Source organism: Zingiber officinale, chromosome 11A (genome assembly GCF_018446385.1).
Source record: "Zingiber officinale cultivar Zhangliang chromosome 11A, Zo_v1.1, whole genome shotgun sequence".
NCBI classification, from domain to species: domain Eukaryota; kingdom Viridiplantae; phylum Streptophyta; class Magnoliopsida; order Zingiberales; family Zingiberaceae; genus Zingiber; species Zingiber officinale.
Genome location: NC_056006.1, coordinates 39,218,682 through 39,290,770, shown reverse-complemented (window position 1 = coordinate 39,290,770; position 72,089 = coordinate 39,218,682). Strand labels below are relative to the sequence as shown.

Here is a 72,089-nt window from a genome sequence, read left to right as displayed (position 1 = left end):
TAATGAAGTGTTTTTAAAAATTTGAATCTTCATATAGTACTAAAATCTCCATCAAAAGAACCATTATCATAGTGAGGGCAATTTCGAAATCAGCCCTTTTGTCACGACCTTAATTAGAACACATAGTACAAATTCTCAATGACATCATTGTCTTATTAATAGTTGTGCATAATGCCTTGTTTTTTTCTTTATATACGCTTATATAATAGTGGCTATCAATGATAAGTATAGAGTCATTCACCATTGCACCTGTTTATTTCTCTTAAATAATTTACTAAAACCTATCATTTCTCGTCGCACAAGAGTAACTACATTCGGTCAGGTCAAATGGATCAATGAAATTTACCTTTATTCACAATCAATATGGAATTGATAGCCGAAGAAAGGTGATTTACCTCTCTTCAACAATTGGCAGAGGCCAGGAATAGATGCTACTTGCTATACAGAGTGTGGGCTCGATAGTAGATGCTATAAATCTCATCACAAGCTGAAGCAAGCGCAACTGAAATGTGCATTGGCCTAACTGATGAGTTATTCAAACCTAAACAACGAGTACCATGGGCCATGAAGTTGATTTGGAGCTCTTACAACTTGCCATGAAAATATATTTGTTGGTGCAATCGACTTCTGGTCAAGATTGACCAAGTTTAAATTGACTCAAGTTAAATTTTGACATTTAATTAATATGTTTGACTAGAGTGAAGAGTCGTATAGATCAAGATTGATCGGATATTTAACGGTAAAGTTGGTAAGAGAAAAATTCAAGTGGACCACGGTTGACCGAATATTTGATGGTCGAAAGTCAAATAGAAAATTGACAAAAGAAAAATCCAAATGAATCACGGTTGACCGAAAACTTAACGATTGAAAGTCTAACATGAAATTAGCATGAGACATGAAGTCCCGGCAAATTTAGGTAGATTGACCAAATGTCGAAAAAAGAAAATCTTAATAGGTTAAGGTCGACAAAATACTAGGCACAGCGAGAATCTAACTTTGGTAAGGTTGAAATAGGAATGTCAATTAATTGATAGGGTGTATCAATCGACTGATGGACGCTAAATCCCGAAAATAGGGTTTGATATAATAATTAGGATTTGCTACTGTTTTAATCAATTGATAAACAGTACTGATCCTGTCCGAAGGCTGAATCAACGGACGCTGGGCACGTGACGCTCTCCAAACAGCTGACGTAGATCTCCTGACTGTCCGCACGGACCTCCGGTGAACCTACACAGAAGTCGGGCCGGGAAGGGGTTCCCGGCGATGACCCTCCGACGCTCAAGTCAGGCAAAGTTCAACCAAAAAGTGGCTCTAAGAATCGTAGAATGCGTACCTCCGGCGAAGGATGAGGGCCTTTATATAGGGCAATGGAGAAGCGAGTGCACACATACCGAGATGTACACGTGTCCTCAGCCCATATACCCCAGTAAGGGCCTGTCAGTGAGCTTACCTGACCCCATACCACTACAGTCCAAGCATGTTTTCGATGGGACAGCGGAATCCCTTGACGTAAGATTTGGAGTGTGGCCTAAACGTAGAACATGTCCGCTGTCAGAAAAAAAATGTCCCTTGTCCTCTTGCCTTTACTCCCTGCCGGGCGTCCGGCCGACCAACCTCCGCCGACATCTGGCCGGCCATATATGATGGTTACTTGGGATATTCTCAATCATGTGCTTTATGGGGACTGTTAGCAGTAAGCTACCTCATGTATTCGGCCAAGCGTACCATCCACTCGGCTCTGTAATATTGTCCGATGAGCGCTGGAACCCTGACTTTCGTCAGGGTGCCTTTAACCACTAGATACTGGTCGGCCGGCCGGCCGACCCATCTCTCATTCCGGCCAGTCACCTGCCCTTTTGACTTCCACGTGACGTTGACTCCCCATAACGGGGGTCCCCTGTTCTTACCGCCGGATCAAGTACAATCAATTGTTACTGCAACAAACCAAAAGTTAATTAGAAATTCAACTGTGTGATTCGACTGATTAAAGCAACAGTCATCTAATCAGTTGATAGTGGGCAATCAACTTATACTAAGATGGATGGAGTCATTGAGCTAACAAGTCAGTGCAACGTTCGAATTTACAGTGGAGCAATCAAGTAATGGATAAAATGATTCGATTGATAGGCGAAAATCAACTCAACAACAATCCTATAAAAGAGGAGGGGTTAAAAACAAAATGTTGATGCATTTCTTGCCATCAAGAGGTAGTCTAAATGAACAATAAAGCAACAATAAAACATCCAAAATAAAATTTTTACTTGTAAAGTTATTTTACTTTTATTTGAATTTTTATTTTTTTTGTATTGTTTATAGTTTTGACAAGAAATATGTTGTAAAATATTTCGATCTCCGGAAGATATCTGAGAAGAGGGACGAGAATAAGAAATGTTTGGGATAGAGACGCACATAATACACTGTTAATAGTGTCAATATGTGGTCAATTTAGATGTACATGTTTCCTTGGGAATGAATTTACATTTATAGATTAAGAAAACTACCACCATGTTATGTTAAGAATGAGGGTGAAAGTTTTTTACATAGAACTTGTTGTGTAAAGTATCTTTCTTATTTTTAATATTTTCTTTATAACTATTCATTAAGCGGTTGCCAACAAATAACACTACAAAAAATAAGACATTCTGGGACAAAATTTGGGACGAATTTTTAAAAAAAAATTCGTTGCAAAAATTTTTGGGACAAAATCAGGGACAAAAATTTTTTCGTCCCAAAATGGTTGATGCCAACTTTTGGAACGAATTATGATTTGTTGCAAATTTGAGAACGAATTTGGGGACAAATTTGGCGATGAATAAAATTTTCGTCCCCAAATTCGTTGCAAAAAAGTATACAAATTAGCAACGAAAATTGTTTTTGTTACAAACTTAGAAACGAATTTGGGGACGAATTCACATAATTTTTCCACCAAATTTGTCTCTATTTTTGCAACAAATTTGGGGACGAATTCGGTGACAAATTATTTTTTGTTGCCAAGTTTGTCCCTAATATTGCAACAAATTTGGGGACAAATTCGGTGACAATTTTTTTTGTTGTCATTTTTGTTCCTAAGTTTGCAACGAATAATAAATTTGTTGCAAAACTAGCAACGAATTTGGCAACAAAAACTTGACAACGATTTAAATTATCGTTGCCAAATTTGTTGATAAATTTCATAAGCATTTGATAAATTTTCGTCCCAGAATTCGTCCCAGATTCTGGGACGAATTTTGTGGATTCATCCCAGAATTCGTCTCAGAATCTGGGACGAATCCACAGATTCATCCCAGATTCTGGGACGAATCGACAAATTCGTCCCAGATTCTGGGACGAATTCTGGGACGGAAATAATTTTGTCCCAAATTACGATAGAATTGGGACAAATCATTTTCGTCGCCAAATTCGTCCCTATATTAAATATTTTTTCCAAATTCAATTTATTTCTGCAATACAATCCATAAATACATAAACACCAAATTCAAATAACAAATAATATACATTCAACACATCCTAATTTAACATACAATATTAATAATTGAACTCAACTCATAATTCAATAAATATAAAGATTTCAACAAAGTTTACAAGATCCATCTTGTTCAAGCTACTAGAAAATATGATACAAAGTTCAACAACCCAATGTTTTATAAGTCCATCATCCATCCAAGAAGGTAAATATACTAAGAATACATATAGTCATCTTCGTGTGCCACAAAATCTTTGATCCCCATCAAATCTCCTTTGCCTACATAACAACAAACAAATAAACCAGATCATGTGTAACAAGAAAGATTGTAAATATTATACGATATGGCCATGTAACAAGAATGATTAGAAATAAGACATAACTGTGAAATTCCTTAAACATTCTAATAAAAGCCCTATTTACCAACGATATAAATCATCCATGTCATAGCAACGGTAAATAAAATTATAAGAATTATTTTGAAGCTAAGTACAAGTATCGTAACTATGATACAACCTAATATAATTGGCACATCATATAGAGAGAGAGAGAGAGAGATCTTGTGAAGTATGGTATTAGGGTTCAAATTTCCTCACTTAGTTAACTTTATTTTTCATTTTAATTTGTTGAATTTATAATTTTGTCTTTGGTTTAGTTGTGTTTTGGTATTTAATGTAAACTAAAGGATGTTTAAAATAATTGTTCCTTTCATTGTGTTAACTAGTTGACAATTTCATATGATTAGCTTTAGCACATTTTTAACAACTCTTTGCAAAATATTAAGGTAGGAGGATGCATCGTTATCTAGTAAAGAATTTTAGAATAGTGTGATGTAATTCTAGATGAAATATAGAGCTTTTATGTATCTATATAGTTTTGAGACTATACATAGATCAAATTCAGAACTTTTATACATCGTTATCATTGAAGACAAAACAACAAAGAGCAGCTTATCAAAAAGAAGGAACACAATTAAACAACTATAACATAATTATTTAAAGCTAACTTTATATATAGACCAGTAAATGCATATTAATGAACTTAGGAATACCAAAAAGAGGTGACCAAATACAGCTGTCTTCAACTACACTGAGATCACACCAAATTGAGACCTGCACAAACAACATTATCAATTCAGGACAAAAATAAAATCAGAGTATTAGAGACTCCATTCATATTTGCCTAGTTATGCTTTAATTTTGTTACTGGTACACAACTAAAAATCATATAGATTAGTCTACGTCAAAGATAAGTCATCTCATACATTGACAGTGGAACAGTGCAAGAAGACAACAGACTTAACCAACAAATAGCAGAGTTGAAAAGTTAAAAAACCATTGATTAATGTGTAAAGCAGTAAACATGAGAAAAAAAATTCATCATACATTATTAAAATCATCAAAAATCATCATCACCATCATCGTTATCATCTTAGGCATCATCATCGTCGTCATTGGGAGGATTCTGACTTTGAGCGGAGCTCAACTGAAGGTGTTGCATGATTAATTCTTGTTGTCGGCGTATATCTCTAATATCTTTCTCCAAATTAGCCTGTTCTAGGTCTCTTTGCACCCTTTCTTGGTCTTTTTACGATATTATTTCCTTCAGATGGCTAACCTCATCAGTCAAGGTATTTATTTGGGTCGTAAGTGCTGATGTGGAGGAAGAAGTTCCAACTAATCTTTGGGTTCTACTCAAGGAACCCATCCCCAATATCCTTCCCCCTTTTGGTCCTCCACTGGCCTCTAACCATAAACTCAAATTATTGCCAACAGACTCCTCAGACCCCTGACTATCAATATCAGCTTGTGAGCATGTTTGGGCTAGCTCGAGTTGATCATATTTTTCCTGTTTTGTAAAACGCATACGATATTGATTAGATATAATAGAAACACATATAATATTAAGACAATAATGGTACGTAACTAATTAAATTTAAACCATATATTAAGGTAAAATAAATATTAATTCCAACCTTGACTGCTTTTGCTCTCGCCCCACTCCATGTGTTATCTTTGTTTTTAAAAGTGCGGGTGAAAGTATCAATGAAAGAAGGCTCCTTCCCTCTCTCCTTGGTCTAAAAAAACATTATTTCAAATAATGAAATAATTTGATATATATTAAAAATTTGTGAAAGAGTGAAACAATTACCATTCTCCGTCTATGCTCATCTATATTAATGGAGCCTCCCGCATATATAGCACTTGAGTCACCAGAATTGTGAGATTGATTCATTCTATTCAGGTCACTCCTTTGTTTACTTTCCTCCGTTGCCCAAAATAAAGTGATCCTCTCCCAATTTTCTTCAGTGACGAAGTTTGGCTTTTTCCCCCGACTCTTTGTGTGCCTTAATACATGTCTAATGTGATCGTATCTCCATTTCGTCATTCGGGTCCCAATTATTTAAGCGCTAAAATAGAAATTTGTTTTATTATATAATAACTGTAAAATTGAAGTAAACTCAAGAAAATATACTTTGAACTCGCTCCACCAAAGTTGTTTTGTGGCCGGTGGAGTGCTTGAATATGTCATAGAATCCCCTCCCCAATGGTTGTTCACGATTCTATTTATTTCTCGAACAACTTGTACCGGATTTTCAAATCTGCATTAAATTACAAAATAACAATGTTAAATAATTAAGATAAGTCTAACAAATAAAATATTTTATAGTACTTACGAATCACCGATGGGGACTAAAGGAGCTCTATCATTCCTAAACTCAGCAAATGAGTTTCTTGCTGAGTCAGGAGGATCTGAGTGGACAGGTAACTGCTCTGGGTAAGGTACTTGCGGCGGCGAATATGAAACCGGTGCAGAAGGTACATGAGATGAGCCCGGCTGATGAAGGGGTGGCATAGGTACACTGGCAGGGGAATATGATGCCGGTGGAGAAGACATATGGGATGGGCCTGCCTGAGTAGGGGGTGACATAGGTTCACTGGCAGGTGATGGATGTGTCTGGTCCTGTGGTCGCCGTCTACGTCCACCGCGTCAAAATATATGCTGGAAATTTCAATAATTTAATAAAGTTAATTACAGATCTGATACATAACAAAGGATAATTAAAAACTTACCATTTTTATATAAAGATTCTGGAAAAGGGGGGAGGGAAAATTTATGAAATGTGACCTCTGATGACCTGTAGGAACAAATACAATGTGTTAACAGATAAAGTAAATCAAATTATAAAAGAAACAGTATATACAATAAAATATGGGAAATTTCTTTAAATAAGCTAACAAAACTTACCCATCATCAAAAATCAAAGTCATCATTGCCATTATCATCCTCCTCTTCCTCTTCCTCTTCCTCTTCCTCCTCCTCTCCTTCCTCCTCCTCCTCATCATCAATTTCACTTCTATCCACGTTGATTACTACACCGTTGGGATCTCATAAAGTTGGAATAATATATTCCTCAGTTTGAAAGGTGTTTGAAACTTCCTCTTGTTGATATGCAATATTTTCCCAACGTGCCTCAATTTTTTTTCGTGCTTTAGTTTTACAAACAACCCACCAATCAATCTTATCGCGTTTCAAACTCAGATATGAAGAATATAATACTTGAATTGCTTGTTGTGCCAACATAAATGATTCATATCTCTTATAAAATCTCTTATGATTTATTTCAACTAAATTATAATATGGATGCACTTTCATCCCTCTAACAGGGTCAAACCAACGACACATAAATAATATAACTTGCATTTGTGGTCCTAGGTATTCTACTTCTATAATTTCATCCAACAAACCATAAAAATCATTGCTTGCACCTCCTTCATTGGATGACGATACGCACACCCCACTATTCATGGTATTCTTGCCCATTCCATAGTCTTGAGTATGAAAATTATATCCATTTATGAAATATGCTGGCCAAGTGCGTATGCATGAATTTGGACCCCATGACAGATTGATTAGCCATTCTTGCTCAAGGTGAGCTTGATTAGCTTGAACCTAAGGTCAAAACACAAATTGTTAAAAGTATGCATATGTATCAACAAAATATAGATTTTTTTACTTACATATGATTTTAACCATGCAGCAAATTCTTCTTCACAAAATCGATCGAACTCTTGTGTCAATAATTAAGAATATATGTTGGTAAATATCCTACTCAAAAAAACATATTGTTACACAAACAATTGAAAAAATTAAAAAAATAAAAATAAAAATAAAAATATATACTTACTCGTAATATGACGATACTTCTGGACAATTTAGTAAAATATATGTTTGGGCTCCTGCCATTCTTTACCAGTTAAGTATCTTTGTTTACATGGTCCACTTGGTCGACCAAGGTAGTTAAAAATTGAAAATGAGGTAACATTTGGATCAATAGGACCCTCATCATTTCTGCCCGCTCTTCGCCTTTTGCATTGAACATGAGGTTCAAAATAATATGATGCAAAAGTGGTGACTTCCTCCACAATGTATGCATTAACAATAGAGGCTTCAACTCGTGCTTTATTTTTCACTTTTTTCTTCAAATGATATAAGAATCTGTTGAAGATATATAAAATTATATTAAATATATATATATAAATGATCCAGGAGTAGAAGTAATTTTTTTTTCATTCAAACAGTCGAATTATACAAATAAGACACTCTACCTTTCAAATGGATACATCCACCGAAAATGGACGGGTCCTCCAACTTTGGCCTCCAAAAGATGCTCCATGGAGTCAAAAAAATAGGGTGGAAATATCCTTTCCAAATTGCACAAAATGATTGGAATATCTTTCTCTAACTTCTCTATGTGTGAATGTCTCAAAACTGTTGAGCAAATATCATGTAGGAAAATACTTAACTCCATAATCGCTCCCCATACAAATTGTGGTAAGAGTTCCTTAAAAGCAATAGGAATCAGTCTTTCCATTATGATATGACAATCATGACTTTTCATACCAATTAACTTTCATTCTTTCATATCGACACATCTTCCAAGATTAGAGACATACCCATCTGAAAATTTCAAAGATTTCAACCATTCACATAGGACACGTCGTTGATCCTTATTTAATGTATAATTTGCCTTTGGCTTTGGTCCCCTACTATTTTCATCGACATCAAGAGTGGGTCTTTTACATATGAGTCGCATATCTTTTCTTGCATTGAGATTATCTTTTGTTTTTCCGGTGATATCCATCACAGTATTTTTCATATTATCAAAAACATTTTCTCAATATGCATTATATCAAGATTATGATGTATCAAATGACTAAACCAATACGGTAAATCCCAAAATATACTTCGTTTAGTCCATTTATGTGTACTCCCATATTCATATGTTGTACCATATGGTTGTTCAATAACAGAGAAAAAGTGATGCACTCTGTACCAAATATCTTGACCTGTCAATCTCAATGGCGGAAGTGTTCTTTCGATCCTATTTTTAGTGAATTCATTTTTATTCTTTTTGAACTTATGATTTGTTGGTAAGAATTGCCTATGACAATCAAAATAACTTAGTTTCTTTCCGTGTTTCAATCTGAATGACTTTGATCTCTCCATACATATTGGGCATCCCAAGATCCCAGCAGTACTCCAACCTGATAGCATACCATAAGCTGGAAAGTCATTTATGGTCCAAAGAAGAGCAGCCTTCAGTATAAACATCTGGTTAGAATGAACATCGTATGTAGGAACACCTTCATCCCATAGTTGTTTAAGTTCTGCTATCAGAGGTTGCATATAAATATCTATTAACTTCTTTGGATTTTGCGGACCTGGTACAACCAATGTTAAAAACATATAAGGTGTTTTCATGCACATCCCAGGTGGAAGATTATACGGCGTTAAGATAACTGACCACCAAGAATAATTTCTTCCTGATTTACCAAATGGAGCAAATCCATCAGCACAGAGACATAATCTAATGTTTCTAGTCTCCTTTGCAAAATCTGGATATGTTCTATCAAAATTTTTCCACGCATCTGCATCTGATGGATGACACATTAAACCCTCTTCTGTTTGATAAGTTGCATGCCAAGTCATGTGTTCCGCAGTTGCCGTTGATGCATACAATCTTTGTAACCTAGGAGTTAAAGGTAAATAAAACAACTAGTTGTGTGCTTTACATCGTTGTTGACTCCTTCTGGTTGTCTTATACCTATCTTGATTACAGAATTTACAAACTTCTACATCTGCATCATCTCCCCAATATAACATACAACCATCTTTGCAAACATCAATTCTTTCAACCGGAAGACCTAAATCTTTCACCAATTTTTCATACTGTAAAAATCAAGAGGCAAATTATGATCACGTGGCAATGTATCGTCAAACGCTTGAACAATATCATTAAAACAATCTTGCGACATATTATAATCTGCCTTTATATTTAATAATCTGGATGTGAGAGATAATTTAGTCTGACTGTCACAACCGGAATATAATGGTTCATTTGCAGCACTCAATACTTCTTGAAATTTGTAATATATTTCATCCAGACCTGGTACATCAGGCTCCTCCAACGACAATGTATTAGTGGCAAACATTTGTTCACTTGTTGGAGGAAAACTAGAACTTGCACCAAGCGTCTCGGGAATATAATTCTGACAACTTGCATCAATTACCATCCTCTGATATGGATTGAATTGTTCATAATAACTCTGATCCCCACTAGCAGAGGCTTGGAAATTCTGTCCATAATCCTCATCAGATATGAACGGTTCGCCATGACTTGTCCAATTATAATAATTCGGAGTAAAACCAAATCTACAAAGATGTTATTCAACTTTATCGGTGGGTAAAAATTTCCCATTGTGACATTTTCTACACGCGCACCTTATCTTCTTGCCATCCATATACATAACTTGACTAGATGCAAAATTCAAAAATTGCCTCAGTCCAGTGATAAAATCAGGAGTTAACCCCTGACAATTAGGCAAATTCTTGTTATACATCCAACTTCACTCATTCTACATTCTACCTGAATTCAACTATTCAGTTAAACATTATTAAAAGTTACTATAGATAAATCTTATCATTGAAGACAAAACAAAACCAACAGCTAATCAAAAAGAAGGAACGCAATTAATCAACTATAATATAATTATTTAAAGCTAACTTTATATACAAATTAGTAAATGCATAATAATGAACTTAAAAATACCAAAAAGAGGTCAACAAATACAGCTGTCTTCAACTACACTGAGATCACGCCAAAATGAGACATGCACAAACAACATTATCAATTTAGACAGTAATTTTCAAATATTAAATAAAAATTCAGAAGGTCCATGCCGGCAGCCAGACGCCGGCCAGCCAGCGCCTAGAAGCGGCCAGCCACACGTCGGCCAGGTAGCGGCCTGCCGGCGGCCAGACAGGGCCTGCCGGAGGCGGCCAGGCAGGGCCTGCCGGAGGCGGCCAGGCAGGGCCTGCCGGAGGCGGCCAGGCAGGGCCTGCAGGCAGCCCCGCGACGCCGAGAGAGAGAGATCCGAGAGCAGAGGGCTTACCAAACGAAAACCTTCCACCGCCGGAGATCAAGCGATCGTCGCAGATCACGCCGTCGTCGGTCGGAGATGTGGCCGAAACCCTGGAAATCGCAGCTGGGAAGGGGGAACGGGGGAGAGAGAGAGAGGAAAGAAATGAGGGAAGGGAAAAAGAATCGGGCTGAGATCTAGATCTAGGGTTATTAGTATCAAATATTTTTTGTTCCCAATTTCGTCCCTAAATTTGGGACGAATCCATGGATTCGTCCCAAATTTTGGGACAAATCTTGGATTCGTCCCAAAATCTGGGACGAATTCAGAAATTCATCCCAGAATTTAAGTTTTTTTAAATAAAAAAGGAACAAAATCAGAAGGAATAAATACGGACTTAGAGACACCGGAATTTGATGAAACAAGTTTCTATATGTTCGTATCGTTGTCTTGATCGTAAATACATCCATAAAAATATTTTCTACCAAATATATTTATGTTTGGAATTTTTTAACCCCAAATTAACCTAATTTGGAGTTAAAAATTTGAATCACTAAAAATAATAATTTAAAATTATGGATGATGACATATTTACGATCAGGTCAACGATACGAACACACAGAAACTTGTTTCATCAAATTTCGATGTCTCTATGACAAGATATAAGCCTTCGATGTTTGATTTTACTTTTTAAAAAATATTTTCAGTTTTGGGACGAATCTAGAGTTTTGTCCCAAATTTTGGGACGAATCCAGAGATTCGTCCCAAATTTTGGGACGAATCCAGGGATTCGTCCCAAACTTTGGGATGAATCCAAAGATTCGTCCCAAAAAGTTAATTATTTAAAAAAAGTAAGACAAAATGGGACGCCTTAAATACGGACCTAAAAACATCGGAATTTGATGAAACAAGTTTCTATACGTTCGTATCATTGTCCTGATCGTAAATACATCCATAAAAATATTTTCAACCAAATATATTTATTTTTGAAATTTTTTAACCCAAATTTGACCTAATTCAGGTAAAAAAAACACGAAACTCAATATATTATTTTAAAATTAAGGATGGAGATATATTTATGATTAAGGGAAAATTAGAAACTTATAGACTCTTGTTTCATGCAATTCTGACATCTGTAGATCTATATTTTAAGATTTAAACACATATTCAAACATGCCTTAAACGCTAACATACTTAACTAATACTAAACTATCTATGTTTCACTAAATATGGACCTAACTATCTCGAAATTTCATGAAAAAAGTTTCTACGGGTTCCTAATTTTCTTATAATCTTAAAAATATCTTCATCCATAATTTTAACATATTATATTGAGTGCGGTAAATTTTTTATTATGAATTAGGTCATATTCATGTTAAAAAATCACCACACTCAATATATTAGGTTAAAATTTAGATTTAGGATATTTTTAAGATCATCAGAAAATTAGGAACCCATAGAAACTTGTTTCATGAAATTTCGAGATCGTTAGGTCCATATTTAGGCCTTCCAAATAAATTTTCATTTATTTTTAAATTTTCTTAAATTTGGTGTAACACCCCTAGAAAGCCTAGATAAAGTAAGGGCAATGAGAGTACGAATGTAATGAAAAGAATGTGTAGATAGTCTACGTTGAATATTACGATGGGAAGGATTTAGATGATTATGAAAGAAAATAAAGTTGAGAATATAAATCATCTATGCATGATTTATAATGTATGGAATTAATGTAGACAAAAGGAAGAAATATGAATACATGTATGAAATATTTATGCATAATGCATAATAGGATAATATATGAATTATTATGTACAAAAGAAAATAAAACGTCAGAAGAGAGATTGAACCTTGGATCTCTTGTAAGGAACATGTATAGGATACCAAAGGGGATAGGAGAATTATTGATAAGGAGAGAGAGGACTAAGTAGTTAAGAATAAGAAAGGATTCTTTTTACTAAAAAGGAAAAGGGAGTAAAAAGAAGTAAAAATATACATAACCAAGTTTTGATCCTTGGTTCTCTTGTGGATACATGCATGTGTTAACCAAGTGGGATAGGAGAGGATATTGTAAGAGGAGAGATAGGAATTTTAATTAAGGAAAGAAAAGAGAGAAATTAAGGGAGAACTCAAGAAGCATCTTCTCTAGAATATTCTTAACATTAAGAAGAGAAGTAAATAAGGAGGATGAATCAAGACAAGTTTCCTCCCCTCATTTTAGTATAAATAGGCATGGAGGGGTGACTTCAACTTCATCCTCACTCACTTTCCTCCTCTCCTCCCTTGGGTGCCGAAAACCCTCTCCCTTCCTCCTTTCTTCTTCTTGTTGCCGAGCAACACAAGAGAAAGAAACCTCTTCTTCCTCCTCACTCCCTCCCTCTTTTCTTTCTTGTTGTTGCCGAGCAACACAAGAGGAAGAGGTCTCTTCTCCCTCCTCCTCTCCACCAAAAGACCTAGCCACTCTTCTCCTCCATTGGTGTCGAGCAAGCAAGCAAGGAAGAAAGGTCCCCAAGCAAGTTCTCAAATCTAGGAAACTTAAGCGAAGAAGGTAAGCTTCCCCTCACTTGTGGTACAAGGCTTTTTATATATTTAAGGGATCTTCTTCATGTTTTTACACCTATATGATGCTTGATCAAAGGAGTACTTAACCCTAGAATTTCGGCCAAAAATATTTTTAAGAGGCTAGGGAAATTATTGTTTTACCCAACTAGTACGAGGTTCTCCCTATGAAATGTTAAGGATCATGTATTTGTTTTCTTGTTTAGAAGATAATTGAAAATAAAAGAAAAAAAAAAGGGAAAGGAACCTAGGAAGTGTTATACATAATGAGAAAGAATGAAATTTATGCTATGTATATGCCATGATATGTGATAGCATAGGAAATGCTATACATAATGAGAAAAGAATGAAATTTATGTTATGTATATGTCATGATATGTGATAGCATAGGAAATGCTATACATAATGAGAAAAGAATGAAATTTATGTTATGTATATGCCATGATATGTGTTAGCATAAGAAATGCTATACATAATGAGAAAAGAATGAAATTTATGTTATGTAAATGCCATGATATGTGATAGCATAGGAAATGCTCTACATAATGAAGAAATGAAAATAAAATGCATGAAAGATTGTTAGGGATATGATATGATAGTTATGCATGATAAATTATTTTTGTATGGTTTGTACCAAGGGTGGGCTCCGTAAACGCCCCGGGGTCGATGGAATAAGACTCGGGCCTCGTCAGAAATGGGCTTCTGAATGCCCTAGGTCGATGGAGTAAGACTCGGACCTAGTATGTATGTATGGTAGGGTTCAAGACTTGCTACCTTGGACCTACTTAAGAAGCGCGCGCATTATGTATGTGGTACAAACCGGGATCCCCTCTAATGATGATATGAATTTCAAGTACTTATAAGTATAAGTTTTCAAATTCATGATGCATTGCCTACATATGTGCTTGAATTATCTGATGATTAGATATTATGTCATGTGATATTATGATATGACTATGAATATGATACCCTTGTATGTCGTATGCTTATGATACCTCGCATGATATTGATATGCAATGATATGAATTCGGTTTTAGTGAGTAGGAAAGGAACATACTGAGCCATGAGTGCTCATAGCTTACTTTCCTTGTACCGCAGATAAAGAAGCTGGATGAGCTAGAGGAGCAACAGGAGGAGCAGATAGTGATGTGTGTGGTGGTGGCTCGGCAAAGAACGATCCGGACAAATTAATATGATTAGTTATAGAATCAACATATGCACATTTGAACAAATCAGAATATGTGATATTATGCTTAATAAATTAAATTCTTTAAAGTTTTTATTCTTCCGCTGTTATAACTAAAGCATGTACGTAAGTAGTATAAGAACGTAGCGCCACCTTTGGTTGGGTAAGATGGGTGGGCGTTACAGGTGGTATCAGAGCCAAGTTTTGCCAGCTCACTACACACACATCAAGCTCCTTCCTGTCGCTCCAAGTAAGTACAGTTGCATAATTTATTTGTATGCAAAAATAGTATGATACTCTAGGATGCATGAATGGTAGCCTAGGAAGGATACCTTAAGCTATACCCTAGAGAATGGTGCATGATGATAAGTAGGATGCATGAATGGTAGCCTAGATACAAGAACCTTAGGCTATAAAATAAGAGGAATAATGAATCTTTAAAATCTTGTAGAAATGAACTATATCCCATTCGAATACGATCCCGAGGATGTAGAATATTTTGGCGAATACCTCGAGTTCACGGATGAACCCGATATGCTGAAATTGTTATTCTAAGTTCGGGGACGAACTTTCAATAAGTAGGGGAGTTTGTAACACCCCTAGAAAGCCTAGATAAAGTAAGGGCAATGAGAGTACGAATGTAATGAAAAGAATGTGTAGATAGTCTACGTTGAATGTTACGATGGGAAGGATTTAGATGATTATGAAAGAAAATAAAGTTGAGAATATAAATCATCTATGCATGATTTATAATGTATGGAATTAATGTAGACAAAAGGAAGAAATATGAATACATGTATGAAATATTTATGCATAATGCATAATAGGGTAATATATGAATTATTATGTATAAAAGAAAATAAAACGTTAGAAGAGAAATTGAACCTTGGATCTCTTGTAAGGAACATGTATAGGATACCAAAGGGGATAGGAGAATTATTGATAAGGAGAGAGAGGACTAAGTAGTTAAGAATAAGAAAGGATTCTTTTTACTAAAAAGGAAAAGGGAGTAAAAAGAAGTAAAAATATACATAACCAAGTTTTTATCCTTGGTTCTCTTGTGGATACATGCATGTGTTAACCAAGTGGGATAGGAGAGGATATTGTAAGAGGAGAGATAGGAATTTTAATTAATGGAAAGAAAAGAGAGAAATTAAGGGAGAACTCAAGAAGCATCTTCTCTAGAATATTCTTAACATTAAGAAGAGAAGTAAATAAGGAGGATGAATCAAGACAAGTTTCCTCCCCTCATTTTAGTATAAATAGGCATGGAGGGGTGACTTCAACTTCATCCTCACTCACTTTCCTCCTCTCCTCCCTTGGGTGCCGAAAACCCTCTCCCTTCCTCCTTTCTTCTTCTTGTTGCCGAGCAACACAAGAGGAAGAAACCTCTTCTTCCTCCTCACTCCCTCCCTCTTTTCTTTCTTGTTGTTGCCGAGCAACACAAGAGGAAGAGGTCTCTTCTCCCTCCTCCTCTCCACCAAAAGACCTAGCCACTCTTCTCCTCCATTGGTGCCGAGCAAGCAAGCAAGGAAGAAAGGTCCCCAAGCAAGTTCTCAAATCTAGGAAACTTAAGCGAAGAAGGTAAGCTTCCCCTCACCTGTGGTACAAGGCTTTTTATATATTTTTCAGATTTTATGAGGATTTTAAAACCTAGAAACAAGTTTGAGAAAATTCGGTTAAGAAGAGCTTTCGAAATCTAGTGAGGTGTAACTAAGTCTACACTACATGATAGATTTTCTATGCCATAGAAAAGGGATCTTCTTCATGTTTTTACACCTATATGATGCTTGATCAAAGGAGTACTTAACCCTAGAATTTCGGCCAAAAATATTTTTAAGAGGCTAGGGAAATTATTGTTTTACCCAACTAGTACGAGGTTCTCCCTATGAAATGTTAAGGATCATGTATTTGTTTTCTTGTTTAGAAGATAATTGAAAATAAAAGAAAAAAAAAGGAAAGGAACCTAGGAAGTGTTATACATAATGAGAAAGAATGAAATTTATGCTATGTATATGCCATGATATGTGATAGCATAGGAAATGCTATACATAATGAGAAAAGAATGAAATTTATGTTATGTATATGTCATGATATGTGATAGCATAGGAAATGCTATACATAATGAGAAAAGAATGAAATTTATGTTATGTATATGCCATGATATGTGTTAGCATAAGAAATGCTATACATAATGAGAAAAGAATGAAATTTATGTTATGTAAATGCCATGATATGTGATAGCATAGGAAATGCTATACATAATGAAAAGAAATGAAAAATAAAATGCATGAAAGATTGTTAGGGATATGATATGATAGTTATGCATGATAAATTATTTTTGTATGGTTTGTACCAAGGGTGGGCTCCGTAAACGCCCCGGGGTCGATGGAATAAGACTCGGGCCTCGTCAGAAATGGGCTTCTGAATGCCCTAGGTCGATGGAGTAAGACTCGAACCTAGTATGTATGTATGGTAGGGTTCAAGACTTGCTACCTTGGACCTACTTAAGAAGCGCGCGCATTATGTATGTGGTACAAACCGGGATCCCCTCTAATGATGATATGAATTTCAAGTACTTAAAAGTATAAGTTTTCAAATTCATGATGCATTGCCTACATATGTGCTTGAATTATCTGATGATTAGATATTATGTCATGTGATATTATGATATGACTATGAATATGATACCCTTGTATGTCGTATGCTTATGATACCTCGCATGATATTGATATGCAATGATATGAATTCGGTTTTAGTGAGTAGGAAAGGAACTTACTGAGCCATGAGTGCTCATAGCTTACTTTCCTTGTACCGCAGATAAAGAAGCTGGATGAGCTAGAGGAGCAACAGGAGGAGCAGATAGTGATGTGTGTGGTGGTGGCTCGGCAAAGAACGATCCGGACAAATTAATATGATTAGTTATAGAATCAACATATGCACATTTGAACAAATCAGAATATGTGATATTATGCTTAATAAATTAAATTCTTTAAAGTTTTTATTCTTCCGCTGTTATAACTAAAGCATGTACGTAAGTAGTATAAGAACGTAGCGCCACCTTTGGTTGGGTAAGAAGGGTGGGCGTTACATTTGGGACGAATCCAGGATTCGTCCCAGAATTAAGAAAAATCAAAATTAAAAGAAAAATCATTCGGAAGGCCTAAATATAGACTTAACGATCTCGGAATTTCATGAAACAAGTTTCTTTGGGTTCCTAATTTTCTCATGATCTTAAAAATATCCTCATCCATAATTTTAATCTCATATATTTAGTGTGGTGATTTTTTAACCCGAATTTGACCTAATTCAGGTAAAAAAAACACGAAACTCAATATATTATTTTAAAATTAAGGATGAGGATATATTTATAATTAAGAGAAAATTAGAAACTTATAAACTCTTGTTTCATGAAATTCTGACATCTGTAGATCTATATTTTAAGTTTTAAACACATATTCAAACATGCCTTAAACGCTAACATAATTAATTAATACTAAAATATCTATGTTTCACTAAATATGGACCTATCGATCTCGAAATTTCATGAAATAAGTTTCTACGGATTCTTAATTTTCTTATAATCTTAAAAATATCTCCATCCATAATTTTAACATTATATTGAGTGCGGTAAATTTTTTATTACGAATTAGGTCATATTCATGTTAAAAAATCACCACACTCAATATATTAGGTTAAAGTTTAGATTTAGGATATTTTTAAGATCATCAGAAAATTAGGAACCCATAGAAACTTATTTCATGAAATTCTGAGATCTTTAGGTCCATATTTAGGCCTTCCAAATAAAATTACTTTTATTTTTTAATTTTCTTAAATTTGGGACGAATCCTAGATTCGTCCCAAAATCTGGGACGAATTCAGGATTCGTCCCAGATTTTGGGACAATCCAGATTTGAAATCGATTCGGAACCTAGATTTGGACCTAAGATCCCAGATTTAAGAAAAATCAAAATTAAAAGAAAAATCATTCGGAAGGCCTAAATATGGACCTAACGATCTCGGAATTTCATGAAACAAGTTTCTTTGGGTTCCTAATTTTCTTATGATATTAAAAATATCCTCATCCATAATTTTAATTTCATATATTTAATGTGGTGATTTTTTAACCCGAATTTGACCTAATTCAGGTTAAAAAAAACACAAAACTCAATATATTATTTTAAAATTAAGGATGAGGATATATTTATGATTAAGGGAAAATTAGAAACTTGTAGACTCTTGTTTCATGAAATTCTGACATCTGTAGATCTATATTTTAAGTTTTAAACACATTCAAACATGCCTTAAATGCTAACATACTTAATTAATACTAAACTATATATGTTTCACTAAATATCGACCTAACGATCTCGGAATTTCATGAAATAAGTTTCTACGAGTTCCTAATTTTCTTATAATCTTAAAAATATCTTTATCCATAATTTTAACATATTATATTGAGTGTGGTAAATTTTTTATTACGAATTAGGTCATATTCATGTTAAAAAATCACCACACTCAATATATTAGGTTAAAATTTAGTTTAGGGTATTTTTAAGATCATGAGAAAATTAGGAACCCATAGAAACTTGTTTCATGAAATTCTGAGATCCTTAGGTCCATATTTAGACCTTCCAAATAAATTTTCTTTTATTTTTTAATTTTCTTAAATTTAGGACGAGTCCTGGATTCGTCCGACATTTTGGGACGAATCCAGGATTCGTCCCAGATTTAAGAAAAATCAAAATTAAAAGAAAAATCATTCGGAAGACCTAAATATGGACCTAACGATCTCGGAGTTTCAAGAAACAAGTTTCTTTGGGTTCCTAATTTTCTCATGATCTTAAAAATATCCTCATCCATAGTTTTCATCTCATATATTTAGTGTGGTGATTTTTTAACCCGAATTTGACCTGATTCAGGTAAAAAAAACACGAAACTCAATATATTATTTTAAAATTAAGGATGAGGATATATTTATGATTAAGGGAAAATTAGAAACTTATAGACTTTTGTTTCATGAAATTCTGACATCTGTAGATCTATATTTTAAGTTTTAAACACATATTCAAACATGCCTTAAACGCTAACATACTTAATTGATACTAAACTATCTATGTTTCACTAAATATGGACCTAACTATCTCGGAATTTTATGAAATAAGTTTCTACGGGTTCCTAATTTTCTTATAATCTTAAAAATATCTTCATCCATAATTTTAACATATTATATTGTGTGCGGTAAATTTTTTATTACGAATTATGTCATATTCATGTTAAAAAATCACCACACTCAATATAATAGGTTAAAAATTTAGATTTAGAATATTTTTAAGATCATGAGAAAATTAGGAACTCATAGAAACTTGTTTCATGAAATTCCGAGATTGTTAGGTCCATATTTAGGCCTTCCAAATAAATTTTCTTTTATTTTTTAATTTTCTTAAATATGGGACGAATCCTAGATTCGTCCCAAAATCTGGGATGAATCCAGAAATTCATCCCAAAGTTTGGGACGAATTACTGGTTTCGTCCCAGATTTTGGGACGAATCCAGGATTCATCCCAGATTTAAGAAAAATCAAAATTAAAAGAAAAATCATTCGGAAGGCCGAAATATGGACCTAACGATCTCGGAATTTCATGAAACAAGTTTCTTTGGGTTCCTAATTTTCTCATGATCTTAAAAATATCCTTATCCATAATTTTAATCTCATATATTTAGTGTGGTGATTTTTTAATCAAAATTTGACCTAATTCAGGTAAAAAAAAACACGAAACTCAATATATTATTTTAAAATTAAGGATGAGGATTATTTATGATTAAGGGAAAATTAGAAACTTGTAGACTCTTTTTTCATGAAATTCTGACATCTGTAGATCTATATTTTAAGTTTTAAACTCATTTTCAAACATGCCTTAAACACTAACATACTTAATTAATACTAAACTATCTATGTTTCACTAAAGATGGACCTAACGATCTCCGAATTTCATGAAATAAGTTTCTACGAGTTCCTAATTTTCTTATTATCTTAAAAATATCTTTATCCACAATTTTAACATATTATATTGTGTGCGGTAAATTTTTTATTACGAATTAGGTCATATTCAAGTTAAAAAATAACCACACTCAATATATTAGGTTAAAATTTAGATTTAGGATATTTTTAAGATAATGAGAAAATTAGGAACCCATAGAAATTTGTTTCATGAAATTCCGAGATCGTTAGGTCCATATTTAGGCCTTCCAAATAAATTTTCTTTTATTTTTTAATTTTCTTAAATTTGGGACGAATCTTGGATTTGTCCCAGATTTTGGGACGAATCCAGGATTCGTCCCAGATTTAAGAAAAATCAAAATTAAAAGAAAAATCATTCGGAAGGCCTAAATATGGACCTAACGATTTCGGAATTTCATGAAACAAGTTTCTTTGGGTTCCTAATTTTCTCATGATCTTAAAAATATCCTCATCCATAATTTTAATCTCATATATTTAGTGTGGTGATTTTTAAACCTGAATTTGACATAATTCAGGTAAAAAAACACGAAACTCAATATATTATTTTAAAATTAAGGATGAGGATATATTTATGACTAAGGGAAAATTAGAAACTTATAGACTCTTGTTTCATGAAATTCTGACATCTGTAGATCTATATTTTAAGTTTTAAACACATATTCAAATATGCCTTAAATGCTAACATACTTAACTAATACTAAACTATCTATGTTTCACTAAATATGGACCTAACTATCTCGGAATTTCATGAAATAAGTTTCTACGGGTTCCTAATGTTCTTATACTCTTAAAACTATCTTGATCCATAATTTTAACTACTATACTTGAGTGCGCTTACTTAACTTTGAGAAATCCCTACCGAAAAATTTCGGCAGAGTCTCCCCTGTACCGGTGACCCCAAACTGGGATACAAACACTATATACACAGCCACAGGCGGCTGGAACATATTTTTCACAACAACGCAGAAATAATAACACGACACTAAAAAGAAACTATTCTAGCAATAGGAAACTATATAGCTCCAACAATAGGAAATAACTCAACTAACAATGCGGAATAGACTCAATTAATCAACATAGACAAAGGAAACAACTAATACAATCTCTATCAACTTAATAACTGAAAGAAAACTCAAAAGGAGTCTTGACAGTTTCCTTAGCAAACTCATGATCTCTCAATAGTCCTGGCATCACACACACTGTCACAGCATCTCCTTGTCGCCTTCCTTCTTATACTTTTCCTTTTCCTTTATCTGCAGTAGGAGGAAAATAGTATCTATAAGCTAAAAGCTTAGTGAGCGCTATCCTACTCACAAAAACTCGATATGCATGTATATAAATAAAAACATGCTAAAACTGAATGCTAACATGTAAAGCTACTCATGCTCATAAATAGCAAAGAAATCAACTAACTGAAAAACTAAACATGTATAGCTACTCCTGCTCATAGATAGCAAAGGAATCATGCTAACTGAAATACTAAACATGTACAACTAATCATGCTCATAAATAGCAATAAAGGAATCATACTAACTGAATTACTAAACACGTATAGCTAATCATGGAACTATCATGTGTATCAACAGGAAACTGAACTAATACATAAGTTGAACTAATTAATGCTAAACTGAGTCTAACTTGTATTCACATAACTAATTTGTGAAGTTTTGAAAACTATTTACATAATAGATCAAAATAATAATCATGCTGCTGATGGGCCCGGCAACTGTACTTGCTGTGCGCGCATCCCTAACTAAACCCGGGATTGCAAGTTCCGAGTCTAGTAGGGTTTACTAGGTTATCTAAACCTAGGGACGACTGTGGGAGCCCAACCCAATGGATATCTAATCCAGTACAGTGCCATTGCTGAAAATAAAATATTGATTTCATAGCTAATTTTCTTATCTTGCTTTTACTAGGTTATCTGAACCTAGAACTAGCTGAACCTAGAGGCGACTGTGGGAGCCCACCCATTGGACCGTAGTCCCATATAAGCTGAAGCAAGACTAAATAAGTTATTTTAAATGCTTCTACTGCATTAACTGAGCTATTAAAATGCCTACTGTAGCATTATATTGAGCTAAGCATTTTATCAAGCACTTGGTGTGCACTAGAACACACCCTGCGTACTGAAAATCTGTATACAAAGCTTAACATAAATCTGCATGCAAAGCTTAACAAAAATCTGCATATTAAGCCTATCACAAATCTGCGCTAAAATGCTTAATAAATCTATGACAAACTAAACTGAATGCTTTAAATCTAAAACTGCAATACAATTGGAAAACTGCAATGCCAAACAAAACTAAAACTGGAATACTAAACATAACTAAAACCAAAACAGTAAACTCCAAGGCTGTTCATGTCCCCTTTTGTGGCACAAACTAATTTGAAACTTGTTGGCATTTAAGCCTTTGTGAAGCTTGCTGGAATCTTAAACAAACCTATGTAAAACTAGTTCAAACTTGTACTTTTATAGAGCAACAAAAACAAAACTGCAGGTCTAATTACTCTACTAACTAATTACTCTATTAAAGGTTCTAACCGAATGCTAACCGTGAGGAAGAAAACAACTACAAGCTCAAAATTTATCCCAAGCTATCTCATGTTCATCGCCTACTGCATATACCAATAAGACTAACACACTTCTGTTCAGTATTGTGGCAAGGAACCAAAAACCTAGCTATTCTGTATACCCAGTGCCACGGCAGGGAAAACTCAGACCATATGCCAACACTATGCAATTCGTTTCCCTTCTTTGAAAGTCACAGCATATCTTATTAGGTCAAGGAGGTGTAAAACAATATCAAGAAACATTTTGAAACTCTTTTCCATATCTGTATCGAGACCCAAAGGAAAACTCACGGCAATAGCATAAAACCAAAATCCCTAGCTAAATTCTGAAACTTGTAGGGCTCATGTGTAAACCGAACATACCAATTAGGGTAACAAACAGGAAACCCAAATCAAACGCTGAATTGCTAACATCAAAGCTTGAAGAAAACTAAATCCGAAACCTCAATTCACAGCGACAAGGCAGAAAATCCCGGAAGCAAACAAAGAAGAATCAAAGCTCGCGGAACTACTCCTACTGCAGGTGAGAAGCAACTCACCTCGCTGTTCTTGGACTTACAACCGGAGAGGAGAAATCTAGGGTTTCGGGTGAAGCTTGAAGATCTCGACGGCTCCCTTGAGTTCCCGAGCTCTCTTCGTCGCGGTGACCACGCACAGGTGAAGGCCGACCGGAAGAAATCTTCGTCGGTCACCAGAGAGAAACCCTAGGTCAAGCGTCGTTTTCGCCCGAGAGCAGAAATCGCCGCGCGCCGTCGCGAGGGAAGGGTGAGGAGAAGTTTTGTTTCGGGAATAAGAAATTAACCCTTTATAACCTAGGTTTTAAACCGAACTATACCTTAAATCAATTTGTTCTCATATCTGGTTAACAAATCGAGCACAGCTCGGTTGGTCGGGCCGAGTTCTGCTTGGGCCAAGGAGCTGGGTTCGAACCCCAGCTTCTACAAACTTATTTTTCTTTTATTTTATTTTATTTTTTTTAAAACTTCTTCCTCTGGGTAAAAATACCAAACGAACTCCAAAAATTGCATAAAAATACTCTAAAAATTTCTAAAAATCTCTAGAATTTTTCTAAAGCATTTCTAGATTTTTATAAGGACTTTTAGAACTCGAAATAGGGAAAATTGGGTCGTTACACCTAATTTTCTTATAATCTTAAAAATATCTTCATCCATAATTTTAACATACTATATTGTGTGCGGTAAATTTTTTATTACGAATTAGGTCATATTCATGTTAAAAAATCACCACACTCAATATATTAAGTTAAAATTTAGATTTAGGATATTTTTAAGATCATGAGAAAATTAGGAATCCATAGAAACTTGTTTCATGAAATTCCGAGATTGTTAGGTCCATATTTAGGCCTTCCAAATAAATTTTCTTTTATTTTTTAATTTTCTTAAATTTGGGACGAATCCTGAATTCATCCCAAAATCTGGGACAAATCCAGAAATTCGTCCCAAAGTTTGGGACGAATTCCTGGTTTCGTCCCAGATTTCGAGACGAATCCAGGATTCGTCCCAGATTTAAGAAAAATCAAAATTAAAAGAAAAATCATTCGGAAGGCGTAAATATGGACCTAACGATCTCGGAATTTCATGAAACAAGTTTCTTTGGGTTCCTAATTTTCTCATGATTTTAAAAATGTCATCATCCATAATTTTAATCTCATATATTTAGTGTGGTGATATTTTAACCCGAATTTGACCTAATTCAGGTAAAAAAAACACGAAACTCAATATATTATTTTAAAATTAAGGATGAGGATATATTTATGATTAAGGGAAAATTAGAAACTTATAGACTCTTGTTTCATGAAATTCTGACATACGTAGATCTATATTTTAAGTTTTAAACACATATTCAAACATGCCTAAAACGCTAACATACTTAATTAATATTAAACTATCTATGTTTCACCAAATATGGACCTAACGATCTCGGAGTTTTATGAAATAAGTTTCTAAGGGTTCCTAATTTTCTTATAATCTTAAAAATATCTTCATCCATAATTTTAACATATTATATTGAGTGCGTTAAATTTTTTATTACGAATTAGGTCATATTCATGTTAAAAAATCACCACACTCAATATATTATGTTAAAATTTTGATTTAGGATATTTTTAAGATCATGAGAAAATTAGGAACCCATAGAAACTTGTTTCATGAAATTCCGAGATTGTTAGGTCAATATTTAGGCCTTCCAAATAAATTTCTTTTATATTTTAATTTTATTAAATTTGGGACGAATCCAGGATTCGTCCCAGATTTAAGAAAAATCAAAATTAAAATAAAAATCATTCGGAAGGCCCTAATATGGACCTAACGATCTCGGAATTCCATGAAACAAGTTTCTTTGGGTTCCTAATTTTCTCATGATCTTAAAAATATCCTCATCCATAATTTTAATCTCATATATTTAGTGTGGTGATTTTTTAACCCGAATTTGACCTAATTCAGGTAAAAAAAACACGAAACTCAATATATTATTTTAAAATTAAGGATGAGGATATATTTATGATTAAGGGAAAAATAAAAACTTATAGATTCTTGTTTCATAAAATTCTTACATCAGTAGATCTATATTTTAAGTTTTAAACACATATTCAAACATGACTTAAACGCTAACATACTTAATTAATACTAAACTATCTGTGTTTCACTAAATATGGATCTAACTATCTCGGAATTTCATGAAATAAGTTTCTACGGGTTCCTAATTTTCTTATAATCTTAAAACTATCTGCATCCATAATTTTAACATATTATATTGAGTGCGGTAAATTTTTTATTACGAATTAGGTCATATTCATGTTAAAAAATCACCAAACTCAATATATTAGGATAAAATTTAGATTTAGGATATTTTTAAGATCATGAGAAAATTAGAAACCCATAGAAACTTGTTTCATGAAATTCCGAGATCGTTAGGTCCATATTTAGGCCTTCCAAATAAATTTTCTTTTATTTTTTAATTTTCTTAAATTTGGGACGAATCCTGGATTTGTCCCAAATTTTGATACGAATTCAGGATTCGTCCCAAATTTAAAAAAATCAAAATTAAAAAAAAAAATCATTCGGATGGCCTAAATATGGACCTAACATTCTCGGAATTTCATGAAACAATTTTCTTTGGGTTCCATATTTTCTCATGATCTTAAAAATATCCTCATCCATAATTTTAATCTCATAAATTTAGTGTGGTGATTTTTTAACCCGAATTTGACCTAATTCAGGTAAAAAAAACATGAAACTCAATATAATATTTTAAAATTAAGGATGAGGATATATTTATGATTAAGGGAAAATTAGAAACTTATAGACTCTTGTTTCATGAAATTCTGACATCTGTAAATCTATATTTTAAGTTTTAAACACATATTCAAACATGCCTTAAACGCTAACATACTTAACTAATACTAAACTATCTATGTTTCACTAAATATGGACCTAACGATCTCGGAATTTCATGAAATAAGTTTCTACGAGTTCCTAATTTTCTTATAATCTTAAAAATATCTCCATCCATAATTTTAACATATTATATTGAGTGCGGTAAATTTTTTATTACGAATTAGGTCATATTCATGTTAAAAAATCACCACACTCAATATATTACTCTAAAATTTAGATTTAGGATATTTTTAAGATCATGAGAAAATTAGGAACCCATAGAAACTTGTTTCATGATATTCCAAGATCGTTAGGTCGATATTTAGGCCTTCCAAATAAATTTTCTTTTATTTTTAAATTTTCTTAAATTTGGTTCGAATCCTGGATTCGCCCCAGATATTGGGACGAATCCAGGATTCGTCCCAGATTTAAGAAAAATCAAAATTAAAAGAAAAATCATTCGGAAGACCTAAATATGAACCTAACGATCTCGAAATTTCATGAAACAAGTTTCTTTGGGTTCCTAATTTTCTCATGATCTTAAAAATATCTTCATCCATAATTTTAATCTAATATATTTAGTGTGATGATTTTTTAACCTGAATTTGACCTAATTCAGGTAAAAAAAAAACACGAAACTCAATATATTATTTTAAAATTAAGGATGACGATATATTTTTGATTAAGGGAAAATTAGAAACTTATAGACACTTGTTTCCTGAAATTCTGACATCTGTATATCTATATTTTAAGTTTTAAACACATATTCAAACATGCCTTAAACGCTAGCATACTTAATTAATACTAAACTATCTATGTTTTACTAAATATGGACCTAACTATCTCGGAATTTCATGAAATAAGTTTTTACGGGTTCCTAATTTTCTTATAATTTTAAACATATCTTCATCCATAATTTTAACATATTATATTGTGTGCGCTAAATTTTTTATTACGAATTAGGTCATATTCATGTTAAAAAATCACCACACTCAATATATTAGGTTAAAATTTAGATTTAGTATATTTTTAAGATCATGAGAAAATTAGGAACTCATAGAAACATGTTTCATGAAATTCTGAGATTGTTAGGTCCATATTTAGGCCTTCCAAATAAATTTTCATTTATTTTTTAATTTTCTTAAATTTGGGACGAATCCTGGATTCATCCCTGATTTAAGAAAAATCAAAATTAAAAGAAAAATCATTCGGAAGGTCTAAATATGGACCTAACGATCTCGGAATTTCATGAAACAAGTTTCTTTGAGTTCCTAATTTTCTCATGATCTTAAAAATATCCTCATCCATAATTTTAATCTCATATATTTAGTGTGGTGATTTTTTTAACCCGAATTTGACCTAATTCTGGTAAAAAAAAACACGAAACTCAATATATTATTTCAAAATTAAGGATGAGGATATATTTATGATTAAGGGAAAATTAGAAACTTATAGACTCTTGTTTCATGAAATTCTGACATATGTAGATCTATATTTTAAGTTTTAAACACATATTCAAACATGTCTTAAACGCTAACATACTTAATTAATACTAAACTATCTATGTTTCACTAAATATGGACCTAACGATCTCGGAATTTTATGAAATAAGTTTCTACGGGTTCCTAATTTTCTTATAATCTTAAAAATATCTTCATCCATAATTTTAACATATTATATTGAGTGCGGTAAATTTTTTATTACGAATTAGGTCATATTCATATTAAAAAATCACCACACTCAATATATTTGGTTAAAATTTAGATTTAGGATATTTTTAAGATCATGAGAAAATTAGGAAACCATAGAAACTTATTTCATGAAATTCTGAGATTGTTAGATCCATATTTAGGCCTTCCAAATAAATTTTCTTTATTTTTTAATTTTCTTAAATTTGGGACGAATCCTGGATTCGTCCCAGATTTAAGAAAAATCAAAATTAAAAGAAATATCATTCGTATGGCCTAAATATGAACTTAATGATCTCGGAATTTCATGAAACAAGTTTCTTTGGGTTCCTAATTTTCTCATGATCTTAAAAATATCCTCATCTATAATTTTAATCTCGTATATTTAGTGTGGTGATTTTTTAACCCGAATTTAACCTAATTCAGGTAAAAAAAATACGAAACTCAATATATTATTTTAAAATTAAGGATGAGAATATATTTATGATTAAGGGAAAATTAGAAACTTATAGACTCTTGTTTCACGAAATTCTGACATATGTAGATCTATATTTTAAGTTTTAAACACATATTCAAACATGCCTTAAACGCTAACATACTTAATTAATACTAAAATATCTATGTTTCACTAAATATGGACCTAATGATCTCGAAATTTCATGAAATAAGTTTCTACGGGTTCCTAATTTATTTATAATCTTAAAAATATCTTCATCCATAATTTTAACTTATTTTATTGAGTGCGGTAAATTTTTTATTACGAATTAGGTCATATTCATGTTAAAAAATCACCACACTCAATATATTAGGTTAAAATTTAAATTTAGGATATTTTTAAGATCATGAGAAAATTAGGAACCCATAGAAACTTGTTTCATGAAATTCCGAGATTGTTAGGTCCATATTTAGGCCTTCCAAATAAATTTTCTTTTATTTTTTAATTTTCTTAAATTTGGGACGAATCCAGACAAAATCTGGGACGAATCCAGAAATTCATCCCAAATTTTGGGGCGAATTTCTGGTTTCGTCCCAGATTTTGGGACGAATCCAGGATTCGTCCCAGATTTAAGAAAAATCAAAATTAAAAGAAAAATCATTCGGCAGACCTAAATATGGACCTAACGATCTCGAAATTTCATGAAACAAGTTTTTTGGGTTCCTAAATTTCTTATGATCTCTAAAATATCCTCATCCATAATTTTAATCTCATATATTTAGTGTGGTGATTTTTTAACCCGAATTTGACCTAATTCAGGTAAAAAAAAAACACGAAACTCAATATATTATTTTAAAATTAAGGATGAGGATATATTTATGATTAAGGGAAAAATAGAAACTTATAGACTCTTGTTTCATGAAATTCTGACATCTGTAGATCTATATTTTAAGTTTTAAACACATATTCAAATATGCCTTTAACGCTAACATACTTAATTAATACTAAACTATCTATGTTTCACTAAATATGGACCTAACGATCTCGGAATTTCATGAAATAAGTTTCTACGGGTTCCTAATTTTCTTATAATCTTAAAAATATCTTCATCCATAATTTTAACATATTATATTGAGTGCGGTAAATTTTTTATTTCGAATTAGGTCGTATTCATGTTAAAAAATCACCACACTCAATATATTAGGTTAAAATTTAGATTTAGGATATTTTTAAGATCATGAGAAAATTAGGAACCCATAGAAACTTGTTTCATGAAATTCCGAGATCGTTAGGTCCATATTTAGGCCTTCCAAATAAATTTTCATTTATTTTTTAATTTTCTTAAATTTGGGACGAATCCTGGATTCGTCCCAGATTTTGGGACGAATCCAGGATTCGTCCCAGATTTAAGAAAAATCTAAATTAAAAGAAAAATTATTCGGAAGGCTTAAAAATGGACCTAACGATCTCGGAATTTCATGAAACAAGTTTCTTTGGGTTCCTAATTTTCTCGTGATCTTAAAAATATCCTCATCCATAATTTTAATCTCATATATTTAGTGTGGTGATTTTTTAACCCGGATTTGACCTAATTCAGGTAAAAAAAACACGAAACTCAATATATTATTTTAAAATTAAGGATGAGGATATATTTATGATTAAGGGAAAATTAGAAACTTATAGACTCTTGTTTCATGAAATTCTGATATCTGTAGATCTATATTTTAAGTTTTAAACACATATTTAAACATGCCTTAAACGCTAACATACTTAATTAATACTAAAATATATATGTTTCACTAAATATGGACCTAACGATCTCGTAATTTCATGAAATAAGTTTCTACGGGTTCCTAATTTTTTTATAATCTTAAAAATATTTTCATCCATAATTTTAACATATTATATTGAGTGCGGTAAATTTTTTATTACGAATTAGGTCATATTCATGTTAAAAAATCACCACACTCAATATATTAGGTTAAAATTTAGATTTAGGGTATTTTAAGATCATGAGAAAATTAAGAACCCATAGAAATTTGTTTCATGAAATTCCGAGATCGTTAGGTCCATATTTAGGCCTTCCAAATAAATTTTCTTTTCTTTTTTTATTTTTCTTAAATTTGGGACGAAACCAGGAATTCGTCCCAAAATCTGGGACGAAAAAATAAAAGAAAATTTATTTGGAAGGCCTAAATATGGACCTAACGATCTCGGAATTCCATGAAACAAGTTTCTATGGATTTCTAATTTTCTCATGATCTTAGAAATATCTTCATCCATAATTTTAACATACTATATTAAATGCGGTGAATTTTTTTTTGTGAATTAGGTCAAATTCGGTTTAAAAAATCACCATACTAAATATATGAGGTTAAAATTATGGATAAGGATATTTTTAAGATCATGAGAAAATTAGAAACACATAAAAACTTGTTTCATAAAATTCTGAGATCCTTAGATACATATTTAGGTCTTCCAAATGATTTGTCTTTTATTTTTATTTTTCTTAAATTTGGGTCGAATTCCGGATTCGTCCCAAAATCTGGGACGAATTCTAGATTCGTCCCAGAATCTGGGACGAATCCTGGATTTGTCCCAAAATCTGGGATGAATTTTGCAACGAAAATAATGTTCGTTGGGAATTTGCGACGAAAATGTTTTGTTGCAAATTTTGTTTCTAATTTGGATCAAATTTTGTGTTTGTCGCCAAAATTGTTGCGATTTTGGGACGAAAATTTTTTGTCTCAAACTTTCGTCCCTAAATTATTATTTTTTTGTAGTGTAAGAGATCATTATCGACAAAAAAAAAAACTTCCCTTTCAATGGATAAAAGATCTTAATTTAGAGTTTGCAAGGCTAGCCGCATGTAGGATAATTCGTCCTCGTTGAACTTATTTTACTTTCTCTCCATATGTATATAAGCAAACATTAATGAAAATGTATTTATATACAAATGTGTGCCATGCTCCACATTTTTCCTATGAGTTATCATATGCAAGAAGACACCCTCTACAGAAGCATTTCAAGGATAAAATTTGCATTCAGGATTTTACTTTATCTACTTATCATGTTTTTCTCAAGATAACGTCGCTATGAAAGCAAAAGATGGAGCTTTTCTTACTAAAACCATAATGAGAAGGCAGCAACCTTAAACGACAACATAGAATACAAAATATGAATACAAATGTGTGTGCACACGCAAACAGTAGCAAATGAATACTCTTCATAGAGCTCTCCATGATTAAGTGAATTAGACAGGTTTAAATTATGTGTAGAACCATCTTCTTTTACCAACATCTTAGACAAAGCACTAAGGGGGGTGTTTGGTTCTTTTCTAAAAATAGGAATAGGAATCATTGTATTGTAAAATGAGAATGGGTATGAGCATGAATATCACTCTTAAAAGCAATGTTTGATTAGTTACATATTTTCTATCGGAATAAATCAAAATTTCCTTTTTTACCCTTAAAAGAAAATAAGAGAAAAAATTAAATGTGAGAGAAAGATGAATATGAAAGAAAAATATGATGAAAGAGAATGATGAGAGAGAAAGTGTGATGAGAAAGAATGAAGAAAGAGAAAGTGGGATGAGAGAAAATGAGAAAAGAGAATGTGATAGGAGCGAACATGATGAGAGAAAAAATATGATGTGAGAGAAAGTATGATGGGAGAGGATGAAGAGAGATAAAATGTAATGAGAAAAAATGATGAGAGAAAGTATGGTGAGAGAGAAAGTGTGGTGAGAAAAAAAAAAGAACAGTGAATGTGATGGGAGAGATTGAGGAGAGAGAAAGTATAATGAGGGAGAAAGTATGATGAGAGAGAAAGTGTATTGAGGAAAAAAAGGAGGGAGTGTGGCAAGAGAGATTGAGGAGAGAGAAAGTGTGATAAGAGTGAAAGTGTGATGAGAAAAAAAAGAGAAAAGAGAGTGTGATGGGAGGGATTGAGGAGAGAGAAAGTATGATGAGAGAGAAAAGAATGATGAGAAAAAAGAAGGAAGAGAGTGCGATGGGAGAGATTGAGGAGAGAGAAAGTATGATGAGAGAGAAAGAATGATGAGAAAAAAGAAGGAAGAGAGTGCGATAGGAGAGATTGAGGAGAGAGAAAGTATGATGAGAGAGAAAGTGTAATGAGAAAAAAGAGGAAAGAGAGTGTGATAGCAGAGATTAAGGAGAGAGAAAGTGTGTGATAAAATAATGAGAGAAAATAAGGAGAGAAAAGTGATATAAAAGAAAAAATAAATAAATATATTTTGATATTTGATATTAAGGGAGAAAATTTTAGTTTTAGGTCAAGGGTATTTTTGGAATAAAAGAATATTTTAATTGATGAAAATAGGGTAATAGCTCATTGAAGGAGAGATACATGGGAATGAGTTATATATATTATCCAATTTTAAGGATTCATTCCCTTATTTGTATTCTTATTTCTATAATCCAAACATTAAAAGTATGAGCTTTGGTTCTCTCCTAGGAATCGGAATGGGAATGAGTATCATAGTATTGCAGAATGAGAATGTGTATGAGCTTGGGTATCATTTTTAAAAGTAATGTTTGGTTAGTTGAATATTTTCAATCGGAATAAATCTAATTTTTTTTTTACCCTTAGAGGAAATAAGAGAAAAAATTAGATGGAATAGAAAGTTGAATGTGAGATAAACATATGGTGAGAGAGAATGATGAGAGAGAAAGTATGATGGGAAAAATGAAGAGAGAGAAAGTGATGAGAGAAAATGAGGAGAGAGTGTGTAATAGGAGAGATTGAGAAGAGAAAAAGTATGATGAGAGAGAAAGTGTGTTGAGAGAGAAAGTGTGATGAGAGATTGAGGAGAAAAAGTATGATGAGAAAATGTGATGAGAAAGAAAGTATGATGAGAAAAAATGAAGAGAGAGAAAGTATGATGAGAGAAAATGAAGAGAGAGTGTGTGATGGAAGAAAATGAAGAGAGAGAAAGTATGATGAGAGAAAATATGGAAAGAGAGTATGGTAAGAGAGATTGAGGAGAGAGAAAGTATAATGAAAAAATAAGGAGAGAATGAAAAGAGAGAATAATGAGAGAGTGTGTGTGATGAGAGAGAATACAAAGAGAAAATGGTAGAGAATGTGTGATGAGAGAGAATGAGGAGAAAGATTGTGATGGAAGAGAATGAAAAGAGAGAAAGTATGATGAGATAAAATATGGAGAAAGAGTATTGTGGCAAAAGGTGAATACGCTCGCCCCCAGCGAAAATATGGAGAAAGAATATGGTAAGAGAGATTGAGAAGAGAGAAAAAAAATGATTAGCAAAAAAGTATGATGAAAAAATGAGGAGAGAATGAAGAGAGAAAAAATAATGAAAGAGAGTATGATGAGAGAGAATATAAAGAGAAAATGGTAGAAAATGTGTGATGAGAGAGAATGAGGAGAGAGAAAGTATGTTGAGAGAGAAAATGTGATGATAGAATGAGGAGAGAGAAAGTATGATGAGAGAAAATAAGGAGAAAGAGTGAAATGAAAGAAAAATTGAACAAGTATATTAAGGATATTTTCGTCTAAAACTTAATTTTTATTCTCATTCCATCAAAATCCAAGGGAGGGGGTGGAGTTCATTTCCATCAAACTCCATACCCAAGTTTTTGGGGTTCATTTCCATCAACCAAACATAAGATTTGGGAATGAATTCATTCCCTCATTCTCAATGTTCTAAATCAAACGTCACCTAATAATGCTAAGATGAATTCCAAAACTCAATTAAATAATAGAGTACCTACGGTTAGCCATGAAAATCAATATAATATTATCATGGAATAAAGGGAAGAAAAAAAAACACGATTATGAATTTTTAAGTGTGCACATATAATTATTATAAATTCAATTAAAGTCATTAACTTGCCAAGAAATGCATACTCAGATGTATTTGAATAACTTCACAACCCACTTCAAATAAAGTTTCCCTTACCCGCACATGCTATTGGATCACAAGAGTTGCACTTGAAGATACTGAAATTGAAGTCCGTGAACTATGAATGTAGGTTGCTACAAGGCTATGTTTATGGTGAATGAGGGAGGATGCTCTTTTATATATAATCTGATGATGTTGTAGGAACTATATTAAAAATCTACTGATAAATTTAACATGCGAAGAAATGTATACTTGGATGATATTTTGAATAACTTTACTACACAATTCAAATAAAGTCTATGAATGAAGAACTTGGAATGGGTCACTAGAGAGTTATCAATTACAACAACACTGAGATAAGTGAAGATACAGAACTTGTAAGTCTATGAGCTGACAGTATGTTGCTAAAAGGCCATATTATCATATATGGCAAAGAACTTGGCTAGTTCTGAAAAATTCCATGACATCCATCTGCTCACGTCTTTGTAACAGAGCCACTATTGTCCTGAAGTGAACGAAGTCTTGTTAAGATCAAATTGACAAGTACGTTTCCGTCAAGGAAAGGCTAGAAACACTTACCACCTTAGCCAGCTCACTAGCCTTATGATCGTTAAAGCCTAGAGAGGCCAAAATCTTATAACCCGGTTCTTCTTTCTCAGACCAAATACCAAGAAGCATATGGATCGTGGTTGTCTCTCCTTCCTCACCTACTACCAACACAACAAAAACCAATCAACCAAGGCTGATGAGACTTAAAATTAGTGGCAAACAAACTTTTAAAAGAGAAAAATATTAACAATTTGAAACCCACAATTCGTAATTGTTGGGCAGCAACATATTGCACCTGATAAATAAGGCTATAATCCAAGTGTCCAATAAATTCTAATTTTGAAGTTTTTTTAATGATAATTCCAATGTGGTTTCACATGATGATGACTAAAGAAAGAAATTTCTCACAAGTGGAACGTTCTAGGGCCGATAAGATGCATCAAGGAGAATGCCAAGACCATTGGAGACTAATGAACTTGTAGAGAACAGGCTTCTTTTCTTGAGCAAAGCTTTTTTTTGGTGTAGAAAGAGTGATAAAGGTGAGATTTTACACTTTTCTCCTCAATGTTAGATAAAAGCAGGATTGAAAGGTCTTTTTGTCCAAGCTGTGAACAACGATTTATCTAGTTTTTCATTATTTTTGTATTATATAGATTTAAATTATATAGGTGCAACCTCAATTTATTCAGTTTTCATTGCACTTTTGCTCTTTATTAGACTTCGATTCTTTACAGGTTGAGACATTAGTCGAAGAAGGATTGAAGTATCTCGTACAAGGTGTTGACATTGATGTACTTTTATTCTCATATTATATACACTTGGAATTATAAGACTTAAGAAGGATGGAGAAATCTCTTGTAGGAGTGGAATTTTGAATTCATTGTAACCGTGATGTGCGTAGGTTATATATGTTTTTAGATATTTGATGCATATTCACTTGTATTTCATGAATATAATATATTTTGATTGCACCTTCTTTCATTATTATGTCATACTTCCATTCTATTTGTTCGAAGATCTGATCTTTCCTTATTTTCATTGACCGGGCGCATTCATTTCGAAGCAAAGATGGAGCATGGAGCAAGTTTGGAATAGAATTCAGCAAAGCATGGTCATGTATACTTCCCAGGGTCATGAGGCAAGGTAATGTCAGGTTCACGTCTACTTCCCATAACGCCAGGGTCATGTCTACTTCCCAGGGCTATGAGGCCGAGTCAAGCCAGGGTCATGTCTACTTCCCAGGCCATGAGGCAGGGTTAGGATAGGGTCATGTCTACTCCCCAAAGCCATGAGGCAGGGTCAGGCTAGGGTCATGTCTACTTCACAGGCCATGAGACACGACCATGTCTTTTACCAGGGCATGTCTATTTCACCAGGAACATGAGACATGGCCATGTCTTTTAACAAGGCCATGAGACATAGTCATGTCTTTCACCAGGGTCATGAAGCACGGTCGTGTGTCTTCCCAGGAGCAGACTACACTAGCACACACAATCGTGCCTCCTCTCCAGAGAAGAACCAGGAACAGGTCATGCCTCCACCAACAACTGTCTAGGAGGTGGTCGTGTGAAACCACACGATTGTGCCCCCCTTCTAGAGCTCAACTAGGGCCAGGCCATGCCAAAGATCTAGAGAAGAACCAGACCGGGGTCATGCCTTGAGGCATGACCGTGCCTCCCCATCCAAGGGCAACACACGCCCTGGCCATGCCCAGGGGCACGGTCGTGATTCGACAGGGGTTGTGCCCCCGCCTATAAAAGGGGCTTACCCCCCTCCCTCCCTTTTTGACTCATCTTATGTTCTAATCTAGGGTTCCCAAGCCTCCATCTCCAACTGATTTTGACGATTTGTCCACCTCCGGAGCTAAGATACCACCCAAGAAGACCGGTGATGCATAGATAAGCATTCCTCTCTTCTCTATCTCGTGTTTTGGATTGTAGAATGCTTAATTTGTTGTCTCTTGATTGTATTTCCTACGCAATGGAGTAGATCTCCATATCTAGGATGTATGAAGTAATTGTAATGCGTTGTTGACGTATGAACTATGTATTTAGACATTTTTTTGTGCAATGATATGTTTTATGGACTTGTTCTTATATGCTATGTCTTGTATGTGTTTAACGAAATCTGTGTGAAATCAATACATTTAAATGTAGAATTTAGTCACCGTGTAGAAGGGATACTTTGGTTTGTTTAACCGAGAACCCTATGACAAAGAGTATCCCTTACTTTCTAGGGTATCGTCCTTGAAACAGAGGGCAATTCCCTACAAAGAAAGCTAATTAGAATTTAGAGGATTTCTCCCAAATTAATATTAGGAAGTGCCTTGTCTAATCTAAATTTGTATAGCTGGGGGCCTTTGACAGAGGATAGCCCTTTAACCGGACTTTTTAGGTTACCTCTTCTACTTAGTTATATTAATCTACCATTGGGAAGTAAATAGAATTGTATTACTGGGGCCTTTAACCGGTCTTCTAGAGTTACTTCTTTACTTAATAGCGTTAGAACTTGGGTAAACTCTCCGATGCAATCTTCGCGGGGTTGTGTTGGACTTTAGTTAGAAACCCTACAATGCGGCAAAAGGCGATGCCCCCGCCAACTCATCCCTAAACCAACACGGAGGAGGTAAATCACGGGTAGCTACTAGCCATTAATGCAGTAGTCAAGGCATGAGGGAAGGCATGCTAGGATGTGCCGAGTTAGTTAGAAACCCTACAAGAGTGTAGGCATGAAGGTAAGGAGATGAATGCATAGGGACATTAGCATGAAACCGAACTCCTAGCATCTCTCACCCTCAAATCCAACCTCATCTTCACTCATTTACGCTCCCTCTCTCTACTCTCTTTTTCCTTTCTCTCTCTTCTCTCAATCTCTCTCAAGCATTCGTGAACCACCTTTCGATTGTCTAGATAATTAAAAAAAAGACAATCCAATGCATAAAGCTCCCGCCATACGGGTCCCGAGAAAGAATCCATTGTACGATTGTCTAGATAATTCACAATGTAAAATCAACTAGTGCTTAGTCAACCGTCTCTGTGGGATCGATATTTTTATTACTTGACGACAATTGTGCACTTGCAGACACAGCACAACGATAAGAGGCACGGTGGTTAACCCATGCAACGAGGGTTCAATTCTCTCCCAGGGCATATCATATGTCCGCAGTGTGAGAACTACTGATGATGCTGGCCACCACATCAGGAACCGCTCACGCTTCCGGATTTACCCAATGGGTGAACAGGAGGAAGGTTGTCCACCTCCAAAATTAGTCAGACCCAAGGCCTAGATACCTAGATTAACAAAAAAAAATGATTTGTGTTAATGCACATAGGTAAACAAAACTTCTACCTTGATATTGATGGAAATTATTCCACATTCTAGAGACACTAATTTCATATCTACAAGTGCATGATTTTAGTCAATGAATTCTAGCAAGTGGAGTAGAGTGGTCGTCAAAGTCATATGTGATAGTAACAAATGGTAAATGAGTCAAAATTGTCAATATTGGAGTAGAGAATTTAGGGATTGGTAATGGGTGGGGCTGTTGGAGAGCATTACGATTTTCTCTATTCAAAAGCTCAATAGCAGGTCCACTTCCACTTTGTAACAATTGAGGATAACAAAATCTTTGATGCAGCAAGGTCATGAGATACTCTACCCAGTAGAGAGAAGCGCAAATCATTAGATATTAAAAAGAGCGACTAAGATATGATAGAAGCAAGAGTAGTTAATCCCATCAGATTATGCCTTACAAGTAGGACAATTGCTACTGTGGCCAATATGACAACAAGGTGTTATGTGAAGATTGAAGACATGTTATATGAAAACCAATGTCACAACCTATATCCATTTTAGAATATAACAGACTAATCAAGATCTTACTAAGGAACGGGAAGATCAAGATCTTATTAAGGAACAGGAAGAGATCCATAGGTTCGGATTGTATGGCCAAGGCATAGGATTGTAAGATCCTCCAATTTAGTAAGAATAATTTAGAAATATATTTGATATAATTTATTAAAACTATTAGTTTTAAATATATAATATTAAAATAATGTTTCATGCATTATGATTCCAATATCATAAAGCATAAACTTATTGTAAATTTGTGAAAAATACAATACAATTTCATTAAGAGACATATAGCTAGAAGAAAAAAAAATTATCATTTCATATCAAAGTTACTACACTAGTTAGAGTAAGTGTCAAACCGTTGTCATAACCTGTACAGATTTGTCAAGCTGTGAACAGATTTTACAGCTTGTATAGTTATGTCAAACAGCTGTGAATAGATTTCACAGCTTGTACAGAAATAAAACAGCTGTGAGCATAAAGTAAAAAATCAAAGGATTTAGCTGGAAAAATATTAATTTCATATATACAGAATAATTAGTTTTCTATTCTCTCTTCTATTGTAATATTGTATACAATGGGTATTCCTATTATGAATGTAATATAATTTTCAAGTAATATCAATTTTATCCATATTGTTCATATGGTATCAGAGCTTTAGCATTCATTGCTAATTCTCTTTTCCACATTTATTCATCATGGCCGATTCTCAAACAACCATTTCAAACAACCCTAGTCAATCTATTGTGTTTGATGACGGTAGTTTAGCCCAGAAAATTCGGGGTTCCAATCAACTCAACGGGAAGAACTACTTGAAATGGTCTCAGGTTGTTCGTATGTACCTCAAAGGCAAAGGGAAACTTAGCCATATCCTTGGGACAGGACCTACCACGACTGATCCAGTTTTTGAGGCATGCGATGAAGAAGACTCTATGATTATGTCTTAGTTATGGAACCATCCATCAGTGATACATGCATGTTTCTCTCTACTGCTCATGAAATTTAGGACTGCATTACCCGCACTTACTCAAAAGCCCGTAACACTGCCCAAGTTTATGAACTCAAAGTCAAAGCATGTGCTACTAAGCAGAGAGATAAATCGGTCACTGAATATTCCATGGTTTTGCAAAATTTATGGCAAGAACTCGATTACTACTAAGTAATTGAAATGCAATGTGCTTCAAATGTTGCTGTTTTAAAGAATTATATTGAAAAGGAGCGTGTATATGATTTTTTGGCCAGCTTAAATCCTGAATTTGATCAGGTCTGGATCCAAATCATTGGCAAAGACTACATGCCATCCCAAGCAGAGGTGATCTCTCTACTCCGGGCTGAGGAAAATCGACGAAGTGTGATGCTTGAGCCCCAACCCATGGCTGGATCAGTTCTGACTCATAGGAGAAAGATAAGTATGGTGTGCCTCTGATTAAAGACAATAAAGTCCATCTTTGGTGCAACTACTATAAGAAACCTCGCCACATCAAAGAGACATGTTGGAAACTACATGGTAAACCACCAAATCGAGAATGGGGAAGTCGTGGGGGGCAACACAAATCTCAAGCACACCTGATCGTGCAATCCCATATTGAAGACAACTCAATCCTTGGCAGATTCAACAGTGTAGAAATTGAGAAACTTCGAGGATTGTTGGGTTCTCTCGATAAACTATCTGGCGCATGCTCTTTGACACTCTCAGGTACCCCCTCACTCTTCTTATATGAATACCTCAAACAATTTGTTTAATAACTCATGGATAATAGACTCCGGTGCTATAGACTACATGATCCCCAATTCTCAAAATTTTCACACTAATAACCCCAGCCCAAGTAATAGAAAAATTATAGTAGCCAATGGATCTTTAGTCACTGTTGCTAGTTTTGAAAATGTTCATCTTACTCCTAACCTTATCCTCAAAAACGCCCTCCATGTACCAAAACCATAGTTATCAAAAGCGCGAGGTGCAAAAAAGTGCTCAAGGGTCTTGGGGCTTAAAGCGCAAAGCGCAAGGTGAAGCGCGGGCTTTACGGAAAAAAGCGTAATAAACAATAGGACTCTTATATTTATTAAAAATCTTTCAAAATGTCTTTGAAAATCCAAATAACCATAAACAAATATTCTTTGATGAAGTTGTAGATTATTGAAAATCACAAGTCTTTGAAAATATAATAGAGGAAATATCAAATATCAAAATAATCATCTTCTTCATCTTCATTGTCCAAATCTACGTCATCAGTTCCATCGCTTGATTTGTATCCATCAGTATTCTCTTCTTCAGTTTAATCATCAAGATTAATTTCTTCTTCATTAACAAGACTAGTTTGAGCTGAAGATAGTTTCCTTTTTGCTGATGCAGATAATGATGCCCCTTTTGAAGAAGATGCATTTCGAGATCGAAAGCCATATGCACTTTCACCAACCCCAGATGCTCGTGCTACATCACTCCAACGCAAATCTTCACCTTCGTAGACAAAATCATTATCATTGTCTTTATCACTGTCATCCAATTTACCCAACAACCATTCATTACTATCATCTATCTCTGACAAAGTAATAGGATCAATTTTGTCTCGTATGTCATATCTTCTCCTCAAAGCTCTATTGTACTTGATATATACCAAATCATTCAATCGTTGTTGAGACAACCTATTTCTTTTCTTAGAATGTATCTACAAAACAAAATTAAAAAGTAAAAGGTTAAGTTCATAATATAAATTTTAATATGTATAAAAAAAATTCCAACTTACATGTTCAAAAACACTCCAATTACGTTCACAGCCTGAAGAAGAGCATGTGAGGTTTAAAATCTTCATTGCAAATGTTTTTAATTCAGGAGTTGATGCACCATAAGAAGATCACCAATCAGCTTAAAATACAAAAACATATAAATTATAAGATTAACTTTATTACCATCCAATATTAATATTGCATAATCTATTATTTATAAATTTACCTGGTGATTTTAAAGTTCTTTGTCGGATAGCCATTGGCAAACCAAAAAATCCTTCTGCTTTCTTGTATTTTTCCAATTGATTCGTGATCTTATCTTGTAAATCCTCACCTCTCACTAATCTGGATATGCACTTATACAAACCCTCCATCACTTCTGTATCATTTTCTATATCAGAGTTTGAGTAAAAACACTCTGGATTCAAGAAATATCCAGCTGCGTGCAAAGGTCGATGGAGTTGAATGTTCCATCTTTTGTCAATGAGTTCAAAAATGCAACGATATTTCTCTTCATTATTGTTAAATGACGCAGCGATAGCTTCTTTGGCCCTGTCCATTGACTCATAGATATAACCCATAGGAGACCTTTTTTCACCATCTACCAGCCGTAATACTTTCACCAATGGGCCACCAACCTTTAATGCAAAAACCATATTTTTCCAAAAAGAAGGCATCAATATCACTTCTGCTACACGTTTTCCTGCAACCTCCTTAGAAAATCGACTATTTGCCCACTTTTCAGATGTAAACATCTTTCTCAGATTTGCTTGTTGTACATGAAATCGCTTTAAAGTTAAAAAAGCGGTTGCGAAACGTGTCTTTGCGGTTCTTACCATGTCTCTCTATCTAGTAAACTCTCTCATCATGCTCAATACTTGTGGTCTGTTGTAAATATAACCATTAACCATCAACGCTCGTTCATGCAATTTTCTGAAATGAGGAATTTTGAATATATCCTCGAGCAACAAATCTAAACAATGAGCTGCACAGGGTGTCCAGTACAAGTGTGAAAATCGGTTTTCCAAAAGACGACCTGAAAAACAAATAAATTTAATAAAAAAATAATAAAAATATAATTCAATTATAATTGAAACTTGAAAGTAACAAAAAATTAAAATATTACCTACACTGACATTGTAGCTTGTATTATCTGTTACAATTTGAACCACATTTTTTTCTCCAATGTGATACACAAATTTAGAGAGTAACTCAAACATCTTGTCCGCTGTGTGAGAATAGCCTGAAGCATCAACTAATTCGACAAATACACTTCCTTTGGGACCATTCACCAAAAAATTTATAAGAGTCCTACCCTTTTTATCGGTCCATCCATCTGCCATGATTGTGCACCCAAACTTAGCATGATCTTCTTCATGGGATTTGAGAAGCGATTTCGTATTTGCCAACTCCTTCAAATACTTAACCCTCACTTCATGATATGATGGAGGTTTCATCCCCGATCCAAATTGTCCAATAGCTTCAATACAAGGCTCAAAAGAATCATATTTTACAGCATTAAATGGAATTCCAGCATCATACATCCATCTTGCAAATTTCTCAACTGCAATATCTCTTAACTTCTTTTTATTTTCATCAAATTGTCCTTTATTTTTTGCACGTCTTTGCTTGACAATTTCATCGACATCTTTCATAAAATAAAGGTTAATAGGTCCAGTTTGTTTACACTTTTTACCTTGGACCGTAGGATGGTTGCTTGAATAAGATATTGGTCGTTTCCCTTTCACTTTAGTTTGATGATCATCTTCTTCATGTTCTTCCAAATCTTCCAAATTATCAACATCATCAGAATGAGGAATTTCATCCATTTGATTCTTCAAATTAGTCTTTTTTTGCATGAACTCTTTAATTTCTTCTTTAACATGCTCGGGACATTTCGGACAAGCTTTTACATTTCTATTGCCCCCAACTAAATGTAGCTTGTGTCGATAAATTCCATCATTTGTTATTTTACCACAGAAAATACAACCAACAACATTTGGATTTTTAGGATCCGAACATGTTGCATAATTCCAAGCAATATCCTTTCGAGTTGATGGAGTAGTTGTATTTGACATGGTTAAGAATCAATACTGCTGAAAATGAAATCAATAATAATGATCAATCAATAAATAAAATAAAAAACAGGAAAAAAATTAATTATAGAATATAGAATACAAATCTGATTTCTATGAATTAAAAAAATTTAGTAGTTTTTTAAATTTAAAATTTATTTTTTATATATTTAAAATTTTAAATCTAATAAATACAATTTATCAAATTTGTTTATTTTAAATATATTTTTTATGTATTTAAATTTTAATTCTGATTTACTGATTTATTTGAAATTTGAATTAATATTTTTTTATTTTAAATAAATTTTGTATATATTTAAATCTGATTTATATAAATTAATTAGATTTTTTATATTTAAAATATATTTTTTATATATTTAAATCTAATTAATAAAATCTATCAGATTTTTATATTTTAATTTTAAAAAAAAATTTTATGTATTTAAATTTTAAAACTAATTTACTGATTTATTTGAATTAATAAAATTTTTTAATATATTTTTTATATATTTAAATATGATTTATATAAATTAATTAGTTTTTTATATTTTAAATATATTTTTTATAAATTTTAAATCTGATTTATATTAATTAATAAACTTTATTAGTTTTTTATATTTTAAATATATTTTAATAATTTTTAAATCTGATTTATATTAAGTAATAAAAATTATTAGATTTTTTTAATTTAAATATAATTTTATATATTTTATTAGGATAATTTAATTAGGCTTTATAAAACCTATTCAAAATACCCTATTTAAGTGAGGAGTTCTTTAATTTAATTAAATGCAAAAAAAAAAAAAAATTTCGACGTTGCGCTACAGGGCTCACGCCCGACCGCCACACCGTCGCGGCACCGGAACCGTCGCAAGACGCTGCCGGCGACGCCGGAGGCGTCCGGCGACGATGCCGGAGCCGTCGGAGGAGTCCGACGATGCTTCCGGCGCCGCCGAAGGCGTCCAGAGCCGCCAAAGGCATCGCGGGTCGCTGCCGCTGGTGCCGCTGGAATCGTCCCGCGGTGCTGGAAGCTTCGCCGGATGCCTCCGATGGCGCCGGAAGCGTCGCCGGACGCCGGAGAAGCTTCCGACGGCAGGATTTCACCGAAGAAGCTTTTAATTTTCACAGGAAGAAACGAAGCAAGGAAAAGACGACGAAGCTTACCTGGAAGGGACGATCGCGACGTGAGGAAGACGAAGAGGCAGCAGCGATTTGAAGCAGAATAGCAGATGAACATTAATGAGGTTGTTTAGGGCTTTAAACTTATAAACAAAACATATCAAAAAAAAAAGGAAAGTAGAGAAAGTTTCACGACGTGCAGCGAAGCGTCGTGACGCGCAGGGAAGCACCGCGACGCGCAACGAAGCGCACGCTTCTTGGATGGCTTACGCTTCCGAGTTCACAGAAGCGAGCCGCCTTCGCCTCGCCGCGCCTCGCGCTTAAGCGAGTGAAGCGACCGCTTTTTACAACTATGACCAAAACTGTCTGCCAACCTTGTTTTCGTTCAAAAATTAACTACTGAACTTCATTGTCATGCCATTTTTTTTCCTTCTTATTGTGTTTCCTAGGATCAGGACTCGGGGAGGAGGACTGGACTTACTAAGGAACATAGTGGTCTTTACTACCTTAAATCCACTAAGAAGAATAATTTGTCTTTGTCCTTTCAGTTCTTTCAATAAGGACAATATTTGGTTGCATCACAAATGTCTTGGTCATCCCTCTTTTAGAGTTTTAAAGATCATGTTTCCTCATCTTTTTCAAGGATTAGATGTTCTGAATTTCAATGCGATGTTTGCAAATTGGAAAATCATTCTCGTGTACCCTTTCCTATTAGCAATAAAAGAAGTTCTACTCCCTTTCATTTAATTCATAGTGACATATGGGATTCTTCTAATATTCCCAATGTTTCTGGGGCTCGATGGTTTGTCTCCTTAATTGATGATTGCACTAAGGTTACATGGGTGTTTCTCCTCAAACAAAAATATGATGTCAATAGTATTTTTCCTAATTTTCACTCAATGATTCAAAATCAATTTGGAGTGAAAATCAAAAGCATTAGAACCGATAACGCTAGAGATTATTTCAACCAAACTTTGTCCTCCTATGTTCAATCCTAGGAGATTATTCATGATTTGTCTTGTATTTATACACCCCAACAAAATAGAATAGTAGAAAGAAAAAATGGACACTTACTCAACACAACTCGTGCTATTCTTTTCCACAACAATGTCCCTAAATCCTACTAGGGAGAGGCTATCCTTAATGTCAAATACATGATAAACAGACTTTCTTCACATGTCCTAGATAACAAGAGTCTCATGCAACTCCTCAATGAGTTTTATCCTCATTTCCGAACCACAAATGGACTTCTAGGATTTTGGATGCACTACTTTTGTCCATATCCACAGTCCACTATGAGGTAAACTAGATCCTCGTGCCATAAAATGTGTCTTCCTTAGATATTCATTCACTCAAAAAGGGTACAAGTGTTACCACCCTTCATCTCAAAAGTTTTACATCTCGGCTGATGTTACCTTCTTTGAATATGCCCCGTTCTTCTCCAAGTCCTATCCTCGAGGGGAGATTTCAATGACAAAAGATAGTAGTTGTGAGTCATTTGAACTCATTAACGCTCTTGATCTTCCTCTTACTCAAGTTTGTATCGAATCACCTTCTATTCCATCTAGTGAGTCTCCTCCTAGTGATACTCAAGTATCCCTCAAGTGTATTCAAGGAGAAAAGCCGCTCCAAAAGCGATACAAGTCTAAGAACCTCAACCATAAACCTCCGACCCTGATGCTGGGATCATGGTAAGTTCTGACCCACCTTTACAATCATCTACTGAATTATCCACTGACCTAACAGATAGCCTTAACTTTCCCATTACTGTTAGAAAAGGTTATAGAGAATGCACCAAACACTCTCTCTATCCTCTATCTCACTATGTTTCTCTTAAACATCTATCACCAACCCACAAAAGATTCATTGTGAGTCTAAATACCATGACTATTCCCAAAACTGTTTCTGAGGCATTTTCAAAAAGGGAATAGAGGGATGCTATAAGGGAGGAAATGGATGCATTAGAAAAAAAATAAGACATGAGAGGTTGTTGAGAAGCCAAAGGGGAAGAACATTGTTGATTGTAAGTGGATTTTCACATTAAAATACAAAGCAAATGCATCACTTGAGTTGCACACTTCAACTGGCAACTCCTACAGTGTGATGTGAAGACTGAAGAATGCATTTCTTCATGGAGATTTAGATAAAAAATTTATATGAACCTCCCACCAGGATTTAAAGGGGATACGGGTAATCGAGTATGTAAACTGAGAAAGGCTCTTTATGGTCTAAAATAATCTCATAGGGCATGGTTTGGAAGATTTACAAAAGTCATGAAAAAATCTAGGTATAACCAAAACCAAGAGGATCATACTCTTTTTGTTAAGAAGGAAGATTACTGCTGTCCTAGTCTATGTAGATGATATCATTGTGACTGGAAATCATGAAAAGGAAAAAAACATGATCTAAAGCAGCAACTAATAAAGGAGGTTGAAATAAAGGAATTTAGCAAACTGAAGTGCTCCCTTGGTATTAAGGTAGCATACTCTACCAAAGGAAGTACATGACTGATTTGTTAGCTGAAACAGGGAAGATTGGGTATAAGCCGATTTTTAGTCCAATGGATCCAAATTACAAGATAGGAGAAGCTAAGGAAGAACCAACCGTTGACAAAATAATGTATTAGAGGTTGGTTGGTAGGCTCATATACCTTGCTCACACTCGTGTAGACATTGGATATGCTGCGAGTGTAATTAGCCAATATATGCATGATCCAAGAGAATATCACTTTCAAGCTACTTACAGATTTGAAAGGTACTTCGAGAAAGGGAAGTTTGTTCAAGAGAAATGAGACACTAGCTTTAGAAGCTTACACAGATGCAGACTATACAGGTTCTCTAGTAGATAGAAGATCAATTACAAGATATTATACTTTCCTTGGTGGTAATCTAGTGACATGGAGGAGTAAGAAGCAAAATGTGGTGGCAAGATCATCCGCATAATCAGAATTTAGAGTCATTCCTCAAAGATTATGTGAACTATTCTGGTTGAAAATTATTCTGGATGATTTGAAAATCAAATGGGAATACCCCATGAAACTTTATTGTAGCAATAAGTCAGCTATAAATATTGCTCATAATCTTATTCAACATGATAGGACTAAGCATATTGAAATTGATAGACATTTCATCAAGGAAAAATTAGAAGAAGGATTAGTGTGTATGTCATATGTTCCGTCAGAATTACCATTGGCTTATGTGTTAATAAAGGGACTGAACAGTTCTAGATTTCACGATCTCATAATCAAACTGAAATGGAAAACATTTATTCCTCAGCTTGAGGGGGAGTGTCAAACAGCTGTCATAGCCTATAGAGATTTGACAAGCTGTGAACAGAATTTCACACAGCTGTGAATACAGAAATAAAACATATGTGAGCACAAAGTAGGAAATCAAATGATTTAGTTAGAAAGATATTAATTTTTTATATACGGAATAATTAGTTTCCTATTCTCTCTTCTATTATAATGTTGTATATAATGGGTATTCCCATTCGGAATGTAATATAATTTTCAAGTAATATCAATTCTATCCACATTTTTCACGGTACAAATAGGAAGAAATAATTAAAAATGAGGTGATGTAGCGGAAGCTATCAATTCTATTGATTCGCGCACGAATATTGAAAGTAATCTTCTAAAACCTGTTGTTGATTCGTTAGAATATCAAGGAATAAGGAAAAGAAAACAACACAAAAATATTATTGATTAAGTAGCCTAAAACCAATTAAGCAATGATTTAAATAGTCTTAAAAACCTAAGCCCAATTATAAACCGAAAAGGCTTTTATTGATGTTTCTGCCCCTAAAACAAGGCCCCAAAACCTATATCGTCCGCATGGCACCACGATCGTGCTAGGGAACACAGGTAGATCGTGTTCCAAGAATTCCTCGCCAACATCCGGAATGGGACGCGATCATACCTAGCAATGTAGGACCTTGTCCGATGCTAGAGGGGGGAGTGAATAGTGTAATTGTCGTTTTCATCATTCTTTTCTTTTTTATTAGAGACGTTAGAAACGCAACAGAATAATAACAATAAAAATAATAAGAAAAAGAAACTAGATTTTTTTACTAAGTTCTCAACCCCCATGGTTAGTAGCAACCCCCCAAGGTCAGTAGCTATGCACAAAGCAGTCATCCACTAGTGTCTTTCTCCTTTTTGGACTATTCCAGAGGCAGAGAAACCTCTTACAAGTTGTAAAGTTCAATCACAAATATGAATAATAGAACATGCAATATAATAACAAAAAGAGTAAAACAAAACCCGAAGGATCGGATATAAAGCCCTAAGTGGCGCAACACTCCTAGCACTTCCCAGACCACACGAGTGGAGTTTGGATCACTTTCTGAGCACTAACACGAAAATGGACATTTGCAAGAGTTATTGAAAGACACTGCATCGACTCCCCTTTTATACAACTCGAGCAGCACTTCTCCTATCAACTGGAGGCCCTCTGGTCGACTGGGTAGCTATATCGATGTGGCTGCAAACTTGATCCTCTTCGAGATAAGTTTTTGACCTTCAGATTGACCAGACAGCCTCTGATCACCCCCTGACTTATTCGGGCTCTGGTTGACTTCTAATTGACTGTATTACCTTCCGGTCGACTGTATCCCGAGTCTGGTGACCCAGACAAGTTCCCAACTGGCGCCCGAGCCTTTGTCCAACTGTTATTTCCTGCAAAATAAACAAGCAAACAATAAACAAAACAAGCAGAAATCTAGTACTTGGTTTACCTAACCTACTAGTTTCTCTTTGCCAAGTGCTCAGTTCCTAGCTAACCTACTTAGACTTGTTTGCCAAGCAATCAGTTTCACTCCACTTGGATTTGTCTGCCAAGCAATCAGGACTTCAGTTATCTAGCTTCACTCACTAAGACTTCTCTACTGTCTAGCTTCACTCACTAGGACTTTTCCACTAACTTCACTCAATAGGACTTTTTCACTCACTATACAACTAGGACTTCCTAGTCCAGCTAGGACTTCCATCAACCTGCCAAGTATCTGGTCCTACTTGGACTTCTCAATCACTTCAAAGCTTTAGTCGACCTTGACTTTGCTTGGTCTCTTCACTCGATTAACCATGATCAAGTTATTTTATCACCCTTGACCAAATTCCCTTAAACATATTGTTCAAACCAAACCATCAAAAATCTAGAGACGATTGCACCAACAAGTAACATGGGCAGGCTGTGTTCCGTGAAAGTTTCTCCCGCATCATTCTTCCCAGGTTCGAGAAAATTCACCCTCGAATTGCTAGTCATATTATCAACAGAAGAATCATCATAGAAAAGAATCAAATGTTTCATATTAAAAACATTGAAAGTCTTCAAGTGACTAGGAAGCCGCAACCGGTAAACATTATCATTGATCTTCTACAATATCTCATAAGATCCAATCTTCTGATTTTTAAGCTTAAGCTTGTTATACTTGCCAACACCATGCTCAAGAATGGGATTCAAAGTCCACTCATATGCAATACTAGAAACACGATGTATAATGTCATGTTCTTGCTTGGATAACAAAGCTTGTTTGTTGTTTTGATGTCAACCATTTCTGCCTTTTAACAGTTCTAGCATAATCTAGTCTTTAGTAACTAGTGAATTATCACAACTAATCTTGAGTGCCTTGAATCCCTCTTTTCCACTGCCCGCTGCGTCATCATCCCATCCCTTTGGAAGGTCAAGCAATTCATCCTCCTTGTCGAAATCTGGTTTCTCTAGATCTCCTCCTTCCTGGTCCCAAATCATTGATATCCTTAGCATTATAATAATCATCTCCAAACTTTTCTTTCATCTTCTTATCATACGTCGTTGAATCAACTTCCTCCTCGAAATCATCCTGTCTACCGCAGCAAAAGACGCCTTCTCTGCTTCCAAGAATGCCTTGATACCTTCATTGTAGACCTTTGAGTCGTATTTTAAAGGCTCATCCTCAAATTCAGGCCCATCTTCGATCAAGTGCCAAGCATTAACATCCTTCAAGTACAAAGGTCTCTCCTTTTTGACAGTAGTATGCTTTGCTCTCTCATCATCATGGACTTCATCCTCCTCGTCGAATGAATAGATCTTTGCATTGCTATAGAGGATCTCAAGGTCATTCTTCTTGTTCTTGACAAGCGTCTCGAAAAACTTGAGTTCATTCTTACTGACCAAGTTGATATCCTCCTCCACGTCGTCATTGAGAGTTGGATCGAGCCCTACAGAAGCCCTAATTTGTTGCTCCTCTCGATCTTCATCATTGGATTCATCATCTTCCTCACCACTACCTTCGGTGTCCTTTTCATAAACGTCCTCCACATTCGACTTTGCTTAATGATTGTTATTGCATTGGACCGAATTTCCTTTATTTTGGTTTCCCAACAACGTTGTCATCCTCTCTATTAGCTGATCCACAAACAATTCTAATTGTTCGTCGACAATCTCTCGAACCTATTGCTCCATATCATGATCAAAAGTGTAATCGACGTGTTGCAGTCTTTTTGGCGACATGATTCCACAAGATCACCTCACTCTGATACCAACTGATGTAGCGGATTTCGTTGATTTGCACACGAATACTAGAAACAATCTTCTAAAACCCATTGATTCATTAGAAAACCAGGGAATAAGGAAAAGGAAATGGCACATCCGAAAATATTATTATTAAGAAGTAACCTAAAACCAACTAAGCAATGATTTAAATAGTCTCAAAGACCTAAACCAGAAAAAGACAAAATAAACCCAAATATAAAATATAAGCCTCTGAAAAGGCTTTTCATCGACGTTTCTGCCCCTAAAACAGGGCCCCAAAACCTAACTCATTCGCCTGCCACCACGATCATGCTAGTGAACACAGGCAGACCTTGTCCCGTGCTGGAGACTCCCTCGCCAACATCCGAAATGGGACACAAGAATGCCCAGTGACACGGGCAAGTCCAGTTCCCTACTGCTAAAAGATTCTCCCGCATTAGGAGGTGAGGCGAGGATCCAAATAGTGCAAATCTAGATTCACAATCCAAATCTTCAAGAGATGTTTAGAGCTATATATGCAAATCATATAGCCATCAGATGAAACTACCCAGAGAAGAAAACAGAAACTCAAGTAGTGTGTATATAATCAAGGTTGAGAATGTTGTTGCTCTTATTGTCAAAGGAAAAACAACCACTCATCTTCTATAGCATGGTATTTGGACTCAGTCCATGCAATAAACACTTCCTCTAGGTGTGAGTTGTTTTATATTTTGATATGGTGGTGACTAGGATCCTGAGTCTAGAAGAGGGCTCAACGTGGAAATTTAGGGCTTGGTATGGTCAAACTCAGTTTGTTTGGAGGAGCACATCAATCTTGGAGTAGTTGACCTTTCTCTTGAAGACAAAGAGGATTTGATTTGACTAAACCTCTTAGAATTTAAATAGGAACAACTAAAGAGTAGTTAATGGCTGTTTTAAGTGTGGTTAGTAATATAATTCCTAAGACAATAAATTATAGAAAGTTTATATCATCTAGGGATATCCCAGGGACATATAAGTGTAAGGAATTTAGAGATCCTTCTTTGTGGTCGAGTAACACCATTGGCCAAATCTAGGGTTGTAAACAAGCTTAGCTGAGTCAAACTTTCGGGTGTTCAAGTTTTCTTGATAAGGTAACCGAGTCAAGCCAAGTCAAGCCTAAAATGAACTAAGTCATTGAAATGATTATTCAAGCTTGGCTTGGTTAATTTTTTATGAACTTGAGCTTGGTTCAAGCTTGGCTCGAGCTTTTGGTTCCAGATTCAAGCTTCTTTGATTGTTTGAAACTTTTGCTTGTTTGATTGATTATTGAACATGATAATTCAAACTTGTATGTTCATTTTAAAAGTTTCTTTGTTTATTTAGTATATTGATAAGAATTTTATTAATGAACATGGTTCGTGAACATCGTTCACCAACGTTGTTGACGAACATCATTCACCAATGTTATTCACGAACATCATTCACCAACATTAACGAACTGAACACATATGTGTTCAAGCTTGCTCGTTTAGTTTAACGAGCTATTCAAACTTGTTTATTTAATTGATCTTGTGTATATTGAAGAAACATAAACAAACTCTTATCAAGTCAAATACTAAGCTTGTTTACGAACGTTCGATTTATTTACAACCCTAGCCAAATCGGCTGCACAAGGGCTTAACCAAGGAGTTAGGTACATGGACCAAATGACTTTGACACGTGCAATGTACAAAAGGCTAGTAGAAACAAGACACCTTTGTAACATCACTTTGGAGTTTCAAGTCAATGCGCAAAACAATATGTCACCGAGGTGAAGATTGTTGAATTTCGCATAATATTGGTCCAATAAGCCTAAATTCCCAATAAACCCTATTTTAGGTTATTTTATTGTTTTTAGCATGGTTTCAAAAGGTCACGGGTTTGAATCATGGAAACAGCCTCTTGCAAAAAGCAGGGTAAGGTTGCGTACAATGGATCCTTTCCCAGGACACCGCATAGAGGGAGTTTCGTGCACCGGGTTGTCCTTTTTTTTAGCATGGTTTCAAAAGGTGACTGCTAGAATTGTGAATTTCTTGTCAGTGGAACATTCTAGAGCCTAAGAGATGCCTTGGGAGCAAGAAAAGGTTGTATGGGACCAAGAGTATTATAGATAAAAATGGTTTGCTTACTCGAGAGAGATTTTGAATGTTCAGAAAAAGCTTAGATGGGATGTTTTTCCAAAGATGTTAAGAGAGGAAGTTCAAAGATGAAGTGTGAACTTCAATTTGTCAAGTTTTCATTCCTTTTGGATTTATATTATATAGACTTGGAAGTTCTTTGTTGATGGAGATATGCTGATGTCAACCCATGTTAAATTATTCTTATAATTGTGTTTTGATAATTAATCAAGGTAAATGAGAAATTTACTATGACTCCTTATAGTGAAGGTTGTTTTGTAGACTAGAAGAATGGGTTTTGGTTCTATATGTTTTGGGTTTAAAAGAGTGAATGATAGTAAGTGGTGCTAAAGTGGTCTCCAAGTCAATTCAAAAGTATTAAAGGTACTTGTGATCCAATCGTCATGAATTTATTATAAAATTTAAACATTAGTAATTTCACAAGACACTATTATCAAAAAAAAATGGACTATGAAAAGTATCTAAAAGTGTCTAATCCAAATAGTTTTTAATATAAACATACTTTCTAGAGATAATGGTCAAGCTTTCATAAGGTATCAAATGATTAAGTTTTGTGGAATTGAGTTAAGCTAAATTTAGGTCTTACAAAATAAGAATCAGTTTCTGATTTTAAGCTATGGTCATGATCAGGTAGATAGAAAAAGAAGGTAGCTCACACAGCTACCACAAGAAAATATAGAGCATAAGAAAAAATTAGGCATCCAAAATATCATGGTTACCTACTAACCTGATTTCAATTTTTCATCGATGGCCTTATCAAGAGCTCTTTGTGCTGATTCAGTCAAGGGAATTTCCTCAGGGCTAACAAAGAAAAGGTCTGATTTGCCTAATAGCTTGACAGTTTCCTCTCGCACTTTAAAAAGAGTAATGCCATTTGCATGTAAAAACCTTGATGCATCGTTTGTTCCTGACAAACACCAAAAGCCATTATTTAGTGAATAACTGTGATTTAACTTATGTCTTTAAATGCAATAGGCTAATAAATTTCATATGCAATCCAAAGGCAGTTCATGCAAGTCAAGCCAAGAATTCGAACAAAAGTGCCTTTCGAAGCTTGAGTTGCAAGCTTTTCTGTCATTATAGATCATAGAATATCTTGGTGATTTTGTTGCAGGAGTTATGTCAAAATTATGTTAGAAGATAAACAAATGCTTCTGGAGTATGCCAGAGAACACTGAAGTTTGCTGAAGAATGCAACTTTTAAAGAGGTTTTATAGCAAGAAATACTTTGATTCAGTTTGTCAATCTAAAGCTAAAAGTAAGAAACATCCTGCACTGATTTACTATGCTTAACACCCTTTATTGGCAAAGGCAATAAAATGTGAATTTTAATCTGGTGTGAGAAAATGTTAGTTATGAAAAAGTTTACTAAAAAGTCCCTAAATGGAAAAATAATGTAAAAAGAATTAATGATAGCTTACTTATAGGTAATACCAAATTTTGGAATCTAGAGGCCTACCTTAAACATGCATAGAGATTCAAAAACGGCATAAGAACCATAAATTTTATCTTTGGAATCAATCATAATTCCTAAGCATTTGCAAATGTGAACATTTTACTATTTTATTTTGAACCTCTCCATCTCATTATCATAGCTTTCTATCCACTATTGAAATTGAAAATTATATTAACTCAAATATTTGTCCAATACGTGGGATCCTTACCCTTTTTATAAATTGATGTCACACTTATTTTCATAAAATAATAAGACTTTTCTAATAAAAACCCTAAAAACTTTTACCTACTTTTCTAATACTTTCTAAACAGAGTTATCTGAGACACATTTATAAAATATTAACAAAATATATTTTACCACACTCCCCTCAAGTTGGTCGATAGATGTTTATCATTCTTAGCTTGAATATAATACTTTGAAACACTGAGCTAGTTAACCTTTAGTAAGTATATTTGCAATGTCCATGTGTAGATAAGTAAGAGGTACAAAACAACTCACTTTCTAGTTTCTCCTTAATGAAGTGTCTATCAATTTCAAAATGCTTTGTTCGATCATGTTGTCCACAAATTATGGGCTATGTTAATTGCATACTTACTATCATAATAAAGTCCCATTGAACCATCCCACTTAATCTTCAAGTCTTCTAAGATGATCTTTAACCAAAGTAGTTCACACACTTTAAGCCATTGCTCAGAATTCTGCATCTGCACTATAACGTGCCACTACATCCTATTGCTCCTCCATGTCACGAGGTTACCACTAAGAAAAGGTGGAATATTCAATGGTTGTCAGGAGGTCAACCACTGACCTAAGATAATCAACATATGTATATGTCTCTAGCACCAAACCTCCATTTAAACAGAATTCTCTTTCTTAATGTTCCTTTGAAATATTATAATACTCAGTGAGCTGCTTGCAAATGAGCTTCTTTTGGATTATGCATGAATTAACTAATCACACTGACTGCGTATGCATGTCTGGTTGTGCATGAGACTCATGAATAAGTTTTCCTTCTAGATGTTGGTATATTCCCTTATCTACTGCACCATCTTAATTTGTTATTCCAAGTCTGAAATTTGGGTATATTAGAGTACTTGTTGGTTTGCATGTTGTCTTACTTGTTTCTTTAAGAAGATGTGTAACGTATTTCTAATGGGAGGTAAAAATGTCTTGCTTAGAATGAGTCACCTCAATCCTAAAAAGGTATTTTAATTTTCCTAATGCTTTGATTTTAAACTCCTTCACCAAAACACTAACTTAAAAGTTATCCTTCCTTATCATCATTTCTTGTCACTATTATATTATCAACGTACACTAAGAGTACTTTTACTCAGTGATTGAAATGTAATTCCATGCCGAGCGGCAAGGACGGTTTTTACTGTTCTGTCGGGGAAGCGAAATCAGCACTGTATGCGCAGCCATTTCGAGCGCATCATCACGTCACGCAACACGTCGCGAGCAGCAAGTGAGTCCGGATGTGTCGTTGAACACTTCTGGCGGCACCTAGTCGCGGGACGCTTCTGGCAGAGCTAGAAGCGTCGACAGACACTTCCAGTGCTGCCAGAGGCGTCGCCAGATGCCTCTAGCGTCGCCGGATGCCTCGTCCGCGGAGGCATCTCCAAACTTATTGTTCAAAATTAATATTACGATTTAAATAATTCAAACAATTCCCACTTATGTGTAATATTTTGAAGAGACTTTCATAAACCCTAATTAAATTATCTCAATAAAATATAAAAAATATATTTGAAATTTTAAAAAATTAATAAATTTTAACTTTAAAAAAAATTCTAGACAATTTTTAAAAAATATAAAAAATTTAAAATAAATCAAATTTATATTATGATATTTTTTTATTATTTTACATTTTTTTTACTATTTTAATGTTTAATTAATATTCTAATTTTTTTTACTATTTTAAATATATGTTATTTAAATTAATAATTAATTAAATGAATAAATATTTAATTTATATAATTATTATATATAAAATAGCATCTTTGTATTACAACAACCAAGTTTATCCCACTTTTGTATTAATTTATATAATTATGATTATTTAATTTAGGCATTGGAGAACTATAGAGTTTACCTAAGTAAAATGTTACCAGAATCAATGCTTTCATTTGATGCCACTCTTTTTAATATTAGTAAGGTAACAGATTATGATGTATCAATTTTAATTCAAGTTATTGATAGATCAATTTTTTTTAAAGAAAACTATATTTAATTATTTTTTCTAACAATATTAAGTTATTCAATAATGGAGCACTTATATAAAATCAATATATTAACTTATTTTTAAATTATACATAATAAACATATTTATCTAATAATTACTATATATAAATAAAAAAATACCAAAACCGTATCGACACGGCATGATACGATATCGAAACTGTATTGTTCTGGTTTAGGACCCAAATCCTAGCACGGATTGAGATTTTAAACCTTGCTTTTACTCCCCTCAAGAAGAGTCTTTAATAAACAATGTATGATCTCATTGGTTTTCTCTACTATGGCAATCATAACTCTTGCAAATCTAATATGGCAATCCATGCTCATGGTAATTACTTAAGTTCATATAAAATTTCCTTCAATTTGATACAATATAAGTATCCAAATTATTTCCATATCCTGGAGACCTCCATATAAATTGCTTCCTCTAGTTCTCTATAGCCCTTGGCTACTAGCCTTGCCTTATACCTCTCTATTGATCCATCTACTCTATATTTCACTATATAGACTCATTTACACCCATAGGTTTCTTTCCTTCTATTAACATAACCAATTCCCACATTTTATTCTTCTGCAATCCTTAATTTCTGCATTCATGGCTTGTTTTCATTTCTTATTGGATAATGCCTTAGATAAGGCGATAGCAATGACAATGTTGTTCATGTTAACCAAAACGGTTTTATATGATGATGAAATCTATTGATAAGATAGGGAATTAGCAAGAAGATATAAAGGTCATTTCGTGCACTCTCTAGTTCCTTTTCTGCTAGCAATGGGGAGATTTATGTCCTGCCACCTACATGGAATTCAATTTCAACTTGTACTGAAGAATAAGAAATTGTTAACTCATGAAAATCGGTGTTAGATTCTCAAACTTGCATTAATTCAGGGACAACTATCTTATTCCTCGAGCCTACCTTGTCAAGTTCCACATTCTCAACGATAGAGTAGGAATTTTCAGATTTTCCATGCACAAGTTCAGACATAGGATTTGACACAGATTCAGACATAGCATTTAATCCGGGTTCGGATTTAGGATTTGACATAAATTCAAATACAAAATTTGGTATGAACTTAGATACTCACTTGACATTTAAAATAATGACAAATCAAATAAGAAATTCTTGTCCTCATCCTTCGGTATAGAGTTCTCCCCTTGAAGATAATGCCTAGTGAAGTAAGATGCTTATTCATTTAAAGTAACATTGACCAACGCATAAATCTTGTTTGATGGATGATGATAACACTGCTAGCTTTTTTGAGTTTCAGATAATGTACAAATACACATTTTTTAATGCACTTGGGTCTAGTTTACCTCTACGTTATTATGCCCAAGAACAAATAACACACACCCAAATATCCAAGATTATTTATAGTGTGTATGTTTGGATAGAATGTTGAAAATATTCTTGTTGGACTCTTAAACCCAAGAGTTTACAAGACAAGCGATTTATAAGATAACCAGTTGTAAGAACTATTTCTCCAAAAAAAGATTTAGGCACTTCATTTTAGAATTAAAGGACTCAGCTTAACTATAAGAGATTACCATTTTTCCTTTGACTCCATTTTTTGTGGTGTATTGACACAAGATGACTCATGTGCTATCCCTTCTTTTTTAAAATAAGAAGTTAGGACTTGATTGAAATAATCCCTAGCATTATATGTTCTAAACCATTTGATAGTGACCCTAAATTGGTTTTTAATTATGGGAAAAAAGGGAGGATATTACTAACATCAAGATTTATTTTTAAGTAAAAATCCAAGTAACATGAGTACAATCATCAATGAATGACACAAACCATTTTGCCCCAAAACATTAGTAGTAGTAAAAGGAACCCAAATATTACTGTGCATGAAATAAAAGGGAAAAAAACTCTTTTATCACTTACTAGAAAAGACACACATCTGTGTTTAGCAATTTCACAATGGAAACTCTCAAAAAAATTAATGGTTCTAAAAGATAGGTGTCAAAGTAGCCAAATCTATTAGATAAATAAATTTTTGAAACTAAAATGGAAGGAAATTTGTCTATGGTACATTTCAACATAGTTGAATCCGGACATTTCAAATAGTTGAGTCCATTCCATTCTTTAGCATGTCCAATCATCTTCCCCGAATCCTTGTTATGAAATACACAACTATGATGAAAAATCATGCACAACAGAAATCTCAAGTAACCTTTTGGATAGAGATAAGGTTTGTGGACAATCTAGGGACATGAAGAATATTTTTTAAGATTAATGATGAGGTCATTTTAACATCTCCTACACTTGCTATAGTAGTAAAAGAGCCATCAGCTATTGCTATTTTCTTATTGCATGGAGAGTCCGTCGAAAAGACACTTGATGAATGGGTTATATGATCGGTAGCTCTTGAATCCATGATCCAAGAGTTGAAAAAAGCTGTATCCAATAGAGGATGACAATTTATCCTTATTTGTTCTCCCTTATGTCCCCACTCTTGACAGAGTGGTTTTCCATGAAACTTCCAACACCTCACAAGTACGACATGCCTCTTACAATAAGTGCACCATAAATTATTACGATCAGTATATTTGTAATTCTCCAGATTGTTGAGATAAAATGACCTTCTTTGACTTTGTTATAGCAATCGTTTCTACAACCTCTCATTTTATAAGTCAAACTTGCAGAAGTATTGATAAGAGATAGAAAAAAGTCAGCATTAAGAGATAGAAAAAAGTCAGCAATGAAGGTTGAGCATCAAAGAAATATCTTGCTATAAAAGCTAGTAAAAAAAATCCAACTATGTGCATGGAAAAATCAACAATAAAGGTCGAAGTAACAAAAAAAAATCTAACTATGAAGGCGGGTAAAAGGAATCTAGCTACGAAGACTAATAAAACAAAAAAATAGGTAATGAAGGTCAAATAAAGGGAAAAATCCTACTATAAAGGTTGGTAAAAAGAATCCAGATGTGAAGGTTGATAATAGGAAAAAAAACACAATGAAGACTGATAGAAATCCAACTATGAAGGTATTTAGGGTTTTGATTGAAGGCATCATAAGGAAAAAGAAAAAATTATAATAGAAGAGGAAAAAAACAGCCTATAATTAGCAAAATTAAAGATAATGGTGAATTAAAGAATAAGAGTAAGAGACTATAACACTAATACCATGTTGAAATTGAAAATTGTATTAACTCAAAAATTTATTCAATATATGGGATCCTAACCACTCTTTTAGAGATTGATAACATGACTTATTCGTCAAAACTAATAAATTTTTCTAATAAAATCCTTAAAAACTCTAACGGATTTTTCTAAATAGACTTATTTAAAAAAAAAAAAACATTACAATATAATATTTTCCCACATTCTCATATAGAACTTTCCATTAGGAGGTTGAAGCCAAAGGTTCATATTGATAGATATTGCTTAGGGCCATGTAAGACATGATAACACAACTAAAAAAGGGGTTGAAAAGGCAATTCAATGAGATAGATACAATATTATATTAACCTATTTTTTGTTCGACCAGAAATTAAACCATAGCACAGCAATAAAAAGGCCAGATGTAGTTCAGAATATCATCAAGTAGCATGATCAACTATGCAGTGAAATGCATGAGCATACTTATTATATTGAAGTTTAACTTCTTTTAGACGTTATATTCATGATTTTTATTTTGATAAAGGTGAAAGGGGTAAGGCAGATCAAATAACAAAAACACTTGACATGGGAAACACAGTATTTCATAGAGCCAATGGTGATAATTACATCCATCTTACGTCAAATAGTTGAAGACCCCAGTTTCATGTTGTTGTTGTATTAGATTTATTTCACACATGGTAAAACATAAGCAAAGATTGGGATAGTAAACAATCTCCTATTTCCAACTAATACTTGAGGAAATAGCTAATGACTTCCAAAAGGAAAATTTCCACCACATGGTAGAAGATTCGTCCATATTCTAATCTCAACATTGTTTTCTTTTCTTTTATGGTACAAGGCCAATATTGTGTACATAAGACATGTTACATGGGATTAGAATCCAAGACCACCCGAACACAACGGAATGCAGTGGCCATCATAAACAAGGGCACATATAGAAAGCTTTCTAAAGTTAAGCAACCAGAAGGAAACAACATTGATCAAAGAATGACAGAAAGAGTGCTACAATTATTAGTCCAATCAGCTTAATTGTAAAGAAACTAAAATAGTTAAACTAGAAATTTGGGTGAATAAAAAATAATAAACAGTGTAGAAGAAATCCAACTGACCCTCTACCAAGATACCCATAAGAAGGGCCTCCGTTCCCGCTGTAGGGTATTTGAGCCTTCTCGCTTCCACTTCTGCCAAGGCGAATGATTTTATGGCGCTCAGCGACCATCTGCACCATTCACAACTACCGCCATTAACCCTCATCAGAACAAGACCAAATCCACCCTCATCACCCAAAGGAAAGCACAGAAGAAAGAGCAGGAGGGTTCTATAGCTTACTTGGGCATTTTCTCGGCAGCAGCCATTTCAGGTTTCCTAAACCAAAAAAGGAAACGAATCAAAAAAAAAAAAGGTGGATTGGGGATCTAGAAGTAAGCTTACGCAGTAGGTAGAGCAAAGACAAGGGCGGAGGAACGGAGGGACGACAGCGGAAAAGGCGGCCGCATGGGGGAAATGAAGAAGGCGTTGGGGAGGACGGAGACGGAAACGGAGACGGAGAGCCGTGTAGGGCGGTTGGACGGCGTGGAAGCGGGCATGGGAATTTGGGGAATGGAGAGGAGTCCGGCGGCCATTTCGTTCGCCGTCGACGAGACGGAATTAGAAAAGGTTTACTGACACAAAGGGCAAGGAATTTTGACACGACGATGGCGTTGTGGCATATTCGTAATTTGTGGGATAATAAAAATCGAATTAAATTAAATTTTCAAATTTGTTAGAAAAGTTACTTTTAAAGTTTGGCCTTTTAACTAGGGATGCAAACGAATCGGGTCGGTTCGTGAGTTTTTCGAACTAGCTCGAAAAATATTCGATTCTTATTCGAATTTATCGAATTCGAGCCGAACTCGAACATGTTCGAACTTTTTTTCTAGTCGAACTCGAGCCCAAATTATATTGTTCGAGCTGCTCGCGAGCCACTCGCAAACTTTAATATTTATTAATATAATTTAAATATATATTAAATAAATAAATTTCGAGTCTTTCGAACTTATTTTCGAGTAATAATTCGAATAGTTCACGAACATGTTCGAATATTTCGAGCCGAACTCGAACTCGAGCCCTAATTCGAATCGAATCGAACCAAATATTTTAAATTTTTCAAGCTTCGAATCGAGCTGGAACTCGAATATATCTATTCCGAGCCGAATTCGAGCCGTAAATTTTTTTATATATTCGACTCGATTTGATTCGTTTATACCCCTACTTTTAACGAAAGGCGTAGTTAAATGCTTGCAGTTTTAAAATTATCAATATTCGGTTCATTCATTTTTTTTATCAGTTAAATTAATTTTATTATATATCAAAAGATTAAAATTTTAAGTAAATCAACTGATTTATATTTTTTTAATCAAAATTGATTTTAAGTAAAATCGAACAATAAATTAAATATAATCACATTAATATAAAATTAGTTCTTATATATTTAGTCAATTCTACTAATTATATGCATATCCTTAATTGTCAATTTGACTCAATATATTGAGACAATGATTTTTTAAACACGAATATATTTGAAAATTTTAATTCATATTTAACAAATAATGGCTTTGAATATATTGAGCTAAATTAGTATTTGAGGACATGTATATAGTAAAAAAAGATAGACGAACATATAGGAACTAGTTTCATATCAATCCGAGGTCATTTGGTCTATTAATCGATTTTATCCAAAAATGGTTGATGAATCAAACGACTTTAAATTGACATAAAACTATATCATATATGTTCGACTAGTTCTCTTGGTTATATAAACACCCTCAAACGTCAATTTGACCTAATATATTATAGCAATGATTTTTTAATATAAAAATTGTTTGAAAAATTAAAATCGTGTTCAAAAAATTATTACTCTCAATATATTAAATCAAATTGATATTTAAAGAGATAGATATAATTAAGAGAACTAGCCAAACATATAGGATATAATTTCATGTTAATTTGAGATCGTTTAGTCCATTAGCTAGTTTTAGGCAAATCGATTAATGGACTAAATGATATCAGATTGATATGAAACTAGATTTTATAAATTTGGCTAATTCTCTTGATCATATATATGTCCTTAAATATCAATTTGACCCAATATACTAAGAGTAATAATTTTTTGAACATGAATTAAATTTTTTAAATATATTCGTGTTTAAAAAATAATTCATCAATATATTGAGTCAAATTAACGTTTGAGTGTATGAATATAATCAGGAGAGGTAAACAAATACATAGGAACTATTTTCATGACAATCAGAGGTCATTTGGTTCATTAACCAATTTTAGAAAAAATCGACTGATAGACCAAATGACATTGGATTGACATGAACTAGTTCTTATGTGTTTATCTACTTCTCTTGATTATATTTATGACATCAAATATCAATTTGACCCAATATATTAATTCATGTTCAAAAAATAACTGCTCTTAATATATTAGGTCAAATTAACGTTTAAGAGCATGGATATAATCAGGAGAACTAGTCAAACACATAAGAACTAGTTTCATGTCAATCTAAAGTCGTTTAGTCTATCATGACCAAGGATTGAACCTTGGACCTCTTAGTAAGTTGTTCCATGTTATAACCAGTAGCCCCAGTAGGGGTGTGCTGATATGAAAAGAGGGAAATTATGGTTAAAGGTAAGGAAAGTGAAGGCACTCTTTGTTAGGACCGAAAAGTAGCTAGAGGGGGGGTGAATAGCTCCGCGTGTGCTCGTCGTGCTTCATTGCTTGTTTCTTCAAAGTGATGCGCAGCGGAATACAAAGAAACAAACTACAACAATGCTAACAATAGGATTTTACTTGGTATCCACCTCACAAGAGGTGACTAGTCCAAGGATCCACGCACACACACACACCTCCACTAATAAACACTCCTTTTCGGTAACTACCGAAGGCGGAGAAGCCCTACAAGACTCTCAATACAAGTAGAAGAAAGGGTAGTAAAGAATAAGCAAAAGCTTACAAGAGATGCAGTAAAAACCCTAGCTTCTTCTTCTTCTCGTTGCAACTCACCTCTTAACTTGGATGAACCTCCAAGAACCTTCAAGAACTGGCGGTGAGGAGCTTAGAGAGTGCTGGGGAGGAGCTGTGATGAATCTGGAATCAATCGGTGAAGTTCTGCTGAAGAAATCGCACGCCAACAGCTATAAACGACGCCAACGGTCGAATCCCAATCGATTGGATTGCTCCCAAACGATCGGGGAGGCTTTGGATCGATCCACGGATCGATCCAGCGCTATCTGGAAAAGCCTGGATCGATCCACGGATCGATCCAGCGGTTATCGTGCGAAGCAGCAGCGTCCCAATCGATCCACTGATCGATTGGGACCTCTAGATCGATCCACGGATCGATCCAAAGGGGTTCTGTTCGCGGGGACTCACCGGATCGATCGGTGGATCGATCCAGATCTGCTGGATCGATCCACGGATCGATCCAAACCTGCTGGATCAATCCACGGATCAATCCAAACCTGCTGGATCAATCCACGGATCAATCCAGATCTTGGTTTTTGCCCAAAACCAAGCCCAAAGCCCCCTAAACCAACATCTAGTCAACCATGACTTGTTGGTACATAAGACCTAGCATCCGGTCACCCTTGACCAGCTAGGACTCTCTCACCAAGTGTCTGGTCAATCCCTTTGACCCACTTGGACTTTTCTCTTCTTGCCAAGTATCCGGTCACTCCTAAGACCTACTTGGACTTTTCTTTCTCGTGCCAAGTATCCGGTCAATTCCTTTGACCTACTTGGACTCTCACCAGATGTCTGGTCAACCTTGACCCATTTGGATTTCTCTTGCCTGGCTTCACTCACTAGGACTTTCCCAATTGCCTAGCTTCACTCACTAGGTCTTTCACCTGGCTTCACTCACCAGGATTTTCCTCCTGCCTAGCTTCACTCACTAGGACTTCCCAATTGCCTAGCTTCACTCACTAGGTCTTTCACCTGGCTTCACTCACCAGGATTTTCCTCCTGCCTAGCTTCACTCACTAGGACTTCCCAGTCAAGTATCCGGTCATCCTTGACCTACTTGACTCTTCTTCAATCAACCTTGCATTGTCAAACATCGAAACCCAAACCAAGACTCAGCTTGGTTAACCAGGTCAACCTTGACCTGAGGGATGTTGCACCAACACTCTTCACTAAGAAGGAGAAGTCCAAGTTTCCTTCCTCTTCTTACAATGAAAAGAGAGTTTTACTTCCTCCCTTCATTTAGGATGAGTAAAAGAAAAGGGAAGGAAAAGTTCATTTTTCCTTCTTCCTTTCATTTGGAATAAAAGGAGAAAAGGAAAGAGAAATTTTCATTTTCTTCTCCTCCTCCTCTCCACCAAAACCAAGCTCCTTCTTCCTCACCATTGACGAACCAAGCAAAAAGGTTTTCTCTCTAGGAAAAGCTTCACAACCAAGGTTACTTCTCTTAGAGAATTAAGTGAGAGAAGTAAGTATTCCCCCTCACCTGCAGTACAAGTAGTCTCCTACGTTTTCTATGCTTAAAGTATTTTGAAAAGAAACTTAGGGTTTGGCCATGATAAGTTTTTAAAATCTAAACATGCTTGTTTATACTCCTTCATGATACATGATCTATTACATGTTGTTAGTTAAGTTTTCATGCTACATGTTGTATAAACAAAACCTAGAACCTTACCTTAGGTTTCGGCCAAGGATGAACATAAGGTTTAGAGCAAGGTTTTGAAATCTAAGCATGCTTGCTTATGCTCCTTCATGATACATGATCTATTACATGTTGTTAGTCAAGTTTCCATGCTACATGTTGTATAAACAAAACCTAGAACCTTACCTTAGGTTTCGGCCAAGGATGAACATAAGGTTTATAGCAAGGTTTTGAAATCTAAACATGCTTGTTTATGCTCCTTCATGATACATGATCTATTATATGTTATTAGTAAGTTTTCATGCTACATGATGTATAAACAAAACCTAGAGTCTTACCTTAGGTTTCGGCCAAGGATGAACACAAGGTCTAGGGCAAGGTTTTGAAAGCTAACCATGCTTGTTTATGCTTCCTCATGATGTATGATTTTCTATACAATGTTAGATTGAATTTCCATGTCTTAAGTTGCATGAAAAACCTAGAAACCTTACCTTTAAGTTTCGGCCAAGGTTGAATTAGAAGTTTAGAGAAAGTTGTAGACCTAAACTATACTTGTTTTATGCTTCCTTATGATGTATGATTTTCTATACAATGTTATATTGAATTTCCATGTCTTAAGTTGCATGAAAAACCTAGAAACCTTACCTTTAGGTTTCGGCCAAGGTTGAATTAGAGGCTTAGAGAAAGTTGTGGACCTAAACTATACTTGTTTTATGCTTCCTCATGATGTATGATTTTCTATACAATGTTAGATTGAATTTTCATGTATTAAGTTGCATGAAAAACCTAGAAACCTTACCTTTAGGTTTCGGCCAAGGTTGAATTAGAGGCTTAGAAAAAGTTGTAGACCTAAACTATTCTTGTTTTATGCTTCCTCATGATGTATGATTTCCTATGCAATGTTAGGTTAAATTTCCATGGCTTATATTGCATGAAAAACCTAGAAATACCACCTTGAGGTTTCGGCCAAGGTTGAATATTAGAGTTAGAACCTCACTTATGGTTACCAAAGGACTCACTTGCTATGCTATGTAGGTTGCAAAAGTTTCATGCTTTAAATTGATTAAAGGAAAATTTTAAAACATGCCTTCATGTTTCGGCCAAGATAAGAAGAATGAGGTTAAGAAGCTACCTGGGGTTCCTAAGGTCTTACAAGTTATGATTAATGATTATGAGGACTTAGGTAGTTGATTTCATGTCTCCATGTTGTTTGAAAATCTATGATGTATGTTTATATGTTTCGGCCAAGCATGATTTAGGGCTTGTAAGAAGTTTCAAAAACCTTAATCATGCATGATGTTGACTCTTATGATATGATATGAATTTTTTATGTCACCATGTTAATTGATATGTGCACTTCATGTTATCATGTTATGTTTTTATGAGATGCTATATAATGTGCACTTCATGTCATCATGTTATGTTTTTATGATATGCTATATGTTATGTGCACTTGGTGCCATCATGCTATGTTTATACAAGGCTTATGTAAGATGAAAAGCCTAAGAGATGTTTCCCTTAAGTTGGGATCAAGAGCACTCTTCATGATATGACAAGAATATGAAATGTTATGATATGACAAGAACATGATATGTTATGATATGACATGATATGACATGCTATTTTACTTTGTATGGCTTGTACCAAGGGTGGGCTCTACAAGCGCCCCTAGGTCGATGGTCTATGAAACGAGCCTAGTAAAAAGGGATAGACTCCTAAGTTGCCCCTAGGTCGATGGTCTATGAAACGGGCCTAGTTCCTAATAAGTTCAAGATTAGCTACCTTGGATCTATTTAGGATGCGCGCATTTATGTATGTATGTGGTACAAGCCGGGTCCTCATGTTGAGATCATGTTTAAGTATGCATATGATATATGTTTTCAAAAGAACATCTTGCATATACTCATTTCATGATACATGTTTTAAAAAAACATCTTGCATCTACAAGTTCATGTCATATGGTTTCCTTTATGCTTCTTTAAGATGCTATTGAAATATGTCTATGATGCTTATATGATCATGTTACTACTTTAAGTTATGCTCCCACATGTTATGATATGATTTTATGCTCTCACATGATATGATATGACTTTATGTTTATACTCTCACATGGTATGATATGACTTTATGTTTATGACCTCACATGATATGATATGACTTATTGTTTATACTCTCACATGATATGATATGACTTTATGTTATGATTTACCAAATGAACATGTTATCACTTTATGTTCATGCATGAATCATGATTTTTGTGAGTAGGAAAGGGACTTACTAAGCCTATGGGCTTATAGTTTTTATGTTTCTGTAACACCCACGAAATATTCAAGCTATACATATGAGTATTCTATTTTAGAATAAAAGGGAAATGGAAATCGAACCAAAAAGAAATAAAAAGAAAGAGAAGTTAAGGTTTGAACCTTGAACCTCTCACAATAGATAAAGCTAAATTGGTGTATGATAACCAATAGAATTATGAATGATATATGAATAACAAGGAATGGAAATTGTAGTTAAAGGTAAGAGTATGATTAAGCAAGGGAGCAAGAGAAAATCAAGTAATTTTCCTCCCCTTCCTCTTGGTTAAGAGAAGAAGCAAGCAAAAGGACAAATTGTCTTTTTCTTCTTCCTCTTACCATTTTCGTGGGAATGAAGAGAGTGAGGGAATAGAGGAGTCAAGGGGATGAATTGAGACATTCTCCTTTCTTTTTCTTCCTCATTAAGGATAAATAGGAATAAGAGAAGAGAAGGGAAAGAAATGTTGGCTACTTCTTCCTCCTTCTTCTTCCTCCTCCTTGTTTCTCCTTATTGCTCCACCGAGACCTAGAGCTCCTCTCTCTCCCATTTTCGAATCCAAGATAAGTTTTCTCCCTAAGAAAACTAATTCACAAGAAGGAGTCATCAAGATCTACTCCTTACAAGCAAGAGAAGAAAAAGGGAGAACTAGGAAGAGAAGCTTCTTCTTCCTCTTCACAAGAGTACTTTCTTTTAAGAAAAACTAAACAACAAGTTGTGAGTATCCCCTCACTTGTAGTACAAGTTGTTCATATGTCTTCCATGAGTTTAGATTGTGTAAAATAAAAATCTAAGGTTCTTCTTGAAACTTTCGGCCATGGTAAGATTAAAGGCTTAGGAAAGCTTAAAACCAAATCTAATATGCTCATGGTTTTCTTTATGATTTGATATGAAGTTCTTATGTTTACATGTTGTTAAAACCTAGATACCTCCACTTAGGGTTTCGGCCATGATAAGATTAAAGGCTTGGGAAAGCTTGAAACCAAATCTAATATGCTCATGGTTTTCTTTATGATATGATATGAAGTTCTTATGCTTACATGTTGTTGAAACCTAGATACCTCCACTTAGGGTTTCGACCATGATAAGATTAAAGGCCTGGGAAAGCTTGAAACCAAATCTAATATGCTCATGGTTTTCTTTATGATATGATATGAAGTTCTTATGCTTACATGTTGTTAAAACCTAGATGCCTCCACTTAGGGTTTCAGCCATGATAAGATTAAAGGCTTGGGAAAGCTTGAAACCAAATCTAATATGCTCATGGTTTTCTTTATGATATGATATGAAGTTCTTATGCTTACATGTTGCTTAAAACCTAGATGCCCTTCACTTAGGGTTTCGGCCATGATAGAATTTAAGGGCCTAAGGAAGCTTGAAATCAAATCTAACATACTCATGATTTTCCTTATGATATGATATGAAGTTATCTTGGTGTTCTTATGCTTGTAGGTTGCTTAGACTTAGTTTCAAACTCCTTAAAGGACCTAGGAAGCTTAGAACCTAAACTAAATATGCTCATGATGTTCCTTATGGTATATGATATGAAATTGGTTTAGAGTTTACATGCTTTTATATCGCTTGTAACCTAGAAACATGCTTAACAAGTTTCGGCCACAACAAGTTAAAAGACCTAGGAAGCTTAGAACCTAAACTAAATATGCTCATGATGTTCCTTATGGTATATGATATGAAATTGGTTTAGGGTTTACATGTTTTTATGTTGCTTGTAACCTAGAGACATGCTTAACAAGTTTCGGCCACAACAAGTTAAAGGACCTAGGAAGCTTAGAACCTAAACTAAATATGCTCATGATGTTCCTTATGGTATATGATATGAAATTGGTTTAGGGTTTACATGCTTTTATATTGCTTGTAACTTAGAAACATGCTTAACAAGTTTCGGCCACAACAAGTTAAAAGACCTAGGAAGCTTAGAACCTAAACTAAATATGCTCATGATGTTCCTTATGGTATATGATATGAAATTGGTTTAGGGTTTACATGCTTTTATGTTGCTTATAACCTAGATCCATGCTTGGCAAGTTTCGGCCATGATAGGATTAAAAGACCTAGGAAGCTTAGAATCTAAACTAAACATGCTTATGATGTTCTTATGATAAGTATTATGAAGTTGGTTTAGGGTTATATGTTTTTATGTTGCTTGTAACCTAGGGAAATCGCTTGCATGTTTCGGCCACTCTATGGAATTAGGGTTAGAGACCCAATTATGATTCACTATATGTTTCACATGCTATGAAATGAATTAAGAGATGCTAGTTAATGTTTTCTATGCATGATTATGTTTCCCTATGATATGTTTTATGCTTACTTATTTATGCTTATGAATTATGCATGATAATGACTTTTATGACGGGATATATGCTCAAGTATGCATGCTTTATGATATGACAAGTAAAGGCCTAAGAGATGCTTCCCTTTTTGTTGGGACTAAGAGCACTCTTTATGATATGACAAGCAAAGGCCTAAGAGACACTTCCCTTTTGGGACTAAGAGCACTCTTCATGATATGATAAGTAAAGACCTAAGAGTTGCTTCCCTATTAATTGGGACTAAGAGCACTCTTCATGATATGATAAGTAACTATGACATGCTATTTTACTTTGTATGGCTTGTACCAAGGGTGGGCTCCATAAGCGCCCCTAGGCCGACGGTCTATGAATGGGTCTAGTAAAAGGGATAGTCTATGAAACGGGTCTAGTTCCTAGTAGGTTCAAGATTTGTTACCTTGGATCTATTTAGGATGCGCGCATTTATGTATGTATGTGGTACAAGACGGGCCCTCATGTTGAGATTATGTTTAAGTATTATATGATATGTTTTCTTTAAAAGACATCTTGCACATGACATGACGTATGTTTTTGAAAGACATCTTCCATACACTTATACGATATGAGGAATTATGATATGATATGTGATGATATGATATGTTATGAGATGATATAGCATGATGCTTCTTTATGATACGATATGATATGATGCTCTTTTATTTTATGAGATGATATAGCATGATGCTTCTTTATGACATGATATGATATGATGCTCTTTTATTTTATAAGATGATATAGCATGATGCTTCTTTATGACATGATATGATATGATGCTCTTTTATTTTATGAGATGATATAGCATGATGTTTCTTTATGATATGATATGATATGATATGATGCTATTTTACTTTATGATATGATAGGTTATGATGCTCTTTTACATGATATGATGTTTAGATGATTATGTTTCCATGTTATATGCTTATGTGATTATACTATAATATACGATTTTTGTGAGTAGGAAAGGATCTCACTAAACCTATGTGCTTATAGTTACTTTCCTTGTACCGCAGATAAAGGCAAAGGATGGATGAACTAAGGGAGCAGCAGGAGAGGCAAGAGATGTGTGTGGTAGTGGCTCGGCTAAGGAAAAGACCTGCTTATATTAATTTATGTATGATATGAATCATATCTATCTTATGTTAATGATTTGCATGATTACTTGACACTTGTTCATGTTTATGATAGAAAATTGATTTCATGACCTCATTCACTTAGAGGTATACAAGAATATATAAATAAGTACTTCCGCTGTTTTAGAAAAGAAATTTTAATATGCATGTATGTTCCCCGTACAGTAACCCCACCCTACTAGCAGGAAGGGCGGGCTTTACAGTTTCCTTGTACTGCAGAAAAAGGAAAGGAAT

General features: G+C 34.3%; 2 protein-coding genes across 6 annotated transcripts; both read right to left on the bottom strand.

Moving 5' to 3' along the window:
* Positions 1 to 34,839: 34,839 nt before the first annotated feature.
* On the bottom strand, positions 34,840 to 62,116 carry LOC122032211 (ATP-dependent Clp protease ATP-binding subunit CLPT2, chloroplastic-like). Of its 5 annotated transcripts, none has more exons than XM_042591474.1 (6): positions 61,857 to 62,115; positions 61,755 to 61,790; positions 61,535 to 61,659; positions 54,329 to 54,508; positions 35,212 to 35,342; positions 34,840 to 35,137 (listed from the first exon to the last, which is right to left on the bottom strand). In XM_042591474.1, exons 1-6 carry the CDS (start codon positions 62,045 to 62,047, stop codon positions 35,108 to 35,110), a joined length of 693 nt encoding a protein of 230 aa, XP_042447408.1. In that variant the 5' UTR covers positions 62,048 to 62,115; the 3' UTR covers positions 34,840 to 35,107. The 5 variants fall into 5 exon arrangements, with proteins under 5 accessions (XP_042447408.1, XP_042447409.1, XP_042447410.1 ...); XM_042591475.1 differs by having other exon boundaries at positions 35,212 to 35,339; XM_042591476.1 differs by having other exon boundaries at positions 61,535 to 61,644; positions 61,857 to 62,113.
* Positions 40,466 to 41,884, bottom strand: LOC122032212. The gene is made up of 2 exons (XM_042591480.1): positions 41,778 to 41,884; positions 40,466 to 41,699 (listed from the first exon to the last, which is right to left on the bottom strand). Exons 1-2 carry the CDS (start codon positions 41,841 to 41,843, stop codon positions 41,310 to 41,312), a joined length of 456 nt encoding a protein of 151 aa, XP_042447414.1. The 5' UTR covers positions 41,844 to 41,884; the 3' UTR covers positions 40,466 to 41,309.
* Positions 62,117 to 72,089: the final 9,973 nt, after the last annotated feature.

What these genes read in the sequence shown, in the direction of transcription:
- LOC122032211 (XM_042591474.1), bottom strand. Translation starts at nt 62,047, where the DNA reads ATGGCCGCCGGACTCCTCTCCATTCCCCAAATTCCCATGCCCGCTTCC. An exon ending in GCTGCCGAGAAAATGCCCAA is followed by an intron (nt 61,660 to 61,754) that starts GTAAGCTATAGA and finishes TAATGGCGGTAG; the next exon opens with TTGTGAATGGTGCAGATGGT. An exon ending in CGATGAAAAATTGAAATCAG is followed by an intron (nt 35,343 to 54,328) that starts GTTAGTAGGTAA and finishes TTGTGTTGGTAG; the next exon opens with TAGGTGAGGAAGGAGAGACA.
- LOC122032212 (XM_042591480.1), bottom strand. Translation starts at nt 41,843, where the DNA reads ATGAAGATTTTAAACCTCACATGCTCTTCTTCAGGCTGTGAACGTAAT. An exon ending in ATTGGAGTGTTTTTGAACAT is followed by an intron (nt 41,700 to 41,777) that starts GTAAGTTGGAAT and finishes TTTGTTTTGTAG; the next exon opens with ATACATTCTAAGAAAAGAAA.